Below are 72,089 nucleotides of genomic sequence, written 5' to 3'. Positions count from 1 at the left end.
CCTATTCATCGAGCTCATGTTGAAAATAGGTGTATACTGTTCCTTTAATTGTTATTATTTGGGCAGTTACATTTTAAATAACATGTATGGGATCTGATATCCGGAAACTCCTTATCCTGAAAGATCCAAATTTTGGGAAGATCATCTCCCATAGACTTTTTTATAAGCAAATGATTCTAATGTTTAAAAATGATTTCCTTTTTCTCTGTAATAATAAAACAGAACCTTGTACTTGATCTCAACTAAGATATAATACATCCGTATTGGAAGCAAAACAACCCTATTGGGTTTATTTAATGCTTGCATGATTTTTTAGTAGGTATGGGAATCCAAATTCAAGATCAAGATCTCTTATACAGAAAACCTAAGGTCCTGAGCATTTTGCATAACAGGTCCTATACCTGTATTAGTATTTAGGAGTAACATAAAGCTAAAAAATCAGTTCTGAGTTCTGCCTCAATGAGAATCATGGAACCATCGTGACTGGATCCCACATTCACCCCCTGTGAGTTTCCACCAACTAAATAAGCTTAATGGAACCATTGTGACTGGATGTCTGTACTACCCTAAGGGGCTGATTTACTTACCCACGAACGGGTCGAATGGAGTCCGATTGCGTTTTTTTCGTAATGATCGGTACTTTGCGATTTTTTCGTATGTTTTGCGATTTTTTCGGATTCTTTACGAATTTTTCGGATCCAATACGATTTTTGCGTAAAAACGCGAGTTTTCCTATCCATTACGAAAGTTGCGTAAAAAGTTGCGCATTTTGCGTAGCGTTAAAACTTACGCGAAAAGTTGCGCATTTTTCGTAGCGTTAAGTTTTAACGCTACGCAAAATGCGCAACTTTTTACGCAACTTTCGTAATGGATACGAAAAACTCGCGTTTTTACGCAAAAATCGTATTGGATCCGAAAAATTCGTACAGAATCCGAAAAAATCGCAAAACATACGAAAAAGTCGCAAAATGTTCGTTTTCAAGTCGGAACTTTTCCAATTCGGGTCGGATTCGTGGGTTAGTAAATCAGCCCCTAAGGGTTTAAATGCCGGGAAATTCCCTACCACTCAGACAAACTGAAGAAGCTTCTAGGAAGAGTGGTGAAACATTTTCAAGAAAAGTCCAGTTGCTTTAGACTTAACTCTACTAGATTCTGTTTATAAGTTCAAAATTCTCCTAATAGAATTCACTGGTCTTTGACATTGTCTTTTAATTTGATTATAACATCCACAAAGAAAATTAAGATGTTTAAGCTAATAAAAATTGACCAAAATATTCTGATTGAACAGTATTTACATAGCCAAGAGTAAGGTCTGCAGAAACAGTGTATTCTTTTAAGTTTTTCCAACCATGATTGTTGAGGAAGTATAGCAAGATGGGCTCTAGAACAGAAGAACAAATGTTTCTCTTCCATATTAACAACAATTCTACAATATTGGCAGTCAAGTCATTTTGTTTGGCTTCTTTGTAGGCAGCATGGTTTTACCAGTATTTTCTCTGGCCGCTCTGCAAAATGACATCATTTTTGTTCCCAGTACATGACCACAGATGATCTGAAAGAATTGGCGGGCAAATGCTTGTAGAAGAAGAATAAGAAATATATGCATCTCCACCTGGCCACTAGTCCTCCTTGTCTAGAAAAATAATACAATAGATCATATTGTATCATTCATATGTTGTATTTTTGCAAATCAAAAAAATAAGATTCTTTGGAGGCTAATCCAATTTCCTGTTAAAATGATATGGTATTTGAAAAACTCAGTACCAAGATATTAAAAGTTTATGTGGTTCCTTAGGTCCTGCAGGCTTATTCTACGACTTTTGCTAAGTACCATGTATTAATCACATGGTTATCTTATCGAAACTTGAGTACTCTAACTAAAATAATTTGAGATATAAAAGACCCAAGAAAACGAAGGTCACTGTCATATTTTTACATTCAATGGTTTTTTTTTTTTTAATTGTGGGGAAAGGTAAAGCTGATATAAGATTTGTGGCTATGAATGGCATTAATGAAATACTTAGCTGTTGTGTACAAGAGACAACGTGTTTCATTAGCTATAGAAAGGACATAAACTGTATCTGGCATGCACAATACAAACATATTAAAAAAAAAAAGACAAATAAATCATTATAAATTGTAAAAAAGCATTGTCTTCAGATGATCATAAGTAAATTGCACTAAATTTTAAATTAGAACAAAAATATAGACACACTCTCAATTTAAACACCATGAAGAATGTTATGCATCACCAAAATCCAGGTAACCCAAAGTTTTGGCAGTTCATACCAAGAGATTGCAGCCGGCACTCTGGAGACGGCTGTAAAAAAAAAAGGAAAAATAAACATTTTACTTTATTAAGCATTCCTTTCTATGGCACTTAAGGCAGGGGACTGTTAGGGCCATTCCAAATTCTTGCTTTTTTAAAAGTAGCTAATAGAGGTTTTTGAGGTATATTTAGGATCATTGTCTTGTTGTAGCAGCCATCCTTTTTTTCAGCTTCAGGTTATTTACTGACCGTTTTACATTGCCATCAAGAATATGGTGATATTTAGTGGAATAGTTTTTTTTCCCTCTACATGTACAGTGTTTATTGTGCCACTGGCTGGCACACAACCCCAAAGCATTTATGTATGTATAACTTTATTTATAAAGTGCTACAAGGATACAACAGGGCTGTACAATCTTACAATATACACAATTACACACAGGGAGGACAAGTCATAATAAATACAATAAAAATGTAGAAATACCTGCTTTGTAGGCATTATTTAGCTTAATTTGTAGATCTTCGCTCAGTTGCTTGATAGACCATTGGTTGTTGAGTAATAGCCTAAAGTTTCAGGTGTCAGAGATTTTATAAAGCTCTGCAATGGTTAATAGGTGACAACATTTAACAGTTTTTAAGGCCTAAGGAGGTAACCTGGCAAAAGCAGTGTTTATCATTAGATAAGCGGAAAGGTGTCCAAACTCTGCACATTTACTATTTTCTTTATTCCTATGTTTTCAAATCTGTAAAATAAAATGTAACTGTGTGTGTATTAATAAAGTATTAATAAAGAACCTATTAGAGTATAAAATATGTATGAAGGAACTCTACAAGCCATAGTAAGAAGAAACACATTTTACTATACAGCTCATAGTGTTTTGTATGGCTCTAGCCCTCTGTTCAGTGAACTACAAACTAAGAAATGGTAGTAACCAAAACTTAGAAATGGCTCAATTAATTTAACCTAAATGTCTCAAATGTCAGGAAATCAAGTAAATAAAACGTACCAAATACAAAAGAGAGATCCGGGTGTATAAACCCCGGATCTGTCTCACAGTTGATCCAGGTCAAATTCCCAACACCATCATATCAGCTCTCACAATGTGAAATCCTAAATGCAAAGAACTCACCGTTGTTCAGAAGTGGTTCAGGTGCTCAGAGCCCCGAACCTGTAGCTGGGGAAGGCGAAATCACGCATATGCAAAAGGGCTCCAAATGCACCGGACACAGCGGCTTGCTTAAAACTCGATTTTTATTACTCCATTTAAAAACAATACGCCTGACGCGTTTCGTGTAAATATACACTTAATCATAGGCATAACAAACACAAGTAAGAAAACATTTAAATAGTGACATAACGATGATGAGCAGGACATCAGTACCGCCCATTTAACTCTTAAACAGTTGGAGAAAATTTGATACAATCAAGTTCAATGTAGCAAGCCACACAAAGTTACACAGTAAAATTGAGTCAATAATAAATATATAAGCACATGAGATAAAAGTCATAATACCCCACAGCGATGACCTTAATAAAATCAAAGTGATTAAAATAAGAAACAATGAATAAGATCATTAAATTTCAGGTTAATTATGTCAAACATAGCAACTGATATCAAAAACAGAATTCAAACCAGTAGGATGCCGAGTGCCCAAAATAAAGATCCATTTCACCTCAAGACGCAACAGTCTATCATGCATATTTGAACCTCTTTCATCAGGGAAAACCCTGTCAATAACTTGAATCTGTAAAAAGGAAGGATCAGCCTCGCAACATTGTGTAAAGTGCCTTGCAATAGGACTGTTACTACTCTTTGAAACAATGTGTCTAATGTGCTCTCGCATCCTACTTTTTAAAGAACGGATTGTACAGCCAACATACTGAATTTTACAACTTAAGCAAGTTAACAGGTATACAACATACTGTGTATTGCAATTTGCATAAACACGTATATCAAAAGATCTGCCCGTAACCGAACTCTGGAAAGTGGTGGACCGTTTCACATACGTACAAGTGATACATCTACGCGCGCCACAGATGTATGTACCATTTGTAGCCAACCAAGTGGGTTTAGTAGGTTGTGATCTCCACAAAGTGGGAGAGAGAACATTGCCCAAAGTGGGAGCTTTCCGTACCACAAACCTACAGCCCCCTTGTAAGATCTGTGCTAGTTGTGGATCATTATATAAAACAGGTATTAAATTGTCTATCACCTTTCTAATTCTATAAAACTGATTGCTGTAGGTAGTTACAAAAATAGGTGCAACATCGCTCTTATCCTTTTTATCACTATCAGTGACCTTATCAGCAAGTAAAGACACCCTCTCCATTCGGAGGGCCTTAATGAAAGCTGTTGAGAGAGATCTCATGGTATACCCACGATCTAAAAATCTATTGCGTAAGAGACAGGCTTGCTGAAGAAAAGCTCCATCTGTACTACAGTTCCTTCGAAGTCTATAGAACTGCCCCAACGGGATTCCCTTAAAGGTGTGGCCTGGATGGCACGAATCAGCTCTCAATAGAGCATTACCAGCACAGGCCTTCCTGAACACAGTGGTCTCAACGTATGAGCCAAACGCCTCCAATTTTAAATCTAAAAAAGAAATACTAAATTTATTAAACTCACTAGTGAATCTCAAATTTAAATCATTAGTGTTCAAATCCTTTACAAAACCAGCATACTCGCTTTCTGTACCTCGCCAAATAAACAAAAGGTCGTCCACATAACGTTTGTAGAAAACAATTTTGTCAATAAAATCAGAGGTACTACCATAAATGTGGGACTCCTCCCACCAGCCCATGTACAGGTTGGCGTAGGTGGGTGCGAACTTCGCACCCATTGACGTCCCACACTTCTGGAGATAGAAAACCCCATCAAATTTAAAGAAATTGTGCGTTAGTAAATATGATATGGAATCCAAAATGAAATTCTTTGTCACCACATCATACATACTGTATTTATCTAAGTGATATGAAACCGCAGATAACCCCTTGTGATGGGGAATGCATGAATAAAGAGAGGTCACATCAATTGTGCCCCAAGAATAAGAATCCCACCACCTCAAACCACCCAAAAATTGAAGGACATGCTTAGTGTCCCGAACATATGAAATCAATCGTTGTACAAGAGGCTGCAAAAGTAAATCAATGTATTCTGAAAGCCTTTCATTAAGTGACCCTATTCCAGACACAATGGGTCTCCCCACAGGGGGGCGCTCCTTTTTATGAACCTTTGGTAAGTGATGAAACAATGGTATCTTAGTAGAAGTGGGTAACAAATGATCTCTTACTTTTATGGTCAAAAGACCACTATTAAAGGCATCACTGACTAAACTGGTAAGGATTTTAGCATATGTTACTGTGGGGTTACCCTTCAGAACTTGATAAGTGGAGGGATCAGTAAGCTGTCGCAATGCCTCATTTTGATACATCTCACTATCAAGCACGACGACCATTCCACCCTTGTCAGCATTCTTGACAACGATAGAACGGTCATTTCGTAATTGCTTTAAGGCAATCTGCTCTTTATAAGTAAGATTAGAGCGTGAGAAGTGAGAATTAGTTTTAGCTTTTAAATCCAAAAGATCCCTCTCTACCAGTTCCTGAAATGTATCGATAGCATTGCCCCTACAGTGTACTGGATAAAAATCAGAACCAAAACGTAATTTTCTGCTCAATAGGCTGGAATCAATACCAACCCGACTCTGAGAAAACTCAGACTCACTTTGCAAAGTATGTAACGTATGTAAACAACGCTCATCATCAAATGAGAGCTTACAGCTAGAGTCAGTGAAGAACTAATGAAGGGAGTTCTTTCAGCAGTTGATTTGGTTTGGCTTTACCATGACTGGATCCTTTTTAGGTGGACACACCTCAAATGATGTTAGGCTGAGCAGAGCCTCTACTTTCTTGTAAAATAATTATCAGAATGATAGAAAATATCAAGACTAAACAGAATCTAGAGTTAATAACACTTTGAATCTATGTTAGACCAGCATTAAAATTGTCCATTCATCTCATTAGCTAAATACAAATAAAAAATGATATGTCTGAGCAGCTATTTAAAAGGCAAATATCTGTATGTATGTAATAAGCTCCACAGTCAAATTTTTATCTTCAGTTTCTGTGCAAAACAAAAAAAGTAAATGAAACATATGGCTTCAACTCAACAGACTGCACAAAAAGTACTTTATGCCTTTCTTAAACCCCATCTACTGTTTTCTTTATATGATGGCAAACAGATGCATGTTGAATCAAAGTTCAATATGTAACATGAAAACATTTTCTGTGCTGGCATAAAAATGCAACTAGGCAAAACTCTATAAATCTGCTTAATTTTACATTACTTATTCAATTTTATCTGCAACTTCCCATTCTTAGAAAACAATCTGGGCAGAACTAGAAGAGATGTAACCTAAGCCTAATTTTTATTTATAATCGCATGGAAAACAATTTATTGGCTCTTCAAGCACAGTTGATTTAGTCATAACTTTTATTAGCTGTTTTTGTCTGCCAACTGGTGTGCTGCAGTTTAGCATGAACTATTTTAATGCTGCATTAGGCCAAGGTAATGTAACCAGAGATAAGATAAAACTGTTTTTTTTTCTGCAGTCTAGGGTTTTACAAATTGGGTGGTATTTGCAGTTATGATAATAGAAAAGTTCTTTTTCTTGCAAGTGATTGTTAAACATTTCAGAAACAAAACAATATTCAGAGTGCAGACACAACAAAGAACTGTAAAATCTCTTTCCAAGAATTGTTGTTTTGTGGATATAGTTCTGCTCACAAAGGGAACATGGTAATCCACACTAAAACAGTTTATAAACAATATATACTCAGTTCACTTATTTCTCAAATATCTGTGCTGCAAGTTTTTATATTCTTTAATTAAAACAAATGTTTCAGTATTGTCAATGTACTCATAACAACAGAAATTACATAATAATCGGTCCTTGTTTTCAAATTACTTACTAATTTTAATCACCAACGCTAATTTAAAAAAGTATTTGTAGCTTAGGACTGATTATGTTATGAAAGCTCATGTATGTCCACAAGAGCAGCTACAGTGCCTACAGTTTCTCCATAGTCAGTTGCATGTAAAACCACTTTCACCAAAGGTATTTGTGTCAAAATGTTCTATTTGCTCCTCCTAATGTTTGCTTTCGCTGCCACTCAGTCCTTCCTTCCATTTTAAATTGAGCGCTGCAGGGAAACCAAAAGCTACTGCCAACTCTAGACCAGGTAATGGCTCTAGTGTTCCCTCAATACCCTGCTTCAATTGCTGCACTCCACTTGCACCATAAGAATAGGGCACATCATCACTGAAACATCAAAAATTACAACAGTGATCACACTCAAATTTACATGTAGTTCATTGCCAGTTGGGGATTTGTGGAAGCAACAAAGCAGGGACCATTCAGCACTCTTCAGGTCTTGTGCAAACATGGATCAACATTTCTTTCTGGAGCCCTTGTCAGGGATAAAAATCATACCCCATGCCACCAAACAAACAACAGTTCATAAACAGTACAAAAAACAATTATTAATTAGTTCATATATATTTATTGGTATTGTAAATATCCATTCATAAGAAATTAAATTAAAAACAAAAAGATAACTTGTAGAAAATATACACCAACTTCACCATAAAACTTCAAGCGATTGCCTGTTACCAGAATGTTTATTGTTTAACCTGCCATGCAACAGGCCCCAGAATGAGTCACCTTAACTGCTTGGAAGTATCATGGATTTTCACAGCACTAAGTCCTCAAAGCAGCTTCTGACACTTGTGGCCAGTTATTCAGTTAACATGTCCCCAACTTATGCATTGCTTTAATCAAGTGTCCCAAGAGCCAAAACACTGGCAATACATTTCCCTCCTGGATCGCTGAGCGGTAAGTTCAACTAGAGATTAGTCCTTCTGCTGACAACAAGATCAAGGGAACTTAATGATAACTATGAGGTGGCCACTAGCCCCTCGAATAATACTGCATGACTTCTCAACCTTGCAGGCATCTCTTCTAATGCAGTCATACTTTTGACATTGCATAGCATAGTTTAATAGCGACAGTCAGAAGACAGTCTTCATTTACATTGCAGGTGACCCATAAGTATAAAGCCAATTCTAATGTGGTAGGGCAAACAGGTTTTATACATATCAACCAAGCATTAATGAAAGATAATGTTACTAGACATTGTAACTATTGCAACATACTACAGACAAAACAGAAACTGAAAACAAGCAGGTTAAGCCAAGGGAAAAAAGTAATTACCATCACATTTAATATTACTATTAGATCTATAATGATATTAAGTAGTATTAAGCATTTGAGTTTGCCTAAGACAGGACTATAAGAAAGGCACATTGTCTCACCAAAAAGGGGGCATTGGAAAAGTGCAATTTAAACCATTTAGGGGTCAGTTCTTAAGTTTGTAAATCCACCTGAATTCTCTTTGTAGTAATATTCATTAAAAAAAAATAGCCATCTCCCAAAAAGTATAATGTAGTTGGCATATCATACTTTAGCTTTTATAATGGAGCTTGTAGAACTAGGAATGTAAATTTTTATTATGTTTCATAACATTTGGTGCAATAATATAATATACTGTACTTTTTATCTATTTTTGCTTAAATCTTGTCTTTTTTTTCAACTTAATCTGTAGGCAGTTGTTATTTCCTGTATTTTCTTTTGTCCCAATTGCCACAAACATAAGATATTCATTTGGTTCTCATTAAAGCTATTGTGCTTAATGCACATCAGGGCCATCTGATAATGGACTAAGTTCTATTAATTTCCTAGGAATTTACTACAATAAATGTAATCAAAATAAATTGTTTGATAATACTGCAACCATACAAGTCTAACAACTTAAATTGTTTCTAGAGACGTCTTTGGACAGGTCACATCTGGGCGGTTTATTTTTAGAAGAAAATTGGTTATACTGTAGCGGACAGGAAAGACTCTGGGGGAGAAATGAAGCATTTTGATAATTTGATAATTTTGACCTTCTGCCTTAGTAGACAAATTGGCAGACAGGCCTGGCTTCAGCTTCAAGTTGTAGAGCTCCAATAATTTTTTGCATTGCATGTTTTTCATTTAAACTCTCCTTAAGGTCAAGCACAAAACCTAAAAGCAAGAATAAATTATCAACGCTCCATTTCAATTAAGCATTATACATATTTATAACTTGCAGAGGAATTTTTTTAAATGTGTGGAAGAAAAAAAGCCTGTTTGAAAACAGCAGATAGTAGAATGAAATAAAAAAAATACAGTAAAAACATTCTTTAAACCATGTGCTGCCATTCAGAGTGCAAGGCCTTTTACTAAACTATCCTGAACTCAACTTCATATTGATTGGATTCCCCCAGAGTGAGATGGTTTCCACAATAACTCATTATTTACTTTTCAAACTCAGGCTTCCTTGGTAATGTTGATAATTATACAGGCATTTTTTATTGAGCTTTCATTGGACCCAATCTAAAAAGGCATCCCTCCAGAAAAATTGGTAGTGATAGATCATTGCAAGTTTTGTACTCTGAATAGGATACATAATCATAAGGATATCTGCATTTTTATTTTATACTATATAACATGTTCTCCAGAACCTAGAGAATACATTGTGTATCCTAGGTGAAATAATAGATATTATCCTGTGATATATGGCACACACAACCTTAATAGACGTAACAACACCACAGAATATACTTATCCACTTATAGCCCTTTAATAGCCCTGTTATTCATTAGATTCATTGACCTCCCTGAGCATGCTGCAATGCACCCAGTGTTTTATTTGCCACCTGATATTATATTAGTTTATAGCTAAAACAGCGACTTCCATAACCGTTACTGTATGTTTAATCACAATACGCTGTGCAAGGCTCAAGTTTAGAATATTGTCTAAGTATATTTTTAGAGTATACATTTTTTTATACTGCATCAACAGTATATTACATAGTCCACACTGTTTGGCATCATAAAATACATCATCCAGTGCACAGTGCTGGCTCATGAGCAAGGTGACCGAGGCAGTCACTTAAGCATCTGAGTTTTAGAGAGGCTCAATCTGCTGAGGCCAAGAACCTAAAAGTGTCTTTGGTGTGGGGCTTCTATGAAGACCTTTACAAATATATTAATTCCACCGTGGAATGTATGGTTATCATTGATCACTTTTGTACAATGCACTTCCACTGAGGGACAGAGAGACTGGGAGAGTGGAGTGTTTGAGAAAATAATGCAGTACCCTGCTTGTGCAATTGAGGCTATGGTAATCGTAAAGGCATGTCTGGGGTTAATGCAGGATTTACATTCTCTGCAGTGATCTTATTAGCATGTCTTGGTTATTATGGCTACAGAGAGTGGCAAAGGTAGGGAGGTACTTTGCACATCTTTGTCATTTGTCTCAGACTCCATATTTTGTTGAGATGAGTTGAGAAGTATATACTTCTGCTATACAGTGCATAACGTAGCATCTTCCACAATATTTTCAATATTGCATATAATATAGTGTCCCAAGAGTGATGACATTGCATTACTGTGCAAACAAATACACTTGCACTTCTTTACTAATCGAGGCACAAATTTGTATCAGTAAAGTAACCTGCAGCATTTGTGCTGCTGCATCCTCTGAAACGCAAACTCATTAGCCTTACCAAGCAGACTTCATTTTCTTGGATATCACTACCTCATCCACTGAGGATGCCGGGGAGCATACAGGCCCCTGTGTCTCTACAAACAGTAGTCAGAGTGAGTTTTGATGATGATGGCCAAAATCTAATTACTAAGAGAGTCAGATGAGAGGGAAATAATGAGTAACTTGACAATTTCACAAAGATACCCACATTGTAATTGAACATATTTAGAAAGTCAGCATCTTTTCATAAGATGTAGCGTATATGCTGTTTCTATTATGGTACCGCTTTAACTTTATTATTCGACCCTGACTATTGTATGTGAATGACTTTCCACAGTCAAGGTACTTCATCCCCAGTCCACAATACATACTTTTCACCATATTTTGTTATCATGTCTGGTGCTCTACTTTGAAGACCTCAGTACACATTTCTTCATAACTAGTCCTTCATGAGTAATTGACTTTACATAGTTACATAGTTACATAGTTACATAGGGTTGAAAAAAGACCATTGTCCATCAAGTTCAACCCATCCGAGTAAACCCAGCACACAACCTATACTAACCAATCTATACACTCACATACATAAACTATATATATACAACCAGTAATACTAACTGTAGATATTAGTATCACAATAGCCTTGGATATTCTGCTTGTTCAAAAACTCATCCAGGCCCCTCTTAAAGGCATTAACAGAGTCTGCCATTACCACATCTCTAGGAAGGGCATTCCACAGCCTCACTGCCCTCACCGTGAAAAACCACCTACGCTGCTTCAAATGGAAGCTCTGTTCCTCTAATCTATAGGGGTGACCTCTGGTGCGCTGATTGTTTTTATGGGAAAAAAGAACATCCCCCAACTGCCTATAATTCCCTCTAATGTACTTGTACAGAGTAATCATGTCCCCTCGCAAGCGCCTCTTTTCCAGAGAAAACAACCCCAACCTCGACAGTCTAACCTCATAGCTTAAATCTTCCATCCCCTTTACCAGTTTAGTTGCACTTTCTTCCAAAGATAACTACTGTATAAGATAGTTATAAAGCACCAACATATTCTGTGTAAATATACAAAAGAGCAGTGTCAAGAAATGGCTCACGCAGGCAAATTTGAGAGAATGAGGGATCATCTAGCAGTCATACTCACTTTCACTCTTTTTCAGTGATGTCATTCTCATCTCTCATCACCTCATCACCTCATCCCCATGTGTTTTCTAGTGTTGGACCACCTCTGGGGAGTTAATCACCTTAGCCTGGAAGATTATATCATACCTTTGTAATGCTGTATTCCTAATTTAATTAAAGGATTTTAGCCTAATTTTCTATGTCAATCACAAGAATTATGCATCTGACTACTTACTGTATATGTTGTAATGTCCACATTTGTTATTGTACTCATGCTGGGGCATGAACATGCTTTCTACATATTTTACTTCCCTCTTTGGACATGTATGTACAAATGCAGGATATTTTAAAATGATAATATTAGTAATATAAATAGCAATATTAACTCATTTGATTACATTACAGGTATAAACAAAAATACAGCTCTAAAAAATGTTTTGATGATGAAAAAATAACACAAAATGCATAAACAAGACATTCTCTCTTACATCTAAATATACATATATTTTTTTGGGATAGCACAGCATATCTCCCCACCCCCATATGGTTATGGATAGATGAAGGATAGATGAAACCATTGCATTATAAACTGTTTAGTACTGGATCCAAAAGTATTTAGGACACCAAATAAATCACCATTTTATCTACTTTAACATATAATTCTGACCTTTAAGCTGGCATACCAGGAGTATCTTATCTTAAAATTACTAGAAATGTCATATTACTGAACTTGTTTCACCAGCCTAAAAGTTCAGTATCTAGATAGAAGCTTGTACATGCTCAGTGTGCTCTGAGCAGCTGCTAAGAAGTTATGTTTAGGGGTCATAGCAAATTATCAAGCAGAAAATGAGGTTTGCCTGTCATAGAAGCTGATGCTACAGGGCTGATTACCGTATATACTCGAGTATAAGCCAATCCGAATATAAGCCGAGGTACCTAATTTTACCTAAGAAAACTGGAAAAACTTATTGACTCGAGTATAAGCCTAGGGTGGGAAATGCAGCAGCTACTGCTAAGTTTTAATAATCAAAATAAATACCAATAAAATTACATTAATTGAGGCATCAGTGGGGTATATGTTTTTCAATATTTATATCAAAGAAAAACAGTAAACTAGCTCTGTAAGCGGAGAAGAGGGTCAACAAAAACAATATGAGTACTACCCCACGCTCATTGCACATTGGTAAACTGGCAGCAGACCCGGTCCTGGAGGAGATGTAAGGGGAAATAAGTATTGCTAGTGGGAGCCTAGGCCAGGGCACTGGACGTTCTGGTTGCAGGTGGCCTAATTTGCACACAAAGGACAGGGGGTGCTAGTCTAGAGGAACCCATGGCACCCGACTCGAGTATAAGCCGAGGGTGACTTTTTTCAGCACATTTTGGGTGCTGAAAAACTAGGCTTATACTCGAGTATATACAGTATTTAATGCTGATTGTACTGATGTCAGATCTGATAATACTAATAACCTGTATTATTTCCTAATCCACCTATTGTGACATTTATATACAATAATTTGTATATATAAAATAAAAATGTCACAATATAATCAGTATTATTTATGAATCCACCATATATTATGGCATTTATATTCTATAAACACAGTACATTGTGAGTGGTTGATCTGCTTTGTGCCAAAAGGTGCTCTTTTTAGTGCCTATGGAATGGCTTGTTATTAAGGGCTGCCCAGTAAATGACCCATTTATACTCAAAGAAAGCATATATACACATAACCATTCTACTTATATTACATCTGTATGTATAATTTCTTATTCCCCTAGAAACCTTTGATAGCTGCTTTTTTACTTTTTTTTCTTTTACCACTGATAAATGTGCACTGGTGTATTGTAAATGCTGATTCTTAAATACCAGCTTTGCACTCGAAGGTTAATACCATGGAATTAAATTAGCCCAGGTATACAAACAGTGTATAATTATGAACTTGACTGTCTGTTCTACAGAGTTGAAAATTACCAATTAGCTCTGTAGCAAATATGGTACCTGCTTTTGTTTCAAGGACCTTTTTGTGAGAACAGAGACACATTCAGACACTTGTTATTTAGGAAATTATGCCAATAGAATTATGGTTGTGTGTAAAAACCTTCTACTAGTTGAGCTACCACTGTTTACCAAGAAGTGAAGAACTAATTGCAGCATATAATTGGTCCCGTTTAAAACAAGCACAGCGTATTTACAGTCACTTTCTCTGACATCATTAAACAGAGAAATTAAACACAGAAATAAGCTCTCTAAATCACAGGGAATGTTTTCTTGTTGACATTGTGTACAATCACGTCTTCATCATTTTTAAACCCCATGGCAGGATGGCTTTTTTGCAATCATGAATGCTCAAACTGTCAGCCTTATTTTGTGGTATTCACATTGAAATGCCCATGTGGCATTATCAGTATGAGAGACAACCAAGCCATTGACTGGGAGAATCCGTGAGCAAATGAATATGATCCTGAGCCAGAATGTCAAATCCCTTGTGGCTTGACACTTCATGGAGGTCAAACATGTGGTTAGCCAGCTGAACTTTTTAAGCTATCCAGAGCACTGCTGTAATATAGAGAAATGGTGAGAGGAAAGCCCTTCTCTATAAATGACTCAAATGGATTCTGACAATTTATACCTGCAATTGTGCAGCGAATGAAGTTCTGGATTTCTTGTGCAAATTCATTCTCAGAAAATATTTTCAATGTTTAATGTTAGCTAGAGATGCATTTATTTCTTTATACTGCTGTAGTGTTGCTGGTCATGGTCATTATATTATAAAGTAATACTTTAATAATTATATGCAGAAAATAATAATATAGTCAGAAGTTAGGGGCTCATTTACTAACTCTGGCAGATTTCCTCTCATGACAAGCAATCAAATTTTTGCTTTCATTGTTTTCATGCAGTTGGCTAAACAAAACTAATAGCTGATTGAGTGATGAAGTTTACTACCCAGGTGCAAATCTGCCCAGTGTTAGTAAATAAGCCCAGTAAGTTTTAATTTTTTTTGTAGAAAGCTTTCTGTTATTAAAGGGAAACTCCATCTAAACACAACTAATGCTTTTTGAAAAAGTTAACATAATTTTCAAGCCAATAATATACATCAATTAACAAATATTTAGCCTTTTCATGATTTTTAATGTAATAATATAGTTTTAAACAGTTACCTAAGCTTGGACCCCTGTTCTCTTACTGGTCTGGTTGACTACTTTAAAACTCAAAAAAAATATGCAACAGTAGTTGACAAGCCCTCTCTCTGCACATATGATGTCAGTAAGGAAAGGAACATCGCAGTGCAATGCATTGTGGGTTATGTAGTTCCTTCATGCTGTCTATAAGCTGTGGAGCAGTTATAACAATTTATAACATCAATGTTTCAGTCCTTCCTCACCTGCCAGGATTTCAAATGATGCAAAAATAGAGATATCTGCCTGTACGTGCCTGGCAGATAGAGGTTTCTCTCTGTAGAGATGGAACATGCAATGACAGCCCCCTTGACAAGGAGCCAGGGGGGCTGTCATGTCAGTACTGTGATAGTTACAAGTACATTAGAGGGGATTATAGGCCGATAGGGGTTGTTCTTTTTTCCCATGAAAAGCGATCAGCGCACCAGAGGCCACCCCTTTAGATTAGAGGAAAGGAGCTTCCATTTAAAGCAGCGTAGGTGGTTTTTCACGGTGAGGGCAGTGAGGTTGGGGAATGCCCTTCCTAGTGATGTGGTAATGGCAGATTCTATTAATGCCTTTAAGAGGCGCCTGGATGAGTTCTTGAACAAGCATAGTATCCAAGGCTATTGTGATACTAATATCTACAGTTAGTATTGATGTTGGTGTATATGGTTTATCTATGTGAGTGTATAGATCAGTAAAGGTTGTGTGTGCTGGGTTTACTTGAAAGGGTTGAACTTGATGTACTTCCTACTTACTCCAGCACCATCCACTCACTTTCTGCTGCTCAGCATCCCTCCTGCTCCAGAACAGTTAAGTATAATTTATTTGCACAATTACACACATTTACATACATTTTTTTGTTTTTTCTTTTTGCACACTTTTAGATGTGTACACACATGTATATACTCATTATACTTATTCATTTTATCCTTTAGCCTTGTTTTTATCCCCTAAAAACAGTTCATTTTGGCAGCATGACTATCAAATCAGGTATTTTTACCACAAATTATGCTGTTAATAATTTTTGTGTGTTTTTTTTGCATTTTTATTCATGCATTATTGTTCCTTATCTGTTTTTAGCATAGCTTTCCAGTTTGGTACTTTGATGTACCGATTTGTTATTGTAAATGTTAAATAGTGTACATGGGAGCCATAAGCTGGTAAGATAGACATAAGAAATATTTTGAAGTAAGTACCAGGTAGTACACAAATAAGTACATTAAATAAATAAATACATGAAATGTGAGATATATTGTATATACATGTTAATTCAATTAGCAGCTGATGTGGATTATGGCTTTTTCTGACTTGACCTTTACCATGTGTGATGGTTCATGTTGTTTTTAATCTTTTTAAAATGTATCATTATATGTATAGGGTTAACACTCAATGTGGGTGTGACCAAGGGTGTATTTAAATGTTTGGTATTGTGGGGCAACTTCTGATGAAGTGTCGGGAAGCCATGAAACGTGTAAAGCTGGATGTCTAGGTCCCTGTGATGCTTTTAAATGAATTAATAAAAGTGACTTTTTTCGATTTGGAATCCCGTCCATATTCTTGTTTGGATTAATACTTTGATGTAGAAAGACTTCTTTACCTATTTTAAATTGATCAGAATGTTAACATTCCAAAAATATTTGTTTTTTTGGGGGTCCCTGTACAATTAGGGGGTCTTACAGCACATAATACGCTGTCAGGAGGCTCTGCTTGCAAAAGCTGAGTTAGCAGCCAAGAAAATTCATATGCGCTATTTTTATATACATACTTCGGTATATATACCTGTATGCCTATAGGGCAACAAACTGTTCAGTTGACCTCTGGTATTCACATTTGGGGGGATTTGCTTCTGTATTTTAATAATTATTTAATTGCAAATTGCAACATTTGTAGGTGATTTTCAGAAAAGTCATATAAACCGTTAAATTATGGCAGTATATTATAAAATTATACCTAGCAAACCCTCACTATGTATGATAAAGACTTTCCAGGTCATTCCACATGGTTCAGTTGGATTGTAGTAAGTCAAGTTACTCTGCCATCTCAGCAAACCAGTTCTGCAGAGATTGCCTTATGCACTGGAACAGCTAATGGCTCAGTGTTGCCATAAAGTAGAAAGCATATGACATAATTGCAAATTACGAATATTTATGCACACACTCTGCTTCCGAATTATGCCACAACTTCCGTGGTGTCAAAAATATTTGCTAAATGGATTTCACAAACTGGCAATTTGTATTTGCAAAGTGAAAACTGGGTCTATATTCGCGCACAGTGACACGCACAGTGACCATGCTCACACAAAACTTGTGAGCCATTTGCGAATTATGTGCTATGCATTGAATAATCAGACCTGTAGCATCAGTTTATGCGACAGGCAAACCTCCTTTTCTGCTTGATAGGCAAACCTCATTGTCTGCTAGATAATTTTTGATGACCCCCTAAGCTTAGTTTCCCAACAGCTGCTCAGAGCAGAGCTGTAAATCCCTGCTATGTTTCCAACTCAGATGCTACCTTCTCGAGCTCATTCCTGCGCTTAAGGGCAAATGTCCATACTTAGTGCACTCTTATCTTCCAATTTGTTCCTGTATGTAGTCTGTAAGCTCTACAGGGCAGGAACCTCCTTCCTACTGTGTCTCATACCACATGGCACTTATTCCCTGTGTATTTATACTTATATATTGTATTTATTATAACACTTGTCCTCCTTGTGTGTAATTCTGTATATTGTAACATTGTACAGCGCTGCGTACCCTTGTGGCGCTTTATAAATAAAGTTATACATTCCCAAAGATGAATTCTGGACACGCAGAAAATTAGTAGAAATTTTTCGGCTTTAATGGGGCCAATGTGCATGACGTTACTTCCAGGAGCATGTACCAAATGGTATGGGAAGTTGACAGCTCTGCATGTGCACTGTCCTGGAATCCAAGATAGGAAGCTTCTGTGACAACTGTAAAGACCTATATCATTACTACTATATAGATGCTACAACTTTAAACTAAGGCAGTCAATTTATTATATAAAATATGGCATTTTTAGCCATAATTATCGTTTAGTTATCCTTTAAGAATGTCATTATACCCAGTAATTAAAAAAAAAAAGTTTTGCATTTACTTGAACCAGGGTCCCAAATTCAAACATCCAAACTATTCTTTCTCCACTAATTTTACAACCGTCATAGATTATAGGGATAACAAAGAAGCAAGCACTGGGGAACTTGCCTTACCTGCAAGCTGAACATTTACATTTAAAGGCCAAGCCATACTGTAATAACATCATGTCTACACATCATTGTGTACAAGAACTGCAACATTGCAACTATATCTTCAGCAACATTTTATTAAATAAGTGACAACAGACACTGAATTTTTGATGTTGGGATCATTACAAATGCATAATTCAGTTGTATTTAATAACCAGGATATAAACTGGAAATAAGAGACAGAATGCAACTATTCAATACACAGCTTTGGCCTCAGTGTCCAGCTGCACACTGCAGATGACAACTTTAATATGTCACAAAAATAGACAAATGTACACAATGACCCATAAAATCACAATAATGCATGGCTGAGGTATGCAGAGGTTTTGCTGTCTTGAGTTTGGAACCCAGAACATGTTCACAGAATCAGTAGGGACTATTTATGGGTAGCCACCTGATTTCACACACAGTAACACTTTAAAGCCAACCCAACTGAAGCCTTGTTCAGAACAACAATTCTTATAAAGTCAAAAAGGAAAATCACAGTATTCAGTAATATGTAATTTAGCAATTTGGCTGTTTGTATTATAGCTCTGCTTTGCTTTGTTGCTTTGTATCCCATGTTTCATTAGGCAGGATTGACAATGCTTGTTTGTTTATTCTATATCACATTGTTTGTTTCCATTTAGGTTCACAGGGGCCGATTCACTAAAGGTAGATAACACTTATCGGAAAATCTGCTTAAGATGCCTGGACAAGTCGGGTGGAAGCCTGATGTGCAGCCCCAGTAAAGTGCCACAAATTGTAGAAGCCTGCGCTGTACTGCACAATATTGCCAGTTGTCATGGACCTGTTTTTAAATGATGAAATAAATTTATACTTTTATTTTTAAGTTTTTCTGTGCTCCGCTTCTTTATCAATTTCAGTTGTCATGGATTGCCTGGGTTTGTGGCCGATGACCTAGATGACCCAATTCATCACATATATCGTGTAAAAAGTGCAGATGATAGAGGCAATTGAGTACGGGGAGAAATCGTAAACAAGTACTTTGCCTATAAGTACCTACAATCTTTACTAGAATAGAAAACAAACAACAAACAACTTCTGAAACAATACTCTTTTTTTACAGTGAAAATAGTTGCACACTTTTAAAAAAAAATGCTCATTTATTTTATTGAGCTCAGCAGTAGTGAGTGGCAATATGCAACATTTCTGCATTCACAGTATCTATGATTCACTAAGCACTTAAGGCTCATGTCACACACAACAAATAGTAAAAAGAGAAATGTTTAATTACATAGCACTAGAATCACATAGGACTAATGTTTGCATCAGTCTTGCATTATCATCAACAATAGACCTCTTTTCCATGTGAGGAGATTGTTGTGGTTCTCTGCGGAGCTGTCTTGCTGACTTTACATCCCACTGACCTTGGACGTTGTTGGAAAAAATGTATATATTTTTTGCAATCTTCTCAACGATGATCATCATCACATGAAACATACAACTTCATGGACAATAGTGTAATTCTGTTATTTTTGGACATTACAAAGTTCGTGTGAAGAAAAACTTTTCATAAGGACCACCTCCAGTTCTTGACTTAAACAAAATATATGAATGCTTTTATTGTGTTGGCTACAACTTAGTCACTTTTTGCTACTCATTGTTGCCCAAATGAATCCATTTCTTCCCAGTGCAATCAATAGAATACTAAGGCATGCTGTGACACTAACCCTACTAAACTACTGCAACTATGTCGTTCCAGTATTTATTTTTCACAGTGGTAGCAGTTTTAGCGGCATATTTTCCAATGATTTGGTCATACAGTGGCACTAATTTCTCTATAAGAGCCTCATTTTGAAATTCTGAAAATTTCTGATTTCTGAGTCTGCTCTCATGCAATTGTTTCTTGCTTTGTTTGGGTGAGGAGTGGGTGTGAAGATCCTCACTTTCCACTTCACTTGCTTCCTCTGGATGATCACAGAATTGTGGGCTGCTAATGTAGCCAGGCCTCTCTTCCTCACTGTCACTGTTTGACAAATGTGAAGTTGCACATGTTTTTTTTTTGGTGTTGAGTTTGTGTTCTGTCATATTTACTAACATCTGAACTGTCACTGCTGTCATTACATTTACTAACACTTGCATGTTTGGTGGTTTGGGCTAAATCTCTGATATAGAAGTTGCTTTGTTCCTTTCTGTTTTCAATTGTGAGTTTTGTGTATTTTTTGTACTGTGTTGTTTGTTTTTTGGCATCTGTGTGGAGTCATGCCTCCTTCATATTATTCACTTGTTTATTACCGCCACTACTGTCTAAAATATCGCTGTTGTCCCTCCTCTCCATTGTATGCCTTGCCAAGGGCTTTTTTCGAAGCACTCCAGGCGGTGCTTGCGCAGATGCATTTTTCGCATCCTCCATCTTGCGACTCACAGAGGATAATATTGGCTTGGATGTGGAAGGTAAACAGTTATTACTGTTACTATTAATCAAACCATAGTTAGGCTAAAGACAAAACTAGTGCTTTGATTACATGCATTATTTCAGGTGCTGTCCATATACCTGTAGCAGGGGGAGTCAGCAAAATCAGTGAAACCAAGGTGCAGTTTAGGTTATAATGATAAAATTCTATTAAAAAAGAACTGTTCTGTCTAATATTAAGGTGTAAAAACACAAGCTCTATATATTAATACAGAAGTATACTTTATGTCAACAGTGCATCTAAACATAATTTAAGCAACAGTAGTCAGTGGTCACTGAATAAAGCAAAACCTTTGAATGAAAAAAGACCTCATTAACAGTAGTCAGTGATCTCTTCTTAGCCTTGCTTATTTAGTCTGGTATAGTGTAAGAGATCTTGAACAGACAAACTGGCGTCCCCTTGCATTCCTCCAGAGTAAATAATTTATCAGGACTGATTCTGATTAAGTGCAAATGGGAAGAGTGTCAGAAGAGAGGACCAGGTGATACAATGCTGCATGCTTCCTTATACCTCAAAAGAGTGAGGGTCATGTGTCAGTCCTGGACATTCTCCAAGACTCCTTTGAGGATGTACTGAAAGGCACTTAAGAAATTTTTCTAAATAAAAATTTCCCAACATTTCCTTCTTATAAACTGTTGATACAATGACTTCCAAAAATATTTTTTTTAAATAATAATTTGTTAGTTAAATCTGTGCACATAATGACTATATACACTCACCCCTTTTATGTTCATAATGTATATATTATATGGAGAAAAGCTTAACTTCAGACAGTTTTATAGACCTGTTTAGAAAGACATGAGTAAGTATGGGTCGTATTTGGAGAGGAGTTTTGATTTACATGTCCATATATTCACTGAATAATGTGGGATGCTTAATTTCTGTTAAAGTCAAATATGCTCAAAAATATGTTAAAAATATAACAAAGGCTCTCAGAAGTGTTAACAAGTTGTAATTACTACTGATAATGTTATGCCTGTATTTAATACACTGAGTGCCAATTTCATTTTACATTTCAAAGCTTGTACTTAGATAATTCCCCATTACTGTGACATTAATACCAACAATTCACATGTGTTATAAAGTTGGCCAAGGAGTACAGTGCAGTGTGCATATAGTATTATCCCAGAAAAACTGCAAACACAGTGCATTAGTGTTGTATATATACAAACTATTCCAGATAAAGGCAAAGGGCATATTACCTCAGACATTGAAGCATTGTTGTTTTATCAACCTATCAGATGATATTGGACTACAAGTATGAATAAGTTATCCATAAACTGGTTATACAGAAAGCTCCAAATGTGAAGGCCACCTCCCGTAAACTTCATTGTAATCAAATAATTGAAATGTTGAAAAACGATTTTCTCTGTGATAATAAAACAGTACCTTGTACTTGATTCTAACTCAGATACTCAGATATAATTAATCATTGGGGGGTGGGGTGATGTGATTGGACAGACTTTTGAGAGCTCCTGTTTCCACAAACTATTATCTGCTACCGGTTCTGTGACTGGTTCTACACCTCTGGCACACAGTTACATGGGGAGAAATGGAAACAAGGCTCATGTCAAGCCCTCTAACCATCTCGATCAGTACCTATGCTACTCTCAACAAGAGCAGCAGGTGGTCCTCAGATCCAGCCCCCTCTACCTCCCCTCTGCCATGACCAGGACCCGCCAGGGGGCACACCGGAAACCCACATTACTGCAACTTCTTATGGTTTTCAGAGGGAACACTGGCACACTAAATGCCAGCACAGCCATGCTAGGTGTATAGATGGCATTAAGATGGATATTTTGCTATTGCGCCAGGACAACCTCAGAGACAGAGTGAAGGAAGCTCAGACACGCTTTGGGACGGTGGAAGATACCAGGCGAATACAAAATGAACTGCAATCCCTAATTAGGCAATTGAAATAGACCCAGGCCCATGTGGAGGGCTTGGAAAACCACCAGATATGCAACAACGTGCATGTAGTAGGCCTCCCAAGAAAGAAGAGGGTGTGGCTCCTAAGAAGTTTGTCAAACAATCCTGGTAAAGCACTGATTGTAGAGTGGGCCCACCAGGTCCCAAGCTGGCCCCTTCTTCTAGGAGCATCCCCGAGGCCTGTCTTGGCAAAACTGCTAAACTTCAAGGACCTGGAAGATGCTCTGCTGGTGGCCAGACACAATGGCCCCATAGTGATCAACAATGCAACAATCTCCTTTGACCTAGATTTTTACCTTGACCTTCATTTAACCATATTTACTGTGGTTAAATATGACTCTGGGATGAGCAACTAGTCTATGCCATGATGTACCCAGCACAGCCTAGAGTCCAAGAAGGGTCCAGCACTCATTTCTTCACTATGCCTAAATAGGCCAACAACTGGCTTTACCAAAGAAGCACCGGGAGATGGATACTTAACATGCTACCCCATCCTGATGATCAACGATGGCCCAATTAAGGACAGGGCAAACACACCACCTAAAGATATGCAATGCGGCAGACCTGGGGACATAAACACAGCCTGCTACTAACGTCACTGACCATTATTCTTAGCACATAACACTTAAGACTATTCAACAACATGTTCAGGTATCACACCAGTTTGCCCAGTTTGGAATGAGCAGGGAAGGGGCTGTTATTACTGTTTTTTACTTTTAGTTTTGTAATGCACCCCCCCCCCCCTTCCTTTTTCTTCCTCCAATCCCATCCTGTCTGCCTGGGAGTCTAGTATATACTCTATTGCATGTTATCTACTGTTACCATGAAAGAAAATAACATGTCAATACTGTCCTGAAACTTGAAGGGGAATGAATTCCAAGTAGAAGCATTCAGCCATATTTAACTACTTAAAGAAATATGCACCCACACTCCTATGCCTTCAAGAAACCAAGGTTTGCTTTGTAATCCTCAGCTGCCAAATTTACAATATGGTGCTCATTCTCTTTATGTTTCTCCCCCTTTCACACTATCTCACAAGGAATTCTGAATCTTGTTATGAAAAAGCTGTTTTGAGCTATCACTTGCACTTGCAGCTATGGATATAATACAGGAATTTAACAGAGTTGAGAGTGAACTGGTGGAAGTCAGTCAACTTCCCTCTAGACAGGAGCTGCACCCAAACCACCTTCCCTAGACAAGATCTCCAAAATGTGTAATCCTTTAAATACAGTACCTAGGCCTCAGGATACATGAGTACCCTGGTACACATACCAAACAAATATTTCTCAAAAGATGACAAAACCCTAACTATGTTTATCTGGAACAATAAAATCCTTAGGATGGCCAAAGAGAGGCTTCATGCACCTCTAGATAGTGGGGGCCTGGCATAGCCCAATCAGTGGGCCTACTACCTGTCAGAACAATCAGCATATGTACATTGGTGGTTGGAGCCAAATTCTGAAAATCTCAATATTCCTAGGCTCACTAGAATCTATACAGAATGCTCCCTGTAGGGCACTGAAAGCCATGTATAGTGGCATATCATTGTCAGAAAGTTGCTGGTTTGTAAGAAGCCAATGTGCTAAGTAAACACGCTGCTTACAAAATCTGCATGTTTTAACAAAATGTAATAAAGAAAATCGAAAAATATGTAACAGGCAAAGCGAAGTCCATGTAACAGGCAAAGGATCAGGGCTGGCAGCAAATAAACAGAGTCCATATAACAAGGCAAAGGTCAAGGTCAGGCAGAAAGCAAGTCCAACAAGGAAACAAGTACAGGGCAGGACAAGACAGGACTTACGGGACAGGATTCTCAGGATCTTAAGAAACAAGATGGGAACTCGACAAACAGGAACTCAGGAACATGATGCTTAGACAAGGCATAATGGCCAGTGATCCAGAAACAGGCTGTTGCAAGAAGCAGGCTTAAATAGCCCCTTGACTGAGCTATTGCTTGCAGCTGGATCATAGGTGTGGAATACAGACAGAGGAACAGTCTTTGATCTTATCAACCAGTCCCCACCACAGTGCCTCCTGTTACTCAACCTGGAGAAGCAGGTTCCAGCAAACACCTAAGTCCTAAGTTCAAATCTGGGGAGTTTCTGACAATTAGTAATAACTACAACTTACAGGGCCTGGACAACAGTCCTCCACAAGACAGGAGTAGACCCTCTACTTCTCCACCCCAACCTCTCAGTCTGAAGGAGTTCCAACTTAATCCACTTTGTGGATCTCCCCAATTTCCAAGTGTGTCCACTGGGGGCATTACACACTCTCAGATGTTCTAATTGAGGATAACTTTGCACCCTACACTGCCCTAAAGGACAAAATGCTGCCTTATAACCTGAGGTTACACACCTATTTACAGCTACAGGAAGCCTCCTCAGAGCAATTTCGGACTCTGTCACTAATATTTGAGGACTATCCACAAGGCTCTTCAGCTCTGAAAATCTCACAAAACTGGTATATTATATTTACTGGCTATTAGTAAGGACTCCAATAGCGGTACACTCTGGGAGATCTGGGAGAGGACCAATAGGAAGAAGCTATGGACAGCCTCTAACAATCTCTAATATTCTCCTGAAATACAATAGAAATTCCTATATCAGGTCAACTTAACACCAGCAAAATTGCATGCATTTGGCTGAAGAAAAAACGCTAACTGTCACAGATGGCTGAGGCTGCGAACTTTCTCCATTTGACTTGGCAATGTCCCCAAATTCAACACTTCTGGAGAACAGTCACAACACATCTATATCTCTCCACATACCTGGATCTCTCTCCCCTGTTTTCTTCCCACTGTGTTGCATTTTTGCAAATCTCGGTGCCTCTTTACCAGAGCCCTCCTTTACTATGCAAAGAAATGTATCATTTTGAGATGGATAAGCCCCAAGTTTCCCACACAGAGAATGTGGCAAAAACTAGTGAATGCGTCACTCCCAGCGATTAAACTCACTTACTTAGCCAAGGACTGTCCCAAGTTTGATAAAATTTGGCAGCCTTGGATTGACATACAAGGACTGATCCTTTTTGATGAATACAATGCAGTACATAGATGAAAAGTGCAATATGTACACTCCATTTAAAAAAAAAAAAAAAAAAAAACATATTTAATTCTTATTGGAGGTAAAACAATCATACTGAGTTTATTTCATGCTTAAATGATTTTCATGCCCTCCCACCGGCGAAAATGAAAATCTAGTCTCCCCATCTGCCAGAGCCCTTAAGGTATGGAGACACCTTATTTGGAAACCCCAGGACCCCAGAATTTTGGATAGCAGGTCCCATACCTGTATAAGGTAAAACCTGAAATATTACCAAGCTGAAAACAAGTATAGGCCAGACAAGAGTGTTTTACATTTTTAAGAACTGCTAGAAAAATTGATGTTGATTCTAGGATGCCAGGGTTTTAAGTAGTTGCCCTCTTTATGAACTTGGGAATTCATGTTTTGACTACAAGAACATAAAAAAGCATGGTCAAATCTATAGCCAAGAAAGACAAAAAATGTATCCACAGAACCTTTGAGGAGGTTATGGGAGCAGGTTGGAGAGATTAATAAAAGAATCAAATAAGGTAATGTTACATTTGCCAGGACTGTTGCCCCGACCATTATTATTGTTTTGAGGATGCTGCACACTTGTCTTCTCTGATAAATGGTTCACTGCAGAACTACAAGATGCAACAGTTAAACTCTGCAGGTGATTAGATGTTATGCTTATGATATAAAATTTGATAATATATAATGTGTTAAAGGGCTGGATTGGAGCCTGAAACATTGCTTTTGGCACTTAAGTTAAGTCATCACCTTTCAAAATAACCAGAGTTCTGCTGTCTTCATTATATCATATTACCTTACCCAGGCAGAGGGTACAGCATGCACCTGGGGCTACAAAGAGCTGGATTTCCATTGTGTGGCACACCTCAACGGATTCTAAATGTTATGCTTATGTGCCACACTATGTTTGGTCTGGCAACCATTGTCTGCAATTTCCTCAGCAGCTGCAGTTACTTTAATTTGACATCCAGACATCAGAAGACAAAGATGTACATGTTTCCCACCAGTAATGTACAGAATGGCATATACCTGTATGTCTAACTAATGACTGCTCTTCATTATTTGCCCATAATAGTAAATATTCATTATTGTACTGATACACTTTACTTAGCAATTGTTACATACATTGATCCTTTTAATAAATAGTGGCTGGGTACATATATTTTATTTTTTTTAAATTTTGCTGCTTATTATATTTGCAGATAAGCCTAGAAATGGGATCTGTTCTCCAAAATGCTCAGGACCTTGGTTTTTTTGGATTTGGCTCTTCATACCTTAAGTCTACTAAAAAATAATTTAAACCTTAATTAAAATCAAAAGGATTGTTAGGTAATTATAAAGTGTTAATCATATCTTAGTTGGGATCAAGTTCAAGGTTCTGTTTTATTAAAAAGGAGAAAAAGGAAATAATTTTTACAACTATCTATCTATGGGAAATGACCTTTATGTAATTCAGAGCTTTCTAGATAATGGGTTTCCAGATAACATGCACAACTGTTTTTGATGCAACTACAACTTTTTTTGAAGCAACCACTACATTTTTTTTATGCAACCACAATTTTTTTTTATGCGACCGTGAATTTTCCACTGATTTTGTGGCTGTTTCACGAAAAAAAATTGCCATTGCTGAAATGCGGAATTTCACTGCGAATTCATGTCTGGCGAAAAAAATGGGTCACCCCTACTCTGCACTCTCTTTAGCTAATTAATATATTAAGGACTGGAGCCCAAAACTGCACTGCATACTCAAGGTGAGGCCTTACCAGAGACCTATAAAGGGGCAAAATTATGTTTTCATCCCTTTTTTTGCAAGACAGTATTTTATTTGCTTTAGTAGCCACAGAATGACACTGCCTGGAATTAGACAACTTGTATCTACAAAAACCCCTAGATCCTTCTTAATTAAGGATACCCCCAACACACTACCATTTAGTGGATAACTTGCATTTAATTATTTCAACCAAAATGCATAACTTTGCACTTTTTAAAACTGAACTTCATTTTCCATTTTACTGCCCAGTTTTTCTATTTTGTTAAATCGCTCTGCAGAGTGGCAGCATCCTGCATGGAACTTATAGTTTTGCACAATTTAGTATCATCAACAAAATTAGAAACAGTACTTTCAATGCCCACCTCCAGGTCACAAGTTAAAAAGCAAGGGGCCAAGGACAAACCCCTGCGGTACACCATTAACAACAGTGATCCAATTAGAAAATTTTCAATTTACCGCCACTTTGTAATCTATCCCTCAGCCAGTTCTCTATCCAATTACAAATATCACTTATTTTATCATTAACTTTCTGTGAGGTACTGTATCAAACGCTTTAGCAAAGTCCAAGTAGATGACATCCACTGCCATTCCAGCCACGAGGTTCCTGCTCACCTCCTCATAAAAGGTGACTAAATTAGTCTGGCAAGATCTGTTACACATAAAACCATGCTGGCACAAACTTATAGTATTGTGCCTTGCAATGTATTCAAGTACCCTATCCTTATTATGCCATCCAAATGTTTTCCTACCACTGATGTTAGACTAACAGGCCTATGGTTTTCAGGCTGAGAACGGGATCCCCTTTTTAATAACGGCACCACATTTTGTTATTTGCCAGTCCCTTGGCACAATAACAGACATCAATAAATCCTGAAAAATGATGTGAAGAGGTTTAGCAATCACAGAGCTAAGCTTGTTTAATACCCTGGGATGAATACCTCTGAAGACCCCTGTTTACATGTTCAAGTCTCTCTTGAATTTCCTTCTGAGTGACCCATGCATCAGTAGCTAAATTACTAGAATTGGGTATATTTATAATGGAAGCCTTGATTAGCTGGCTCCTCATTTGTGTAGACAGATGAAAAATAAGAGTTCAGAATTTCTGCTTTTTCCCTGTTCATATCAACAAACTGACCCCACCCCCCCTGGATAATAAGGGTCCTGCCCCTTCTTGCTTCATTTTCTTACTATTTACATATTTAAAATTATTATTTTGGATTCCTTTTACTCCTACTGTAGCTGCAATACCCCTTTCCATCTCTATTTTAGCTTGCCTATTAGCTTTTTTTTGCATGCTTTATTTGCTTCCTTGTACCTAATGAAAGTTTCTGCTGTCCCAGCTAACTTGAATGCTTTAAAGGCATGTTTTTTTCTCACCAACCTCGACACTAACACTTTTATTCAGCCATAAAGGTTTTGCATTGCAATGTCTTTCCTTGCTTACAAGGGGAATATACTGACCTGTATACTTGTTAAGCAACATTTTAAAGACATTCCATTTTCCTTCTGTGTTTAACCCTGTCAAAAGCCTTTCCCAGTTGATACATTGCAGAGATGCCCTTAAATCTGCACGTCTTAAATTAAGGGGCAGATTTACTAAAACTCCATTTCCCATGTCTAATATTTACTAAAAAAAGTTGCATGGAAATGGCTGTAAGTAAAGTTGTAAAAAACTCAACTTTTCTAAATTTTTGCAGCAAAAGTCCAGATTTTATTGAATTGTCGCTGAGACAAAACCCAGCAAAATCTGTGAGACTGAAGAAAAAACTTCAAGGAAAGGGAAGGGACTTTTGTCATTGACTTCTACAAATTGAATCTGGTCGAATTCAGATTTTTAGCTTTTAGACCAGAGTAAATCTCAGAAACGTTGCTGTGTTTTTTCTCTGCTACTTTTTCGTAAAAATTTCGAATCTAGTTTACAATTACAAATCAGTGATTAGTGAATGAGCCCCTTAGTGTTTTACTTACTCCTTTATAGAGCTCTGCAACATTATCTGATCCCTAAATGCTCACAAATGTTAGAGATCAGTTCAGTGTTATTAGATATCACCAGGTCCAAAAGAGAATCATTTTTAGTAAGTTCTTGAAATGCCTGAAATAAAAAGTTGTCATTTAGCATATTTAACAACATTTATACAGACACACTGTCAAACCCAGAAATCTCTCATGTCACTTAGTGAGTTATTTATAATTACTCATTCAAAAATATGAAGGATCAGCATTTATTTAGCCTTATAATCAACTATATTTCTTGTTGTTCACCTTTGATTTAACATTTATCATAGAGTGATATTCTGAGACAATTTGCAGTTGGTCTTCACTTTTTATTATTTGTATTTTTTATTTAGCGTTTTGTTAGGCAGTTTGGAATTTCAGCATCTATAACACAGTGGGGTGAATAAGAGGCAGGAATTTGAATAGAAGACATATTGAATAGAAAGATAAGGAATAAAAAGTAACAATTACAATAAAACTGTAGCCTCGCAGAGCAATAGATTTTGGCTGATGGGGTCAGTGACCCCCATTTGAGAGCTGGAAAGAGTCAGAAAAGAGTCTGGAAAGAAGAAGGCAAATCAAGCTTCTAAGAATTGGCCATTCGATAACATACTAGAAGTTATTGTAAAGGTGAACCACTGCTTTACTGCCTAAAGTTAGGACACCTACATCTTTCTCTAACGTTTTCCATACTGCTTTCACTCTCACTTCTCCCTTCTGCAGATTGTGAGTTTAGAGTTTAATACATAAAAACTCATGTTCTATTTGTTCCTATGGGACCTTTAGAAACGTATTTAACAAATTGGGCGTTCTAACTTTAACCCATTAATCTATAAACTTCTAAAATCCCATAGAAATGAATAGTGAGCTTTTATGTATTATACTCGAAATTCACATTTTGAAAAATATGCCCCTTATTGCACACATATGGCCATTATACACTGACTTTTTCTGAAGCTGATATTACACCTACAAAGAAATTTTAACTTCTCCCTCCTGACGAAGAGGTTTGCAACATGTTTATCTACAGGATTGTTTTACACTTGTTTTATTGCTGAGTAAAAAGTAATTTTACATCACAAGATATTGTTCCCTTCCTGCTCTAACAAGAATTACATTACTCTAAGCAAAGTTTGATTTTTAATGATCTCCTCAAGTTGCTAAATCATTTCATCTGTGTAATATGTTCCTGATTGCAGGGTCCCATTGCTGCATTTTGCATGTATTATATGTTTGATCGCTGTCATAAATTACCCCTTCAGATAGTCAAACTAAGGCGTTTATTTTAAATGCATCAATTTAAATGCACAAAAAGCATTTGGTATGCGACTCTAGAAGATTTACCTGCCTTCCTTGTGCTTCACTTATTTCCATGACTAGCGGTGATGTATTCCATGTACTTTGCCGAAAAAACTCCCAAACCACAGAGGTGTTTTGATTACTGAAATATATAACGTAGCATTTTGCTGTTGTAAATCACCACATATTAAATATTTAGCAAAATGTTTCCTCGATCTATGTGTATTCGATGACAGGACATTTGAATGCATTAAACATATGTGTTTTCTTTTTCATTCTGTCATCTTATCAAGGCACAACTACTTCGTAACTCATTTTATAAAATCAATGATAAATAGACCTGGATGAAACCTACATCTTGATTTACTGAGAGCAGTCTGTTCTGATTATATGCTTAAGTGAGGAAACCGGCAGTGTTTTTGCACCTGGATATCCCAGCCAGCATATCCACTCTAAACAGCTATCTGATGGTCAAGTTTGTGATTAGTGTAACTGATCACAAATCACAAATGTCACTTTATTTATTTATTTTTTTACATAGCTTTCACGTATATAAACACAAAATTACCCAAAAATAGCCAGTTTTCTTCCAAAGATTTATAAGCAAAAAACGGCAGCAGTTTCAGATAAATGTTTTTTGGAATGCCATTGTTAGTCAATTAAGTCTTTCAAAATTACCATATAGCTGTTATTTTCCAAGAAAATCTTTAAAAAAAAATCCAATATCAGTATAGGCTTTCATAAGGGGGCCATGTGGAGATAATGTATACACATGGAGATCATTAAACAAGGCATTATGTGCAAAGACTCTGCATCAATGATGGGCAAAAGATTTCAGGAGCCTCGCCTATGCAATAAAATACTTTACTACTTTATACTTACATTACTTTACACTTCTGGTCCATAACTTTTCTTATAATTGTAAAGCATGTGAAGTATATGATCATGTTATTAATCTAAATGGTGGTCTTTGGACAGTTTCAAAATATTTGCAGAATTTTGACAAAATATTTATTATTTTGGGATCCCTTAGTATCACCTGCAACAAACCCCCAACATTTGCAGTAAAAGAGCCAGAACATGTGCAGTAAATTGCTATGTATGACTTCCCTAAAGCCCAGCTTAACAATTCGTGGAATTGGCAGAGAAGTTAGTTACATGGGCCTCAGAAGCACCAGTTAGCAGGGATGCTAGGTTCAGTTATAGTTTATATGTTTGAAACGTTTTGTTCAATTGTGAGCCAAAAAGCCATTTATTATACAATTATAAATACCTCCACTAGATGCAATTTCCTCATTGGAAAGCAAACCAAGGTTTACACAATAGAACAAGCCTAAGCAAACCAAAGCATACAGTGGTTTGGGCTACCCCATTGGAGACTGCAAATTTTTACAATATATGTAGCACAATGATGCCGACCATGTATAAATGTTCAATTCATGCTCTGAGTGATATGACAAATATTTGTAAATGATCTGGTTAACCAATGTATCAGTTTTATTTCTTTACATTCAACCTCTTTTAAATGTTTTTATACCCCTTACATGCAATACAATCTTCATTCTGTCATTCATCTATTCTCTCTGTCCTCTGTCCTTAAATATAAACAACAAGGCTAAACAACAAGTGGTTTCAAATTCATCTTGTCTAGTGCAGCAGAATCTTTTAAGCGAAGCTTCCCGGGAGCTCCCTGCACATCTGGTGGAGAACACAATTTCCTGGTGACAGGTGCCCTTTAAGATAATTCTTAGCAGATTTAAGGTATGGTGAAAAGACAAGATTTAATTCCTGAAAAATCCCAGGTTCCATGCATTGGAGATACCTGTATTATGTTTTACGACACAAAGTCAGAAACTGAACTCATGCAAGTAGGGTTACCTCATCTAAGTGAATCAAACTTATACAGTACTTCATTAATTATGTTATTAAAGGTCCACCAAAGCATCAATGTAAAATGTTGCATACTAGTCTGCATACACAATTATACTTGAAAATATCTGCCTGAAATGTGTCAAAACTCTGGTCCCTTTAACAGTATAGTATGTTATATTTGGTAGATCATTTCTGTAATTTAAAGGGCTAAACATTCTAATGCAAACACTGATTCTGTGGAACTAGTAATAAAGCAGCAAATGGTGATTATAGAGCACATTTACAAAGCACCATGTTTTTGCACTTTTCACTGTAACTTGTCCCCATGGAATGTGTATCTAGCATCCATAGGTATACATATTTGCTCAGTTAAAATGTTGCTGCCTGCATTGTGCAACAGAGGAGTGATGGGAGGTGGGCTGCACATGGCTGTGGTCTGGTAGGTCCCAAGATTGCACACCATTTGGGACATCTAGAAGCCCCAGCATTGCATACAGGTCTCCATTGCTTTTGTCAGGACTACTCTCTCTGCATGAATCTATGAATCTGCATTGATCAGACCATCGTATCTGAGAGACGTAGCATTGCTACAAATGGAACAAGATTCATAAAAAAACACATGTCCATTTCATTTTTCTTATTGAAATTAATGGTGTGCACTGTAGGTAAGATATATCAATAAGGTCAGCTATATCAGTAATGTCTCCCAATGAAGCAGTTGTACAGTGGATGTATACCTTTGATTAACTAAAATAACATGGGAAATGCTACTTCTCTGTATATCCTGCTATCAGCCACTTTATATGATTTTCAAATGATGCCAGAGATACCTTCACTATGCACACGTATGTATTGTGCAGAAAGTTCAATATGTGAGGATTAATAATGGCCATGATTTAGGGGCGGCATGCTACCCCGCCGCACCAAAATTTTGCTCACATACAGAGCAATGGGGACCTCTCCCCACTGCTGCGTATGTGTGAATTTAAATGTGCGCATGCACACGCACGCCTGGGGGGGAGGCGGCCAATGGAGGCAGTCTCTGGGGCACCCAGATAAGAAAGCTGGTGCTGGTCATCCTACCTGATTTTGGAAAGCTGAGAGTTTTAGTTCTGTAGAATCTGCTGTTGTGTCATCTTTACTTCTGTTTTTCGTTTCTATTGCCTTTTCATTGATTATCTCAAAATAAACAACGAGTTTAGTGGCTTTTAGTTCTGTGTCAGTAAATAGGTATATCTGGAATCCTCTGAACCTAGAGTTTTCCAGATGAGGGATCTCCATGCCTTAAGTCTGCTAAATAATAATTTGAACAATAAACCCAATAGGACTGTTTTGCCTCCAATAAGCATTAAGTATATCTTAGTTAAGATCAAGTACAAGATACTGTTATATTATTACAGAGAAAAAGCAAAATCATTTTTAAAATTTTTAATTACTTAATTAAAATGGAGTCTATGAGACATGGCCTTCCTGTAATTTGGAGCTTTCTAGATAACACGTTTCTGCATAACGGATCCCGTACCTGTACCTGCAACTAGTGATGAGCAAATCTGGGCCGTTTCGCTTCACTGAAAAATTTGCAAGATTTGGGAAACGGAAAAAAATCTGCGAAATGGCGAAAACTTTTTTGCCGCACGTGACAATTTTTTATGTGTGTCATTCTTTTATGTGGGCAACAATTTTTTGTCATGCGCCAAATTTTGTCAAAATAATCTGCCAATAGCGAAATGTGGAATTTCGTAGCGAATCCATGCCTGCCGCATATTTTTGCCCATCACTACCTGCAACACATTTTCTTTCATAGTATATAATTTCCTTACCTTTGTAAGGTAATCATCTAAACTACCTGCAACACATTTTCTTTTATAGTGTATAATTTTCTTACATTTGTAAGGTAATAATCTGAACCAGACTGTAATTTAAAGTACTATTTACACCATTCTGTTTGCGTATTAAGTATACTCTTGTATAAAACTATAGAATAATATCGTTGGTAACAGAATATTTTTCACCATTTTAAAGTTTCTGGACGAATTCCAAAGTAGGGTGGTCCAAAAGGACATCTGTTCCCACACAAACTAAAACAGGTGAACAAATGAATCATTTCAGATTCCTGCAAGTTATCATGTGTAAACAAATGAGATTTTCAGAAATCTGAATCTTTTTGATCTCACTTCATGGCTGTGATTGCATGAATGTAAATTATATTACATCAAAATAAATAAAACACGTTGCAATTGAACATCACTAACCAGCTCAATAAATTCCATAAAAAGTTTATATTGGTGGTCTGGGTTTTTTGTTTTTAATTCTGCTGCAAAGTTTCAGTTTTAACGTGTGGGGAATATTTTCCAGTAAGTGTGTAATAAAGAGCTTTTACACCTGAAATATTGTTGCACCTGTGGCTCAACACAGACATCCTAAGAATCCTGGATGATTTGACTAAGCTGCGAAACTGAGTGCCCTACAAATAGAAACAACACTACAACTTCATAATAGAATTCTTGTATCATTTTATTTTTATAGGAAAAGAAAAATAATCCAAGAATCTTAGAATTAAAAATCCATTATGAGAAAGTCTTACTTGGTGATAATAATTCAATAATAATAATTCAAGATATAGATCAAAGGAGTTGATGATGCACTTAATTCTTTTGTATCGGGAAAATGATATCAAGTTTAAAAACAAATAAAAAGAACTGTCCAATCAATATATCACTTGTGAGCAATTCATTTTTACTGTATAGATTTTTATCATTCTATAGTACTTGCTCTTACAGCTCACTGCAGAGACTGAGAAGGCACTGTTTTAAATTAGACATATAGGATAAACTAAAACAAATTCTAATCTTGTAGGCAATTATAAATGATATATGGTGTTTGGTCAAAAAATGAATACTATCTGTGAAAATGGAAAATGGGTCTCAGGTCCCAGTCTGTGTTTTAAATGAGGGGAGTGCACGTCCAAACAGTCCTTGCCAGAAGCACAGTAGAAGGGGAGCAACCAATCACAGCCATGCAGTCACGCAAGCAAAGACAGGCTTCAGTTCCCTATCAGGTCATCCTCGCTGCTGATTGTTTCCTATCCTAGAGTGTAGTGTATTGAGTGCCACCACCACCCCTTCGCAGCTTGGGGAAGGAGGCAGAAGAAAGTGGGACAGATGGGTGACACTAATGGGGTTTTTGGAGAAAATTTTAATAATTGGAGTGGAGATACTGTAAGTAAAGGGGCCTTTTCCGCAGCAGGTATCCTTACTGAAGCCATTCTTGAATTAACAGTGTGTCATTCTAACTCTTTCTCCTAAAACCCATTTTGCTAGCAAACTGCTTCTTCCCCTGCCTGCCTCCCAAAGTGAAATGCAACTATCACCATTCCCCCTTTTCAAGCATAAATATTTGAGATTTTTGCATGTCTTGGTGTGTAATCACCACCTTAATCTCAAAGGAGCATTTTCTGCAGACTCTACCCTTTCTAAAGCCACCTTTGAGCCATCACCATGCTGTTCTCACTCTCTTGCCTAACACCCAGCTTGCTGGTAAACAGCTTGCTGTCCTTGCCCGATTCCCAGATGACACACCGCTACAGCTCCCTTCTTTTTCATTGTATAATTATGGACCACCAAAGTCACTTCTATTTACACTTAACTTTTCTCTGTTTCAAAGCTTTCAGTGTACAACCAAAACTACTACATAATTCAGCATCAGTGCACACACCCAACACGTTTCGCCACGTAATCATGACTTCCTCAGGGTATATATTTTTTTATTTGTTTTTATATTAATCTTATTTCCCCAGTATGAACTCATTTTTAATTGAATGAATTAAAGATTACATTTTAATGAATTAAGTCCATCAACTCCTTTGATCTATATTTTAATTTACTTCCATGATGTACTAAATAGTTGTTTTACAAGCCAGCATTTATCCTATAGACAATAGTAATTCATTAGTTACTACATTCTCTGTAATTTTCCCATTCACTCTCTGGTTAGTATAGATATGGGATCGGTTAACTGAAAACCAGTTATCCAGAAAGTTCCGAAAGGAAGGCCGTCCCCCATACACTCAATTTTTTTAGTAAATAATTCAAATGTTTGAAAATTATTTCCTTTTTTTCTGTAATAAATAAAACATAATATATACTTATTGGATGAAAATCAATCCTATTAAGTTCAATTTGGAGGAAAAACAATCCTGTTGAGTTTAGTTAATGGTTAAATGATTATTTTAGTAGCCAAAGTCTATGTCCATATGTCCCAAGCATTCTAGATAACAAGTACCTTACCTGTACCATCACATATCCTGTATAAAATAAATAATTCTAAAACATATAAGGCAATATAAATTTATATTCCAGCACTACATTGTTTTAACATGGTATGGGTAACAGAGCATGGGGTTGTTTGGGCACTTTAAACACCATTACTTAAAAATGCAGAGTTTAAAGAACCAGAAGCTACCCTGTCTGTGATTACTCTAACATAGTGTGCCATTCGATTAGTGCCATAAACTCACTAAAGGAGAGGAGAAACCTTATACTGACATTTCTTCATGTACAAGATTGTGAGAACTAACTTAGGACAGCCTAATTATATGATGTTTATCATAACTTAGAATGTCTGATTCCATGAAACAACTTGGACCATATATTATTCCCCTGGCCATGTGTGTACATGAAGTCTTCTTTTGAATCCACCTCAATTAGAAACGTAGCAGTGTGCCCATATCATTGAGTTAGGGCTCCCCAGTAAAATAATATTGAGGTTATGTAATAAAATACACTAACCCCCATATGTAATAAAAGGCACAACATTTGCAGGTTCACCTATAGTTACCAATAATATGTTGCTTTTAAACAGATTGCCTAAAAATGCCACCTGCTGATTACATAGTTACATAGTTACATAGTTACATAGGGTATGGCTATGGGCAACATCAGTGATGATGTTTGTCTCCAATGTTAATAAATACACCCCTAAGTTTTTCCAGGTGCAGTGACTCATAGCAACCAATAATCAGGTAGCATTTACTGATAATTTGCTTAAAAGCAAACATTGTGCTTGTTGTTACTGCATCTGGGCAAGTGTTGTAAATTTCATTACATACTGATTAAACATAGAGGATCAGTTTCTCTAGGAGCATTAGATACATTGGGCTTGGTAGCCAAGCACTACTTAGGTCCAGCAAAAGGGTAACAGATATAGAAAGTGGGTGTTCAGATTTGGACCTTTGCCCACTTCAGCCACATTTTTAAGTGAAAATGTGAATATTTTTCTTTACCTCCCTTGCATGCTTTATTTTTGCTCTCTATTTGGCTCTATTATTTGGCCTTGTGGAAATTGATTTTTCTTGTATGTAAAAGAGCCTGTAGATTAAGACTTTCTCCAGGACTCCAAAATGCACCAGCTCAAAGAATGCCGATATTGCCCTGGTCCTTCTGGTTTTGTTTGTGACAATAAGTTTCTCATCACCAAACATTAGCAATGCATTAGTATTATACTGTATATCATGTCATGCAGCTTTTTCCTCTACAGACTTTTAAAACAATTGTTTAATAAAATAAAGCTACATTATAGAACAATTCTTTGATTTGTTAAACACTGCAGGTTTCTTTTCCATTTTATGAATAAAAACAACTAGTTATTCTCTTGGCTCTTTCTATTAAGCGTCATGCTATGCAGCATTTCCTTAACCTTGTTGATGTTACTCAAGGAAGCAAAGAATGGACTCTAATTCAATCCTCACAGCTCATGTAAAAATCCGTAACTTCCATATTGATATGATTTACACTGTGCCGTCCAGACTTGTGCTGCCCAAAGGGCCCTGATCTATTACCACAGAGGGAGGATGGAAAGCTAGCTGGGATGCAAACTGATCTTTAAACTGACTGCTATAGTAATTTATTTAAATATCCTTCTGAGTGACATTAGAACTCATACATCCTCCCAAAAGAACACACATAAACTCATGCGCTTGCAATGAAACTCTAAGAAAGATCTTTAAACAGATTGTTCTATCTGACAATTTTACATCTGATTTTTCTAGTAGACACCCTGGAGTACAGCTCTTTTTTGATACTTTTCTTAGAATTTCATTCCATATGGCTTTGTTGAAATGGTCTTTCTTAATATGACGCAGATTCAATGATGATATCAATGTATTTATTTTCTTAACCCAGTGAGCACCCGCGCATTCCTTTGCATTTATGGACATGGCCAACAATTGCTGCATGTCATAACTGAATGCATGATTTAACTGTGTCATTGCCACATCAGACAATTAAGAAATATGTTTGCTAATCTAAAATGCTTTGCTTTTACTTTATTTAACATTTTTAGGACATGTATAAAGGGCAGTGCACACTCAATGACAGCATTGCAAATCCAGTCTAGAAATAGGCCACTCATTAGCACTTGTGTACTTACAGTATGATAAATGCAAAAGCCATCAAGTAATGAACACCTGATGTGTTAATGTTGCTGCAAGTGTCTTGTAAATGAAGCTCTTGTTTCCCCTGCACCTATACTAGCACCTGGACCTGTGTCTGTCAATTGTAAATAAGCCCTGTTGTCTCCACTAAATTAAAACTGTATTTTCCTGTACTCTTAAAAGCAGGCCCTGGCCTGTAAAATGTATATTGCACACATAATCACACTTGTGGAAAAAATTACAAGCACTTACATTCTTTGAAATAAAGGGCAAAAATTGCCCTTCAGTGCAGTGAGGAAGTAGTTGTAACTAAGGCTGGAAAAACAGCACAGCAGATATCTGTTTCTAAAGACTGGAAAGGGGAAAATACATTTTTACTTTACACAAAATCAAATATTGGAACACTTGGTCCTTTGGTTTTTTATACTCCCCTGCCTTTATTCTATCCAGAAGCCATAGACCAGTTCACCTTTCACTTTTTTCATTCTTGTAAAAGTTTCATATCTGACTTTTTATAGCAAATAATTTGTGCTCACCACTAGATTTTCAACCATTATGTGGGGGTGCAATGATGCTGTGACCACAAAATTCATATAGACAGAAACACTCACCCATTATCAATATATGGGATATTAAGACATTTTGTTCAATATGCTACTAAAAATGTCCTCCCCTTTAATTCTGCAGCAGGGACAAAGGGGTTAGAGAACACATTTTTTTTTTCATTTTTATTTTTAGAAGCATATTTATCAAATGGTGAACTTTAACTTTTAATGATTGATAAATACGCTTTTAAAACCCCATAGAAATGATAAAGCATACATTCTGTGTATGCAGATTCACCCATAGCCCACCCCCCCCCCCCACCCCCGATTTGGATGGAAGCTAGCCTTAAGGTGGCCATACACGGGCTGATTGTAGCTGCCGATATTGGCCCCTTGGACCGATTCAGCAGCTTATCGGCCCGTGTAGGGGCAGGAACGAGGGGCATGCCCGACCGATATCTGGCCTGAAATTGGGCAGATATCAATTGGGCAGGTTAAAAGATTTAGTCAGATCGGGGACCGCATTCGTTGATGCGGTCCCTGAACCAACTGCCCCAGGGACAAACGATCGAATTAGCCTACATGTTCCCCGATATTGCCCACCCATAGGTGGGAATATTGGTATGGGCACCTTTAGTTATGTCAACTATGGCCTTGAAGACAGAACCACCTATTTGGCAAAGAGCAGCTCCTTGTTTTCTGTGCTGTGAGCAGATTTTTCTATGTATGTACACTGTTAACACCTATGCTCATACGTTTCTTATGACGTATGCTATCATGTCACAAAGTCTATAGAAACCCTGTGCTGTCTTTGTTCTGTAGTTCTGACTCTTGGCTTTGTTCAGAACCCACGTAGATGTCAAATAAACTTTATCTAATTACCTCTAATTACCTCACTTTCGGTATCTGAAAGTTGCAAAACAGTATTGAAAAGAAAGTGGTTGATTGTTTTTTCTGTCATGGGCTCTAAGTTCACATTTTGATAAATCTACCCTCAAGTCTTACCTGCAACTTACTTGCTTTCAAGGTTAAAACCCCCCAGCTGGTTACTCTTTTTATTGGCCACCATTGGGAAGGGTGGGTGCTACAACATGAAGCTGGCCACTACTCCTGTATTAACTATAGCAAAAAGGGAAAGTTGTGCTCACCAGTACATTTTAAACCACCAAGTGGGAGTGCAATGACTTCACCCTTTCTCTGGTTTTTCCCTTTCACAATTCCCACAGCAGCAACCTGACCTATAGAATTCCTAAAGGCTCATATAATGTTAAAAATCAATATTATTTGAAGCAATTACAGAGGCCTACTGAATTGATCAGACTCAATCTGATATAAACAGGGAAAATTCCTGCAGGATTTCCAGATAAATCTGCCCCTTTAGTGAATCATTAATATGCATGTTTGTACAATTTAGCAGGCCAGTTAAGAGTTATGAAAGAAGAGGATGATTGGGAATAAACAGCTAGGTTGCAAAAGGCAACATGCTTATTCCAGGTAAGTGGCTACCAATTAAGGCAAATTGTAGACTGAGTGGTATTTAGGAATCTATACAAAACTATTCAGACTAATATTGAAAATGACACCATTATTGTACAACACCTCAAACCTGATGTAACTTTCTTGCTGCAAAGAATTGATGAATGTTTGAATCCACATTTTACCATATCATAGAATATTAGCAGAAATCCCTTCCAAGGCATTTTTGATGTAAAAAAGGCCTGCACTAGAGTAACAGAAATTAGATTTTTATTTTTACCATGTGGCAATAGAATATTTAAGCTTCTTCATGCTCAAATGAAGCCTAAAGAGACAGCTTAAAATACGATAATTAATTAAACCAGTATTGATGGGGTTTTAGAAGCAATGAATTGATTGGTCTCCCAACAGTGTGAAGGGTAAACATAAATGATGTTATCATGTAAAGACTGCATATATTGACCAGGGAAGCATCAAGGCACGTGACAATCAGACCCCCCCTACAAAATAGCTGCCACTTACCATTTCCTTGTTGGCCCGAAGAAATTACACTGAACATGTGAGCAGGGCCCAGCTTTATTAACACAGTAATCAATAAAAAAAAAAGATCTAAATGATCAATACTTCCTAGGAACACTTGCCTACTCCACTGGAGTGAACAGGCTACCTTCCAAGCCAGCCATCCAGCTGCACTGTGCTAAAGTGGGCAACTGAAGGCAACTCAGAACTCCTACCTCCTGAACCAAACACAATTACCCCAGGGGAACTAGCTCCCCCCACTCTGGAAAGCATTCTCCCAACCCATTTCTCAGCTGTGACATACCCCAAAAAACCCCAAGAACTCCCAAACACAAATTTCAAATAAAATCAATTCCAAATCAAATTTCCCTCCACCTTTACCAAAGCATCTTAGGATGGGTGATTCCTTGAAACCAACAGGTACTCTCTTCCCCCCTCCTTTCTCACTGTGACCCCGGCCTGAACTACTCAGCCGCCATGCCTCCTCACCCTGTCAAGGCTCCCATTATTTAACCCTTTAGGTTCGGGAAGTGCCATTAGTGACATTTATTTCTTTCTAAGAATGGATTTAGTGCTCTTTAGCTTGTTGGTAATAACAATATATGCCGTTTCTTGGTGATAGCTACACGGTTAATTTAATCAAGGGACAGGGCATATTTATGTTAGCAATTGCAGCCGTAAAATTAAAATGGTTCTGAGGAGAGAGGATACATATGTACCTCTGCCTACCCTTACAGAGCTGCTGATCACAGGCAAAGAAGTATTCAGGGGGGAAGCACTTGAGTCCTTGAGCTCTGGTTTGGAGTGTTGACATAAAGGCAGGGTGTACAATAGCGATATGCACCTGTTTTTTGCAATATACACCCTGCCCCATTATCAGAAAACAAACCTTTAAAAAAATGTACAGCTTTTAAACAAATGGAGGCCTTTAAACTAGGGATGCACAGAACCCACTTTTTTGGGTTCACCCGAACCCCCAAACCCACTCCCCAGAACCTTCGAACCGAATCCGAATCCTAATTAACGTGTGGTAATTAGGATCGGAAGGGGTTAAAAATGAAAAAAATTTTCACCTGACAATTTAACCCTTTCCGAATGCTAATTAGCATTTATGCTAACTAGGATTTGGATTCGGTTCGGCCGGGACTGCAGATTCGAATCGAACCAAATCCGGGATTCGGTGCATCCCTACTTTAAACAAACAGATACAGTTTCCCTTCTTTGAACCTATCCTCTTTCTAATTCATTTTGCTATAATAAAAGTGCCCTCAGTAACACCTTGCATTTGCTAACATAAAAAATGTGGCAAATTCAGGGTCTGACTGGGGTGTCTGGGGCCCACCGACGTTGCCATCCCAAAGAACTCGCGAACTCTGTTTGGTACTCTTTTGGCCAACACCCCTCTCCCCCACACACAAATGCATTTGTACTTTTCCTGAATTTCTCACTTTGTGCAACACCCCCCCCCCCCCCCCCCCACACACACACATGCTAGGCTCAAATATTGGGTCATGTATTATTTTATTATTGGCGCAAGTAATAGGCAGGGAGCAGACAGAGGTCAGTGGAGCCCTCAGGTTCCCACCAGTTTGACCCTGTGCAAATCCCAGCATTCTTAAGTTTTTTACCACAAAATATTTTGTAAAATGTTTGACAGCAAACCAGATCTCTAAAATAAATTGAATTTTGAAATTTGAAGCATTGTTTTCCTATGTCTAATAACTAGTAGTAGTGGAATGCTTAGTACCTGTAGCAGTATTTGGTGCTTCAGTGTATATACAGTATAACCTCCTCCCCATCATGTATTAGTAGCTTCTTGCACCTGTGTATGCAGCTGCTAGATCCCTTTAGGAATTTATGAGCTTTCAAAAGTTTAACAATAATAACAATAGTGAGCTGCTGAACAGTGCTGATATGTAACCATAACTTAATTTTATGTCTTCATAAATTTTGTAAATTGTATAGAATAGTACCAAATACTAATATTACGAGGATTTTATTATAAAAAAAAATCTGTCCTATAAAAACAAGGACAAAGGGCTACTATATATATTTTTTTTTTACTTTTACTTCATCTAATCAATATATTAGGAATTCAATAGTTTATTTTTTTAAAATTCAGCCTTATTTAATAGTGTTTTCAGCTCATAAGTAATACCTATGTGCCTCTGTCTCACATTTCTTTATCCCCTTTTATACCATTGTTTTGCGTTAGAATCCCTCAACAAGAAGCTAAAAGACTATGACTTAGTTACAAAGAAATGTACTCTGATGTCATTGGAGACATGTCCAGTTAAAAACTGTGATCTCATGTTGGAATAAATTTGCCTCTAACAGTGTGGGAGGGGGAATTTACCAATTATTTATTGATACATTATGTAAATATTACTTATAAGTATTATTTATCACAAACTAGTTATATACATATTGTAGGAAATGCAGTAACTAATATTAGCAGGAAAAAATTTTTTTATATGTTTTTCCTCTCGTTCCTTTTTCACAGTACCCCACAAACACAAAATGGCTATACAGAGTTGTTCTATGTTTGTATGCTTTGCCCCTTGTTATTGTTCTAAAAATGTTTTCCTCACTGAGCGTTTGGCTATAGTCACATAGGCATGAAAGAATAATATACATGCATCAAAACTCGAGTATTTACATTGCGTCTGTTAATACACTTGTATCACGTTTGGGACATGTTTATAAACAAGCTGTGCATTTGCTTGTTTGATTTGCATCTGTTCTGGCTCAGAATTTACGTACAAATTCTGTTTGGAAGTATCTTGGAAGCATGCTATGTGTTCACGATCCATATACATTGAAAGGATCAAATGGCCAGCAAATGTCCCAGCAGAATTTGAAAAAACACAAAGTGACATAGTGGTAGGCCCACTCATTTGTGAGTAGCATCAGAATTATAACACACTCAACTTGGATAATTTCAAATATAGTCTGCAAGTTTAAAAATAAAGGGGGACTGTGTCACTGGATATGACTTGAAGAAACAACAGAAACCAGCATCATGGCATAAGTATTATGAAAAAAAAGGCTATTGATTGTTGGATTACAGTATAAAAATGTGTAAGAATCAGTAGGCAAAATGTATAGCATGTGTCTTTCCTGCCATTGAGGGTGGCACCACATGGGAATGTAAATTGTTGTCAATTTGAGCAAGTATATTTAGGGATAAAATTGCTACTGAAGTAATCACTTATGATTGTATTAGGTACATATGTGTGTACCTTTTATAAGTATAGGATTTATACAGGTATGGGACCTATTATACAGAATGCTCTGGACCTATGGTTTTCCAGATTAGAGGTCAATAGGATTGTTTTGCCTCCAATAAAATTCAATTATGACTAAGTTAGGATCAGGTCAAAGGAACTATTTTATTATAAAAGGGAAAAAGGTGACCAATTTAAAAAAATATTATTTGATTAAGTCACTTGGGGCTGGTGCCCCTGTTAGGAGAAACCCGTACCAGCCCGGGGTACCTGCAGCAAGCGCTTCCTTCTTCCGTCTTCCGTCTGTGTCAAAATCTCTCTACACATGCTCAGTAGAGTGAAAAGCCCACTTTTTTGTTGAAATTCGGCTTTTCACTCTACTGCGCATAGGCAAGCGCACGAACAAGGAAGAGGAGATGCTCGCAGGTACCCCGGGCTGGTGCGGTTTTCTCCTAACAGGGGCACCAGCCTGGGGTAAAAGGTCCTTTAAAACAGAGTCTGGCATTTAAATGAAAAGATCACCATATTGGGTATGATTGTTTGCCTGATTTTATAGTTTTTATAAATAAAATAAAAAATATTATTTGCGTGTTTGTCCTGTGATCAGTCCTTGGGCTACCTTGATGGGCATTCAGCAAAATCTATGAAGCTGACTAAGATCTAGATAGCCAAAAGAAGCCGCAAATGGTGCTGGTGGGCCCCCACACAAAGGATCTTGGGAGGGGCTCGGCATGCACTGAAAAAGTTATGCTCACTCCTCCATCATCTCCGCTTGCATGTATGTGCCCACTTCCTTCCTGAGCAGGGTGCATATGCTCCCAGAATAAAAGTACCTATAGAGGAAGCTGACCCTGTCCCCACAGGGTCTGTTTCCTCTACAGTTATGCCACTGGTTTTACGTAATAAAAATTAGGTGATGATATTCCTTTACGAATATGAGTTATGAATATTACGAATATTAAGCGGATGCAAAATTGAGCATACATTTATGCACATTTTTTTGCCACATTTTTTTCTCAAATTGAGTAAAAAAACACAAACATGATTTTTTATAAATAACCCCTATAGTATGTATATATATTTCCCATTGTACAATCATGTTTATACATATCTTTGGTATTAATCTTTGAATACTGCATGTATTTCCAACAATTTAATATATTTGAATTGTGGGTTGCCTTGGCATTTCTTAACATTATCGGTCATATTTAATAAAATATGGATGCATTTTGATTTTTTTTGTCACTTGCACTTGGCTCATTTTATACAGCCCATTTGCAAATTGAGTCTTTTTAACTTGAGAAATACTAGGAAAGTTAATAACTTTACCTTTTCTGCTCCTGAAGCTGATTGAATCTCTGAGGCAGTAATGTTAAAGCCGCCTTTTTTTGTTTGACATTTGAAGATAAGATAGTTGTTCCACATCTGATATGGATGAATCTGACATGGATAAAGTTCAGTGCATTAGTACTCACAAAGAATTTCCCTGTACAGTTGAATGAAGACTTAAATTTGTGTTTGTGGGATGGCAATCCTTCTAGGAGACCAACCTGATACTCCTTTTAAACATGAAATTGTTGGATAAGTTGCAGTCTGAAAACCATATCCAGTCTTAGTATACAAAGCTTTTAAACCATGGCACTCTGCTTTTAGTGCTTAGACAATTACATTAAAGGTAGTTTCAAACAGATACTGTTGCTGAACTGATATTTCTGCTTTTTGAATTCCTGGAGCTCCAAATATTTGATATAGTTTTCACAAAATACTGTAATATTACATTATATACATACATGTAATATGTACATTATATGCATTACAGTTGTACACACTATATAAATAAAATATACACAAATATATATGTCAAGTATTCCCTTATATTTGTATTTCTATAAGGGTTAATTTACATCAGCAAGCGCAGCTGCAGTCCCTGCAATTTCTCAGTTGGTAGGAAGACGACTTTCATTAAAGTACACACTTGATCCAGAGAGGGTGGTAGCTCCAGCGTCCACCCTGCGTCGATAGGTGCAGCAGTGCTCAGTTTGGAACAAAAGGGAAAATTAAGTGAGCAGCGTAAGTGCAACTATACAGAAGTGCAAGGAGTGCATCTTCATGCATGTACCTTTAATGAAAGTGGTTTTACAGGCAACTGACAGCAGGAAAAGTTTGGGGACCCCAACCGCACTTATGGAATGTAAATGAGCCCTATCTTTCTGTAGTTAATTGTAAAAAGTTTCAACAGCAATGTTTGTATTTTTTTTTATACATAAAGGAGTTTGTCAGTTATTCAGTTATTTGTCAGTCCCACAACCTAAGAAATTATTCTTTTAGACCATAGATACACTTCATGGAGTCCTTTTACTGCTTTCCCTTTATCCACTATTGTCATAATTGATATAAGATGACAGATGTAGAAGACCTCAGTCTATGCGTAACATAATCAACTGCAGGATGCTGATTACGTCACTGAAGACTACACTCATTTTTTACTTTATTGAAGGAAAAAATGAATGACCCAGAAATTAAGAGCATGAATCTTGCCATCAGTGATGATGTGTCATGCATTATGTCATCTGTTATCATATTGGTGATGTAATCTAAAAAAAATCACATTGAACCTAGTGATTCATGTCATGTGTGACGTCTTAAAGACTTCATTTTAAAACTATTTAAGAATGCTGCATAACGTAGGGGTGGTATGTAAATTTAACATCTCAATTTCAATTCAGAACCAACATAAATCACACAACAAACTGCATTTTGTGTTTATTCAATGAATTATGCAGTCCTTGTGCTGCCTAAAACCATAGATAATGTAAATGTGATCACTGATGTCCACAAAGTTATTAATCTTTGAATATAAAGATGAAGCAGAGTTATTTTTTTCTTAGTTTAACTTTAATGGTCTGTGTGTGACGAGTACTGTCATTAAATCAGATGGAAATTCTATGATATTCTGTGCTGCAGTGGAATGCGTTGGGTTACCCAGGGGAGTAATGAACCCTGCTACATCTGTATCTTTAGGAGTGTAAGAAAGAATACAATACATTGTTAATAATAGTATTCTCTCAGCATTGAATACTGACCAGTGAGATTAAATATTTTAACCTTTCCATGACCCATGCAAAACAAACTAGATCCATGTGTGATAGAGTAAAAAAAAAAAAAGTTGTACTTGTCTCACTAGTTGCTGTATAACTAACTGTATTATAGAGCACAGCTGTATATCCGAAGGGAAATGGATCTGCTGGATGATATTATAACCTTTTTCCAATGGACTGTATCTATTTTATTCACCTTGTAGTTAGTAAGAGGTCCAAAGTATAAATAGCATGGCACTTTTTGCATACAAATGATAAAAAAGATCTTTCAGGCAGCAGTCTTGGAAAATCAGGTCTCTCAGTGTCAGACACCATCTAATCAATCTGTGTATTCATACAGGCACAGCAACAAAAAGACTCGTCATTATGACTCGAGTCATAACTTCTGTTCTCAGTGGTTGGATTTATGGTTTGGATCAGCATTATAAATGAAGACTAACTACAGGTCTTTTATCCAAGGCCAATTCCATGGATAATACCCCATAACACATGGCAGTATAGATATAGGACAATTGCATTTATAAAGTCCCCTAAAAGCTACAAGCAGAGGAGGATTAAGCCTATGAAATGCTTTGGTCTTGGCAATCTCTAAAAGTAGGGGAGGATCAAGCCTGACACCAAGCCTGAGACCAATGCCCTGGTCAGAAGACTTTTCCCAAGAAATGAAGGGAGAAGTCAACCTATAAAAATATGACTAGAAGTAAATAGTTAACACCACCATATGGGGTTACCTAGTAGCTTGTTATTGTTATGATCATAATTTATAACTAAACAAAAACCTGTTTTTAGAAATACATGCACTTGTACAGATATTACACTAGGGAAACAGGGGTCCAGGGAATGTGCATTGAGCAATCCACACTCTTTTGTATGGTAATGCCCCCCAAACATATAACTGAAAGAATACAGTTCCACTTGTTTCTGGTTTCATGTATAATACCTCTATCTTGTGTGTTGTAGGAAATTCATTGGTTAAATGGTGTTGATTTAGGGAAGCTTAGCATTCCTACACTTTCATTAAAATTAACCTGTATTAGCCTGAGCTCAGTACAGGCATCCAGAAACCCATTATCAAGAAAGCACTCAACTATGGGAAGGCCATCTCCCACAGACTCAATTATAGCAAATAATTCTAATTTACATTTTATAATGATTTCCTTTATCTCTGAAACAATGAAACAGTACCTTTTACTTGATGGTAAGTAAGCTGAATGAATCCATATTGGGGGGGGGGGGGGTAAAACAATTCTGCGGAGTTTAATTAATTTTTAAAGGATTTTTAGCAACTAGCAAATTTTTATCAAATTACATAAAGATCCCTTTTCCAGAAACCTCTCAAGCATTTTGGATAATCGATGCTATTCTGAACAAAACCACCTACTCCTTAAGGATCTAGGATGATATTATGGATTTTAGTATTTGGATGAATATTATGGCATATATTTTTCTAGGCTTCAGAATAACGGGCAGATCTATCAACACTTTGATGGTTTTAGAGTTTTTTGAAACCTTGACTAAACTCATTTCTACCAAAACCATGAATGTCTAGTCATTTATTAAAAGATGCCAATTTTTTTTTTGTATTGTCACACAAAGGCAACCCCCCCCAAAAAAAACTCCTCTAAAACCATGAAGCAAAGAAAGATCTTCCAGTTGTAAAAAAGACACCTGCCATTGACTTCTACATAATCTTGACAGCTTTCGGAAGGCAAATTTTCTCTTTGGCATTTGTCCCAGTTTTGTTGCATTTTAAATCATGAAAAAAATCTCTCATTCTCTTTCTGCGGCAAAATCATATTTTGGTGCAAAAAAATACGAATTGTAAAAAAAAAATATGAATCATGAAAAAAAAAAACCATTAATAAATAAAAAGTCATATTCAAGTGGATGGTTGGGGGCCAATTTGCTAAACATTTTTAAGATTTATTAAAAAATTTTCTGAACATTTCGGAATGTATGCGAAAAGTTAAAATTCCATGAGTTTTTCATGGTTTTCGGTAAATTTCCACGAAAAAATTGTTTGCGCAAAGAATACAAACATTTTGGAGTTCGTTAATACTTTGGTTACACTTTCATCGGGACTATCTTTTTGCCAGGTTTGATCTGTCGAGTGCCATTAAGTCCTATGGAAGGTTTCGAAAGCCAGATGTGGAATGCATCAAAGCCAGAAAGGTTTTCATGGTGTTAACAAACTTTTCGGCAAGAAAATTTTGTGACTTTTGGAATGCAATCGTGATATTTTGGTACGAGAGATAAAAGCATCGTTGAGACATTTTAGAACTACAGAAATTATTGTAGTTACTTCAAAATGATACCATATTGTGTTTCAAGCCCAGAAAAAAAACACATTTTAGTAAATGTGCCCTTTGGTGTCTATACTGTTGATAAAGTTGGTGAAGAGAGGGATAATTTGTTTTGACCTTTTTTTGTAACCAATAAATGGAGAATATCCATCTGGGACAGGACCTTTGGTTTCAGTGGTTTAATGATGTTGTTTACTTGTAGGTCCAACTTTAAGGTGTTTGGGGGATTTGTGGGAAGGCATTCTAATTTAAATAGGAATATATTTTTTCTTGTTATTTCTGATGTTTAAATGTATTGGTTTTTGAATATAGTGTTTTAATGTCATAGCTATTTTTTTAGATAAACTACACCTTTATGATTTGTAATCTTGTGAATGGACATTTTTGTCCATCTTGTGAATGGCCCCCCCCATTATTTCAGCTCTACCTAACACAAGCAGTGCTGTATTCCTGGGTGGTGCTACAGGTCATTATGCTCTGAAACACAGCACAGAGAGACCTATGGCAATTCAAAGAAAGTTAAAGGCCATGTGTAAACTGCATCCATTTTTGGCATTTTGCACAATGTCTTTCACTTGGTAAATTACACCTAAATCTCTCTGTTCCAATTACCTTTGGCTAAACCCTAAACTAACAAACCGTATATTGCACATTCAAAAATAATAACTACTTGATTTTTCCATTAATGGGTGTTTTAAGGACACTTCATGCATATTCCTTCCAATCGCATTTCATGCATATTCCTACTATTACAGTATACTATTCTCCATTCATTCTTCAGTACAAACCTGCCTTTTGTTTTATAAGGTAAACATTAGGTAGATGGAAAGTGTCTTAATGAAAAATGAACTGTCAAAATAAAAAGAGCATTATGAGTATGCAAGTGAGAAATTTGGTAAAGTAAAACAGATAATGAATTTCACAGAGACTGTCTCTTGGCACTGGATGGATTAAAAGATTTACAAAAATTGATTTCCGGCAAATTTTACCCTTCTGTGAATGTAGTCTAAATGTACCTTGTAGTCTAAATGGACCGTCACATTTGATTAGTTACCAAAGATAACAGGAAATTTGAGCATTACATTCGGATCCATATTTCTTTTTTATCTAAACCACGTTGGGAAAAATTACATTTTTTGCATAAAACAGAGAACACTCTTTTGTCAAAAAGCAATATTTTTGGAAGACGCGTTTGGCATGACACATTTGTGCTAATACTGTAGCGATATAAACCACATGTGACTAATGTGTTGTTGAAAGCAGCAAAGCATTGTATTACTGATGCACTTTAGCACTAGGATTAATTGCCAAATTCATTTTTAGCTACGCCAGTCATAAAACATTTATTTAGTAATGCAATAAGCAGTCTTAAGTTTGCGACTTGTCTAGTAATACATTGCAACCAATAGGAAGGCAGTATTTACTGATCATCTGTTTGAAAACACCTATCTCTCTGGTTGCTATGGGTTAGTAGATGTGGGCATACAATAGACTTTTTATTGTATAACCCCATTAGCTATTATCATTAAAGGGGTTGTTCACCTTTGAGTTAACTTTTTGTATGATGTACACAGTAATATTCTGGGACATTTTTTAAAAATTTTGTTCAGCAGCTCTCCAGTTTGGCAACCAGGAAGAGGATTGAATGATAGACTGGTATATGAACTGGAGACAACCTAAATAGAAAAATAGGTTTTAAAAAGCAACAATAACAGTAAAACTGTAGCCTCACAGCAATAGTTATTTGGCTGCCTAGATCAGTGACCCCAAATGCAAAGAGCTAGAAGATAAAGGCAAATAATTCAAAACTATAAATAGAAATAATGTAGACCAATTGAGAAGCAACTCCTATGTGAATAAGCAGAGCAAAAGAAAATCATATTCTTGTTCTCATTCCTCATTTCACCAAGGCAATATACTTGGCTCTCCCTTTTACTAAAGGGTAATCAGAACTAGCCTGACCTTTGCAAAGTGTCTTCTGTTTGTTAACTGGCAGAGACTTTACCAGAGCACTCAATTCAGACACAATTGCTTATGCCAGACTTAGAGGGAACCATTTATCCTCACATAATACTTCTTTGTCTTCAATAAATTTGCACTGCCAATCTGGTAAGGTGTCGAAATACATTGGCAATGGACACTGTGCTGTTTTCAAAGGAGAAATTCAAAGAAAGCTAGATTGGGGTATAAAAGGAAAGATATATGAAGATACGACCATATCTCTGCTAAAGAATCAGTGAAACACATAGATAAGGCTTTCATTTATATAGCTGTTGATCAGAAGATTGTTTTGCTACTTAACAGCATTCTACAATATTTGAAATTGACACCCGTGGTAAAGTTTAAGAGGATAAAGGGAATAGTAACCCTAAATAAAGTGGGAAGATTTCTTTAAATCAAATACTGTACATGTCTTAAACCATAGATTTGTAAGATGAGTATAAGGCTAAGAAGATAACATATTTCCATTAAAAGAAATACCTTGTCTTAAAACAAATGCATAATAGAATTGAATTTATCAGTGTGTGTAGCTACAAGGAAATTGTGAGAACCCCCAACTTCCAAATGGCTTTTATAACTATAATTAAAGTGCAATTGATCCTTCCCAAAATTGAAAAATAAAAAAGCACGAAATGATTATTGCACATTCTCTGAACCTAATTTGTAGTGTATTGTAATATTTTCTACAACTGTGTATAAGGGAGGCAGATTTATCAACATTGGGATTTTTGTGGTTTTAAGGTTTTTGCAAACACAAACTCATTTCCGCTAAAACCACAAGTGTCTAGTCATTTATTAAAAGTTTCCAATTGAAAAAGCACAAACAATGACATTTTTGTAAGAATTTTTGTGGACCTACAAATGAAAAAATTCCAAAAACCTCTTAGACTGTTAAGATTTGCCTAGGACAGCTCCCATTGACTTCTACAATAACATTTACGTTTTTGTGGTTTTGATGCATAGTAAATGGCAAAAAAAATGTGTTTTTTCTACATGAAAAAAATGATCAAATTTGATCATAAAGAATCAAAGTCAAAATCATCAAATCATTTTTTGATTCTGAATATTTGGTTTTGGTGTTTTTTTGGAAAATGATTGATCACATCATTGGCCCAATTACTAATATTTCATATTTTTTTCATTTTTTACGAATTGGGGTTTTTTGCACTAAAAATTGTGGATTATACTTATCATACAAAAAACTCAAAAATGTTAAGGGAAAAAAAAAGTGAAACAAAATCAAAACTGTCTTAGGCAAGCTTTGTTTGTAAGGGCATGGAAATTCTTGTGGAGAAAAAAATTTGAGGCTTTTGTTTTCTCTTTTGATTTTGTTTTTTTTGCATTTTAATTCATTTGTGCTTTTATAATTCCAGTCTATTAATAAATTACTATACATTTATGGTTTTAGTGGAAATGAGTTTTTTGTGGTTTAGAAAACTCAAAACCCGCTAAAATCAGAATGTTGATAAATGGTCTCCCAGTATGTAATGTTTGATCATCGGTTGTTTTTGCTTGTTTTTTTCTTAATATACAGTATGCTAGTTCTGTGGCTCCTTTCATATGCCTATGATTAAGGACTGTTAGTTATACAACTGATTGAGTTTACCTTGACTCACAACTACTTCTTATTTGGCCAAGAAATATATCTACAGAAGATGGGAACCAGTATGAGTATACACTTTGCACCCCTGTATGACAGCCTTTTCATGGCTAAACTAGAAGAGGACTTCCTCTCCACCTGTAACACCAAGCCTTTTACTTACCTCCGTTACATAGATGACATATCCATAATCTGGACAGGTACTGAACAATAACTCATTCAGTTTCACAAACAATTTCATGACTTTAATCCAACTATCAATTTGAAACTAAACTACTGCATAACTCACATTCACTTTCTAAATACAACCATTCATATCAGGGAAAATACTATACAAACCACCATATATCGAAAGCCAATGGACAAACCATCATATCTAATGTATGACAGCTTTAACCCTGACCACACTAAACACTCCATCATCTACAGCCAGGCTTTTTAGGTGGTGATCCCTCTCAGCAGTGTCAGAACATATATGATATAATTGTATATGTTCTGACACTGCTGAGAGAGATCACCACCTAAAAACAATCAAAGCAGACTTCATTAACACGAATTGTGAATCAATACATTCATATAGCTACCAGGATTCCCAGAAGTCTACAATACAAACAGAAATAAATCGGGTTCCTCTAGTGGTCACATACAATCCCCAACTAAAGACCCTTAGAAATATAGCCAAGGATCTACAGTGTACACTTCATAAAGATGAGAGGTTTCAAAGTATATTCCCAGACCCACTACTTTTAGCATCCAGGCAGCCTTCAAACCTAAAAAGATTAAAAACCAGAAGTGCCTTAATACAACCCAACAAAAATAGAACATATCCCTGTGGCAAAAAACCTTCCCACACATCTTGAATTTAGACATAATATGGATTCCAGACCTATTAGTGGAATATAGCATCCATGGCCAGTATAACTGTTCTTCTTCCAACGTGGAGTACTTAATACAATGCATTAGATGCCCAACAGGAAGATTGGATATAGGAGAAACTGGTAAAAGCCTGAGAAAGAGAAATACACACCATCACTTTACTATAATAAATACAAAAATGGACACACCAATAGGATACCATTTCAACAACACCCACCTCTCCATAAACAATGTAAGAATCTTGGTCCTTAAAGGAAACTTTAAAACAGAAAGTGAAAGAAAGGTATGGGAATACAAATTAATGAAAACGTTCAACTCTCTGGGGAAGGGACTGAACCTGGGCCTTATTTATGTTGCATTATGTAGATTAAGAACTACCTGCAACAAGCCACAAATACAAACATCTACAGCAGGGGTCCCCAACTTTTCTTACTCTTGAGCCACAGTCAAATATAAAAAGACTTTGAGAGAAACACAAGCACCATAAAAGTTCATGGAGGAGCCAAATAAGGGCTGTGATTGGCTATTAGGGAGCCTCTATGCACCCTATCAGCTTACAGGGGCTTTATTTGGTAGGAAATTTTGTTTTTATTCAACCAAAACTTGGCCCAAGTCAGGAATTCAAAAATAACTCCCTGGTTTGGGGGCACTGAGAGCAACATGTTGCCCCCGAGCCACTGGTTGGGGATCACTGATCTACAGAGACACTGGACCAATAGATCACATGGAATTCCTTTTACTTTACACTTCAGTAACTTACCCTAATTTGTATCAAGCTTCTTTGATCCACATTATCCTGTACCTTATCTGTTTGTCCCTTGCAGGCCCCCTTTTATATGACTTTGTTAACACCTCACACACAGATGGATATTCCTTTTTTCTGGTTATTTGATCTATGAGCTGAATGTTGTGTATATATATATATATATATCATAGAGCACTACAGCTTCATTGTAATCATCTTGAAAAAGGAACTAAAATGTTCGGTAAGCTTGCTATGGTTATCTCAGTTAGCCAATAACGTTATCAGAGAGTCCAAAGAGTTGTACCTCCTTTCCCTTTGTATATGGTGCTGTCCACACTTGGAAGCACTACATACAATACAGGAAAGGTGGGGCATCCGAGCCACATGGGCATTCCTTGGCACTGCTCTAACTTTGTCATAGACTCTCTACTTCTGCTGGAAGGGCTTGGTGCAAAATACTTTGTGCATTGGGCTAAAAGGACCTTTTTGTGGACCTTGTGCTTGTGGACTTATATCTAACCCTTTACAAATATAATTAAGAGCATATTCCCTAAGAAGTAGCTAACAGATAGCAGATCACTCTAATATTATCTGATAATTTGCTACAATGCTTTAGGGGTAATGTAATACTTCTTTGCTGTGAAACTGAGGTTTTTTGATTTTTTTATGGTTTTTTGTGCAAACAAATTAGAATAAATCGAGGTTTCAGTGTGATAATTCAAAAAAATCGCAGTTTCGTGACTTTTCTGCAACACTTTTTTTTTTCAGTTCACACTTTTTAGTAAATGTCAGACATTCATGGAAATTAGTTTATTCGAATTTTTAAAAAAAGAAAAAAATGGCAAAGTTAAAGATTTTGTAAATCTGCCCCCAAGGGTCTTTATTATTATCCCTCCTCTTATTTTAATGCTGAACTATTATCTGGGGAGTGCTCGCTACAATCAATTTCCTGGTTGGCTGGGAAACACATATAGAGATTACGGCAAATACACTACTAAATAACACATGCTACTTACTACACTTCCTTTGACACATTATCAGTTGATCACTGAGATTCACTTTATCAGTACTGGGTGTATTAGCAGCCCACTACATAATGTTATTCACACACATATGCATATCTGTCATACATATCTAAAAATAAAAAAACAAATGTAAGCAAAAATACTCAAGGCAGGGTAAAAGATTTTCTAATTATTTCTCACGTGTCGTTTTGCATCCAACAGATTTTAGGGCATATATGGAATTGGCATACCATTTATTAGAAGTTAAGAAGAGATTCTATTATGGGTTTTTCTTTTTACAAATGAATCATTTTACAGCACTCCTCTAGGAGAATCTTACATTGAAATCCATTTATCAAAAAATAGATTTATTTTATATTTAATTTTGAAATGTGACTTCAGGATAGCTATGTTCTTAGTTTTCCAGGTGACCTCAGCTATGTGACTTGTATAAACTGCAGTCACTCTTTACTGCTGTGCTACAGGTTGAAGTGAAATTATCCCCCTCCCTCACCCCCCAGCAGCTGATCAGCAGAACAATGGGAAAGTAGCAAGAGAGCATCTCCCTAATGGTAGATATGATAACAGCAATCAATAGTAACAATCCAAGTCCGGTCCGGCTCACCCATATCATGGGGTACATGGAGTAGGAGAAACAATAAGTTACCTGAAAGCGTTGGCTCCTTCTGAAAGATCAGGATCAGGCACAATGACCTGACATGTCTGCCTACAAACCAATATTACATTTGATTTTAGAAAAAAAACAAGGTGGGAACGTGAATATTCTGCAATTTAAAAAAGGCTTTAATCATGTAAAAGGATGAAATATACTGGTTGATACATAACATTTGAAATAAGCAGTAGGGAATCCGCTCAACAAAGCTTTTAATACAGAGGGTACAGGAAATACAGTCCAATTGATACCTACTTAAAGGAACATTTCTATAAATATTTATATAAATAGGAATAGTTGCTGCTACCTTACCAAAAGCATAACAGCAAAATAGGGTATTTCTTAAAAGTCAATAAAATAGGAATATGTCTCTCACTGAAGCAAGAATATGGTATAAAGTTTAAGTCTTGCATAAAAACCAATTTCTAGTGAACTGCATGAACTCTGTATTCACAGGGTATGTTTGCTACATCAATGTATTGAGCAACTAATTGGGAAATATTTTAATGTGGACATATGGTTGGTCTCTTATGTGCCAGAGTAAATACTAAAACCATTATAAAATGGATACTCACACTAAACTTTCCATTGTTGTTAAATATTAATACACATCAATCATTCAAACCTTTCTATAGCATATGGGCTATTGTAGTGTAGCAATCACTTTTATTCTGTTGAAGTTTTTCCTCATGAAAGAAAGAGCAGTGCTGTAAAATCACAGAAATAATAATGCTGGCATGTCCAGTCGCAACAGAATTGCTTTTTTTCTTCCAAACATGTCCTTGAAATATTTATTTCTCAATGCCCATTTCCATAAGGCTATCCACATGGACTTGCTATCTAATTTAGGGTCAGTATGTGCTAAAACTCTGTTATTGTGTTTATTTGGTGCCAGAGCTGCTGCCAATTATCTTGTAGCCCTGATAACCAAACAATTTCAAAAATGCCTTGCCAGTAGAACAAATACAGGAATTCAGATATTGCATCAGTTATGTATTTTAAATGCTTCCTAAAGCCAGTGCTACACTTTTAGGACCAGTGTTTTCCTATATTGTTCCCATAGAGACCTATTCATTAGAAACTTGAGGATTTCTTAGCTGTGCTAAAACCTGGGGCAGTCTGGGCCTACATTAGTCAAGCAGCAGTGGCTTAGTGGCTTATTAAAATGTGGAAAACTGAGCTGCCAGAGTTTTGTATTGGTCAACTGTGGCCCTGAGATCAAAGCCATATATTGGAAAACACAGTTGCTGTGAGGGAAAATGGATCTATATATCAACTGGTTCTAACAGTTAGTAAGTTCCAGTAAGCATGCTTGTTTCTCTATGAAGCAAAAGTAAAGGTCATAGATCATTTATCTTGAGATATCCTACTATACTTGGGATGTTTGCCCAGTTAAAGTCTTATTGCAGGAACAGCTTAGAATGTGCTGGCCCATCTGGGAGAATTTTTGACTTGACTGTTCTTTGACAATCAACCATGCACCATGAAGCAAAGTGCTTCTTCCTGGTGCATGGCTGATTGACAGAATCAGAAGAGGGAGGGCATCACAAACATTGCTACTGATTTCAATCAGTTGGATAACATAGTTATTATCTTTTTATTATCTTGCTTTATTTACAGTGCATAGAGTTGACATATTCTGCAGAACTTTACCTAAGTTATACATCAGTTCCTGCCACAGGGGAGCTTGCAGCTAATGCCTCCATTTTTTTTTTTGGAAAAAAAGGAAAATACCTTAGAAATAGAAACCCTGGTTTTAAGCCTATGATTAAAGGAGAAGGAAAGGCTAAGTCACTGGGGGGTTAGGCATCCCCAGTGATTTTAATCACTTACTTTTTACCCTGGGCTGGTGCTCCTGTGAGAAGAAAACAGCGCCAACCTAGGGTAGTTGCGAGGGAGTGTTTCCTCTTCATTCATCTGTCTTTGCGCTCTTGCTCAGTAGAGTGAAAAGCTATACTTCAACAAAAAAGTCGGTTTCTTCACTCACTGCGCATGCGCCGCCCCAGGATTCAGAAGACAGAAGAGGAAACACTCGCTGCAGCTTCCCCGGGCTTGTGCCGTTTTCTCCTAACAGGATCACCTGTCCGGGGTAAAAGGTAAGCGATTCTAAATAGAAATGATAAATTGCTTGTATCTTCTTATGATCACTTTCTAACACTGAAGTTATGGCTGCACAAACATTAGAATTAGAGTGACACTATGAGGGTTTGCCTTTCACAAAGATGATTTTGGGGCTCAGCTGCTGTCCAATCTTAAGCTGCTTTTTGTGTAAAGTACTTTTCACTAAAGGAATGTTGGGCCCTTTTCTAAAGACTGCCTGTCATTTGCATCTATTAGTATTGTAATATAACCCTTTCAGTAGGCATGGAGTTTAATAACTGTTACCCTAACAATTAAAAACAAATGATAAAGAGAAGAAATAAGGCATGTATTACTTAATCCAGTTATATATTAAAGTGTATTTATATTATGCAGAGATGAGAAGATGGCCTCTTAACAGCTGAAAGGGTCTTAGTTACTATTTTATTTATTTACTTTAGTATTTTTAGCTACAGGATTTCTGTTGGTAAGTTTGCACTCACAAAATACACAATTTTCCTTGGATACCTTGTTTGTATATCACTTCCAAAATAGCACATGATGTGGTTTTAGCAATAAACCTTGTCTGATTAACATTGTTGTCATAGGATATTTGTCCCCTTAGCATTAATAGCTTAGCTCTTCCTACACTAGTCACAAAGTAGATTTACTATACATGATTTAAATAATTTAGAATATATATATATATATACATACATACAAATATATATCTAGAGAGAGAAACAAATAGGGCAACTCACGGCAAACAGTATTAAGTCCATTGACCTAAATGTATTTATTTAAGCGGTGAAATACCATACACAGGGAAGACAGGCTGTCTGTGGAATTTACTCAAGGTACCACAAAAAAGTAAATGCATTTGCTTTGCTACATTTGTTGGAATACAAATGCCAAAATAAACTTGACTCTTGACTGCTGACTGTATTACATTTTGCTGTAAACAGAATGGCCCTATGATTCTCTATAAGAAAATTATTAACGGCAACGCATGGATTAAGCATTTAAATATTTCCTTGACTTTCATCTACTGATGACAATACCCTTTAACTTTTATAACAAAAAATGGAACTGGAAAACTTTGAGACAAATACTAATATCAAATGACATATTGTCAGATTTATGTATACATATGCAGATGTTGGTAGATAAAAAGGAATAAAAAGGTTGTTGTGCAGATTTGAAACATTTTGTGGCAAAGTAAGACAATAATTTGTGTTGCATTTATCACTTAATATTTCACCACTTGAATTGCACAAAAGTGATGGGTTTGTAAGTGGGCACCCACTTCCAGGCCCTGTGCTGCCACTTTTCTAGCAGCTACAACTTGTACCCAAGTTTAGCTCCAAAAGTATGCCTCATAGCCTAATACAAGTCACATATACATTTCCCTATACTCTGATCCTGCTGACTACCGCATGTGCTGTAATCAAGCTCACTGTCCAACCATGCTCATTGCCAGGGGTTGAGGTCTCTCTAATCTTCAGATTAGGAACAAGGAAATGAATCAATTTGCAGTGAATCTAAAGGTGGCCATACACGCACCGATATTATCGTACGAAACCTCGTTTCGTACGATAATCGGTGCGTGTATGGCATGTCAGCGAGCCGACCGATATCGCAGGAAGCTGCTGAAATCGGTCGGCTCGCCGATCGGCCAAGTTAGAAAATTTTGATCGGGCGCCATAGAAGGCGCCTGACCAAAATTCTCCCTTCAGAGCTGAATCGGCAGAAGGAGGTAGAAATCCTATTGTTTCTACCTCCTTACCTGCCGATTCAGCCCTGAATGGTGTGTGGCGGATCTGACGATGTTTCGTGCGACCGACGGTCGTACGAAACATCGTGAGATCGCCACGTGTATGGCCAGCTTAAGATGAAGGGAATGATGTGCCACTAGGAAATCACAGAGCTGGACGTTTGTTAGAGGTCTAAGGCAAGCACAAGCGGAGCATGTGTATAGCGGCCACAATAACATCTGTATATTCTTTTCTCTTTTAGCTAAATAAAGCCTGTTTTTGTTTTTCGGTAACAACAGCATGATGTTTCAAATTGCCTGGTTGCCATCATTTTCAGTGTTCAGCGTTCAAGTGACTAGTGATGGGCAAATTTTTGTTGACAGGTATGGATTTGCAGCGAATTTCCGCATTTCATCATTGGCAAATTGTTTCACGAAACTTCTGCAAAAATTTGTGGAGGAAAAATTTGTTGCACGTCAAAAAAGATGCACACAACGCATCAAATATGTTTTGCAGATTTTCACCATTTCGTACATTTTATTGTCATTCTGCAAATTTTTTGGCACAGCTAAACTGGACAGATTCGCTAATCACTGCAAGTGACATGCATGCCCTGTTTTCTTAGGGAACCCTGGGACTCCCACCTGGTCTGGTGGAGCAGCGGCACTTAATTCGGAATAGAAGACAGGAAGGAATGAGCAGAACCAAGTGCAACTATTTGGAAGTATATGGAAGTAGGTTTGCATGCAACTGATTGTAGGGAAAATGCGGGGACCACAACTGCACTTGCAGATAAGATAAGCCCTAGTGTATTGTTTGTTATTACCTACACAGGAATGAATAGACACAAGGTACAAGAAAGATATACTGTCATTGTCAATGGATAATCAAATGCACGCTGTGAAATTAGTAAATGAGTACTGATGGACCAATGTGATGTAATGTAATCAAAGTACAGGTAACATATTCTTCACTAGTAGAAAGTCATAGTAACCAATCAGGTTGCGTCCAAGCTGGTGGGCAGTATGTGCTGCCTACTTATTTATAGACCTAATGCAAACCTTGTAACATTTATTTCATTAATAGATTGATGGTGGTAAAATGGAATGTTCAAAACAGTGTTAAGCTATCAAAAACAAGTGGAATAAGCATCAGCTAGGATGCAAGTATCCATTACTTGAACACAAAGCACTGTATGCCAAGTCCACTGAATAATAGCTCTAGTGCTTAGGATAAAGTACTCCTGTGCCAATTTCTGTATGAAATCAGTTCACTTGGTGAGAGAAGAATTTCACTGACTATTCATAGAACTACAGTTTCATTTACTCATCCTTAGAAGTGGAATTCTCTAGGTACTGTAGTAATCATGCCTTAGACTATATGTAAAAATATAATAAATAAAAATATGAAAGAGTAAATAAAATATAGATGTAATAGCATGTCATGGCAAGACAATGCCAACTTCATGTCTAATGCCCCAGAGCACACAGTAGAATAAATAGAGTGCCAATAATAATTTTTAAAGGACATGTAAAGCCTACATTTTGCCTACAATGTATATCAGTCATGTCTCCCCACTCAAATGGCATCATTTGTACTGCATATATCCTCTCCGTTTGCTAGCACCATCACATTTTTCTAAAGCAATGAGCAGCTTTCACCCGGTGGCCATTTTTCCTCTGATACATAATCAGTTACATTTAAATCTGCAAACAGCATACACACACACAGACCCTTATTCAGCATACATTTCATCAAGAATACAGGCTCACACAGGCAAAACTGTCTTTGATAAAAGTTCTGCTTTGTTTGAGCACTTTAATTGTAAAGCTGAGCTCAGGAGAAGAAAAAAATTGAAGCAGAGCTGAGTAAGGGCGAAACCGGTCTGTAGTTGGGAATCTGATCAGCTATTGTCCTGGCTTCAGCTTCAAACCCAGTATAGGATAAACCCATGTAAATGGGATTTTTTTAAGAGTTTGGAATTCACTCCCAGAATTCCTTTTGTTTGCTTTTGTCTGTATGAGGCAGTCTCCTCAACCTAATTTATTTGTTTATGGGAACCAGCAATGCCATCTCTTCACTGGCTGCTAGACTGAGGGGCGTTTTAGTAATCTGAGCTTAGAACAACTGAGCATGCCCACAAGCCAAATACCAAAGAAAATTCCTGAGGGAAGGGGCCGAGTGGGTTACAGGAGGAGAAGGAAATCTAAGTGAGAAATCTAAGGAGATGTTGCAGCCTTACTATTAAACTCTGGACAACCAGAGTGGCAGGTATAGAAAGATTTCCAAGAGGCTGTTCACTGATTACATTTTTGTGTGTGGGGTTTACATGTCTTTTAACCAATGTCTTGAGAACACACAAAATGCAGTGCCAACCTTATGTTTAATATAATAGAACACAAAATTATAACTGTAGTATCAACTTCATATTTAATACCCCTAGAACACATAGCACAACAAATGGCATGCCATTATTATGTTTAATGCCCCCAGAATACATAATAGTAAAAATGCAATACAGCTGCCATTTTAGAAAGACAAGGAATTGCAAACATTGGGAGTGCCAATTGGCACACACACATACGGGATTGTATTTATAGAAATGCACCCTGAAGCCTGTGCCTAGAGTGGCAGCCCAGACTTAGGGAAGCAGCCCTTGGGTGCCTAACAGGTGCCTATATAATCATGAATAATAATAATAACATTTAAAAAATAAAAAAGCCTCCCCCCTGCCACCGCTAGACCTACCAGGGGAAATCTGGCAGTGCAGATGGGATGGTGGGGGTCGAGGGGTTCTGGCACATTTTCCCTTTTGACATCACCGGAAGTGACATCATGCATACCTGTGAGTGTTACCAGTTAGTTTTTCAAAAAAGAGAGACACCAACCAGGACAAAAAGCGACCACATTGTTTCCTTATCTTTAAATGCCCACAGAACGCATAGCAGTATTAATGCAGTGCTGAGTTAGAGTTGAATGTTCCAGATCCCCTTTCTGGCATGTAATGAGTTTGGTTCCCTCCTACAGGTGCATTTTGTTATTTCCAAACAGGCCAGAAAGATTATTATGTTTAATAAGAAAGATGTCTAAGCATAGTACTTGCAGTAAATGACAAGCTGGTATAGGCGTGTATATTAAAAGGAGTAACTCAGTGTGTGTATGGATGTTTACAGATTATTAACATTTGTTATATTTATTTGGAAGTTTCTGTTTACATTAAGGGGCCTATTTATAAACCTCTTTAAAAAAATTTCCATTGGAAAAAAGTGTAAAAAGTGTTGTAAAAATAAACAGATTATTTATAAAGATGCACTTTGTGTGATTTTAGCCTGATGGAGCATTTTAGTGATTCCTGAAATCTTTCTTCCAATAGGATGTATGTGTTTTCTTTACACCGCTCCAAATGCTGTGATTTTTATTGTACATCACCTGCCTGAAAGAGTATTAACTTGACTGGAAAATTTCAAATTTGATATATTTTTGGCATATACAAAAAAATGCAACTAGTACAAGTTTTGACATATTAACTTGGTGGGAATTCAGGTCTATGAGAAACTTCAAAAATACAGCAATCAGAAGTGTTGGGTCCAGGCTTACAAAGGACCATTATAAATGGTACATTAGCATCTCGTTACCTATGTCATATACTTACTAATGTATTGATGTAAACTTTGGCGCCATTAGATAAACTAAAAGATATTCACTGTAGTTAATGTGCCCCATGGTGTAACCATTTCTAGTCAATGGGAAACTTCAGGAGGTGAAAAGATCCTGGTCTATAAATCTGTGCAAAAATGGCATGAAAAGTAGTGATGCATTTTTTCAAGCGACTAGTGCTTTTTACATCAGAATTTTACACTGCAGTGGTAGGTGTGTATTTTTACACAAATATTCATACACAGCTTTATAAATAGGCCCCTTAGTTAGTACTGCACCACCCAGATAACTGCCACCTTGGAGATAGAGTGCATGGCTGCTCACATCATGATGAATATTTGGCAGACAGTTTCTAACATGTGTGACCAATAAAAGTATATGACTTTGTTACCTGCCAGAAATCTGTTTCTTAAAGTTCACTTTTTTATGTACAAGTAAGGACATAGAATTTCAATGATTAGTGCTGAACTAAAGGTACTGCCTCATTTCATGGCACAGAATAATGCTAACTATTTCTCCAGATCCCTTCTAAAAAGCCTCTCATGACACGGGATAGCTTCACTACACCTTGATGGATATTCCTTCCCTGGAAATGAAGTGTATCTAAAACTCTGCGCTGGATAAATCTTTCTTTGCAGTTATTCACAGACATTTATATTAAATGAAAAACCACAAATTCTGGATGATATTTTTAATACAATTAGTGAAAGCGGTTTGTCAACCAATACCAGATAAATAGTCCTAGTAGAAGGCTTAATGTTGTATTAAAAATAGATCTGCATCTTTAAAATACAGCATAACATACATTAAAATGAAGAAAAAAAATGAAATCTGCTTACATTTTTTTATTTAGCTTTTTATTGTTAAAAATTACCAAAGGGTCTTTGGACTGTATGGATGGAACACTGGTTCATTTCTGTGTGATCCAATTAAAGATGCAGTTATAACAACTTATAACTTATAATTAACTATAAATATTGTTTATACAGTAGTCAGTTTCCAAATACTCTTAATATTGTATCCTTTTGTGGCTTTTTAGTTTACATTTTATTCTGCAACTCTAAGGCCTGGGATGTAGACTGCTATCTGATTACTGGAACTTAGTTACCCTAGCATAACCACACAGTAACTTGGAAATCAAACATAAAGATGATTTGGAGAGGACTCCAACTGAATGATTAGCAGCAAAATATAAGACAAAAAATACAGCTGAAATCTAGCGTTCAATTTATTATTAGCTGTTTTGTCTGTGTATGTGACCCCAACAACCAGATAGCATTTTCAATCAGAGGCTGAGAAGAGGCAGATTAGGTTTCTAAATCAAAATTTATACAAAATAAGACAACTGAAATGTTTTTTAGAATTGCTACATTTAGACCATAAATGAATTAAAATGAAAGGTAAGCTTTGCCTTTAGTTGCCTTGTGTAATATTCACATTGTCTCCATTCAGCTCAAATGCATTTGAATAGGCCAGGTTCTGGTTTTGAACAATTAGGCTAACAACGTTTCTGGAGCTGCACTTCATTTAATTGGGCCCATGGCCCATTTCACTAAAAAGCAGTGCTTATCATTGATTGTAAATCCCAAAGCATTAAAGGAAAAGTAACACTAAAAATTTTTAACTAAAAAATCTTTTCTACCCTGCCCCAATAATTGCCCTATCCTACAAACCATTTATTATTTTGAATGCTGTAGTACAAAATACCTGTTAAAAATAGGCTTCCAGTCATTTGAAGAAAGGCGATACAGCGATGCAGGTGACGTATCAGGGGAAGCGTCCACTATGCGGTGATCGATTGATCGAGTCTAGCCTTCCTTCTGTATAGAGACAATTGAGACAATTTAACTCATTGTGCATTAGTAACCCTGAGATAATAACTTAGTAATGACCAAACCTTGTGGCAGTATCACTTAAGTAGATAATAATGCAAAATAATTACCTCAAAAGCAAAACCAAAGCAAAGTTATCCTTCTATTCATTAAACATGTTTTTTAGCAATCTTTTTTCTGAATAAAAAGTGTCTTCACATCAGACCAAGGGTTTACTAGGGATGCACTGAATCCAGAATTTGGAATCCAAATCCCAAAAATCACGTGATTAGTACATACCTTCTGCTCCTTATGCTACCCTAACTCTTTATTCCAAATGTCAATTCACTTAGTGCCAGTGAATCAATGCACAGATTTGTTTGCACTACATCATTTGTTTAACACTGATCCTTCTTTAGGCAGATGATAAGGATTCACTGTTTGAAAAGCTCGCAGATGGACCTTTGTTGCAGCAGATCCCCTCCTCTGTTAGGCAAGAATTGCTTACATGGGTGTACAGCTCAGGACTATTTATTAAGATCATCTACTTGACACAGTAACATTTTTTCATAAATGGGTATATTAATTTTTATTTGGATATTTAGTCAATAACCAAGAGAGACCTATTACATTTTTAGTTTTTGTAGTAAACAAAAGCCAAATGATATGCTCAGTTTATCCTTCCCTCTTCCAATTGCTCCTATTTTTATTGCAGTGCTCCCAACTGCTGTCTATTCCTAGTTTTGTCCAATATATGATGTAGTTTTTAAGAAAAGCATCATGTATAGGATTTAATATGAAATCTCATTGGGATTTTGTTTCATAAAAAAACCACCAAGTCTCATCCAAAGGATCATGGTTTTTGAGGTAATTTATGGCAAAGAATTTCAAAAATAGTTAAGCATAAACTCACATGGCAATTAAATGATTGTATGTCTCTGATTTATAGAAATGTACAAAATTCTTATTGGATAGACTATTTACATTTTCATTAATTTATAGTTTTCTTTTAGTTTATTGCATAAAAATAATTTTAACATAATAATTTAGTAAAAGGGCTGTGCTGTTTGATTTACTATCCAACCACCTTTTGTATTTTAGAGGTACATGTCAATCAAGAATAGTATTACAATAATCATCATGAACATTTGGACCAGCCATGCAACCCATTTCTGTGGATTTTTGCAGAATATTTCTAGAAACTCTTTATTAAATAATTACATTTGAGTATTTACTGGGATAGACCTAAAAAATACAGTAATATTGAAATTATTAGCATTTTATAGTACTGATGCAACCCATTAGATATGCATTCTATACATAGGCAGAGGAAAACAGATCATATATGTTTCCCTCCCTGTAGTTTCATTGATAGGCATGGATTTGGCCTGTGTGGAGTTACACTGAATAAATATTGCTGCAAAAATGAATTGTACACCAAAATATTCTTGTTTGTGCCCAACAGTTCTCAGTTGAGACAATGAATACAGTTCAATAGGCTTGCCAATACTAGCAGTATACATGAATTTTGCTGGTGGGCCGTAGTGCCAAAGACAGTTTTTTGTGTATGGACCAATAGGGTATAAAAATATTTTTTGTAACTGACTACAAAGAAAACAAAGAAAAGAGGATTTGTAATGAGTTTTAGTCAGAACTTCAGAAAAAAAATGTGTTTGGTGTATGTGAGCAAACCAAGATAAAAAAGATATAAATGATGGTGCAGCAGTGGTAAAATAGTTTGCATTGCTACCTTGCAGTACTAGTTATCAGTATGCTCTCTCTATGTTTGTGCGGGTTTACTTTGGATATTGCTTTTTGCTCCCTAAAACATGCTGCCAGGTTAGCTGGCTCCTTATGTAGAACCCAAGATCTGTGCATGTGATAAGGTTAGGCTGTGTAATCTCTACTAGGGTAGGAGCTGATCTGATTGACAATCACTGTGTAATATGAATGAATTATGGTAAATACATTAATAATAAAGGGTAATTTTATGTCAGGCATCCAGAGCTGCCATTAGTTTACGGCTGTCATTATAACTCTAAGTCACCATCAAATTAGTTTCGCTGTGGACATGAGGAATAGAAGTTTAAAGGTCATGTCAGCAAAGAATGCAGTGAAATGTAAAAATGGCCAAATAACAGCTTGTACTGTTCAGAAGGCAAAATTGGATATTACAATAAGTTCCAAACTCATAAAACCTCAATAAAATAATAATTCTGTGTCATTAAAAGACTCACTTGGGAAATGTATTTAATAAAACAGGAAAAGTAGGTTAAGAGGTCCTACATATTTACTAGATCTTCTGCTCAGCAGAAAAACATTCCACTAGCAACTCAGTAATAATTCAGCTTATTGATAATTATCATTTACTAAAATGTTTTAGATTAACTGTTATTGCTTTTTTTGTACAGAACCATTACAATAGCAGAAAAATGTGCAATAGGTCAAGTCAATTGGCCAGTGTTAGGTTCTAGCATAAATCCTTTCTTAAATGTCTAGGGTGTAAAATCTACAGGCAGTCTGTTTTCTGTAGTCATTTTCAGCATGTGACACACCCAAACTAAATGTCTGAGACTCTCTGGGATGTAACTACAGGTAAAGGTATGGGTGGTAAGGCAAAAACCACTATAGAAGTTGCTTTACTGTAATGGTATCCAAAACTGTCATATTTTCCAAGATAATTGTATAGCGTAAAGGAAAGCGTGGGTGAACTTTAGAAATCAAACATTTTCACTCTACTGGCTATTGCCAGAGGAATGCTATGCACTTGCTGTTCTTGAAAAAAAAAATGCTAGGAAGTTCCACAGGCTGTGCTGCTGTTATTGAGAGCATTGGGGATGACTTCAGTTCCAAAATCTTTGGCCATCTGTGAGATGTTCCTTTTATTGTGTTCTTACTCAATACTCAGATTTCATTTCAGTCACAATCTTTTTAGAACTATGTATGAACTGAAGGCTTTGTACATGAATAATATAATACATTATATACTTTTCCCATTTTATTGGGTTTGGTTTTTTTCAGAGCTACATCTGCAGCTTGTGTTTGGGCCCTAACGGCAGTTAGGTTGCATTTCCCCACAGTGAGCTGCATGTAACACAACTTTAATTAAAGGTACTTGCATTAAAATGCACTCCTTGCACTTCCATATAGTTGTGCTCAGTCCTGCTCAGTCCTATTGATGCAGGAAAATCCTGGAGCTGCTGCCACCTCCAGACCAGACATTAGATTCAGGGTTCCATTTGCATCCTGTGTCAATACTAGCGCATTTGCGGCAAAAGAATAGGACGCACATGTCACTTGCACACCAGTGTTAGCTCAAAATTGCACTCTGCTCATTCTACTTGGGGAAATAAATGAGCCCTTATGTGATGCACTTACACATTTCCTTTAGGTAAAAATATTTTATTATTATTATTAACATTTATTTATAAAGCGCCAACATATTCCGCAGTGCTGTACAATAAGTGGGTTACATACATTGGACATACAGAGTAACATTTAAAGCAATCAATAACCGATACAAGAGGTGAAGAGAGCCCTGCCCAAAAGAGCTTACAATCTACAAGAAAGAGCTTACAATCTTTTGCTCTATTACTTCTATGTATCCCTGGATAATTCATGTATTGGTTAACTGCTGCTGTGAACCAATGTATACAGTTTCCTAAAAGGACAACTAAGTCTACAAAGCAGGCTATAAATGCTGCACATTATGTTCTGATTTTGTACCAGCTCAAGGCAACCACAGCCCTTTAGTAGGGAAGATCTGTGGCTCTCAAAATGTCCCTAGTAGCTTCCCAGCTTCTTTTCTGCTGTACTGTGAGTCTCTGTCCCACAGTGTTTAGAATCTTGTTATCCTGTCTCAGGGTAGAAGAGTTTCAGTGACTTGCCATGGCTACAAAAACTTTAACACGAAAAAACCCCACAAGTCAGAATCCAGCAACGTACCCCAACTTGGCCTCCAAGGCAATTCCTTCTACTGTTTATTATTGTTGATTCATTTCTCACCCTTTAACTACAAGTATATATAAATCATTGACCCTAGTGGAAGTAGACCTGCTATAGACCTTGAACACTCCAAAAGAAAAGAAGATAAAAGGTATACATAGATGCATTCAAATGAAAAGTTCTGCTGTTAAAGGGCCTTTATAAGCCTACCTTTTATTATTGCCAGTTGCTTTGTCATTAAGCATCCTAGCTGGAATCTAGCCCTTTATTATTTGTTGAAATTCACGGGTCATCTCCATGGTTAGTGCTTGTTCCTGAGTCCCTGCATTGTTCATTGTCCCTGTTGCTTGCCTGATTTCTAAGGATTTCCTGGTGCTGACCTTGCCTCTGCCTGCCCCCTGCACTGTCCTCAGCCTGTTATTGAACTCTGCTTGCCTTCTGCCTTTATTTTCAGGATTCGCTGAGGTCTGGCATGGTGCCAAGAGACTGGCGAATTGCTAATGTGGTGCCGTTATTTAAAAAGGGATCCCGTTCTCAGCCTGAAAACTTTAGGCCTGTTAGTCTGATGTCTGTAGTAGGAAAGCTTTTGGAAGGGGTAATAAGGGATTGGGTACTTGAATACATTGCAGTTCACAATACTATAATTTTGTGCCAGCATGGTTTTATGCGTAACAGATCTTGGCAGACTAATTTAGTCGCCTTTTATGAGGAGGTGAGCAGCAACCTCGATGCTGGAATGGCAGTTGATGTCATCTACTTGGATAGCTGGCAGCCTACAGGAAGGACAGAGAGATTTCAGTGATGTCACTGTAGTCTTCACACTGCTGTAGGCTGCCAGCACCATATCTCAGAGAAGCAAGCAGGGATCTGGGAATTTAGATAAGCAGTAAGTACTTAAAAAGAATGCCTTTAGACTTACTTTTAATTTATATTAACCTTTCCATGTCCTTTAATGGAGTACCGCAGGGGTCGGTCTTTTGCTTTTTAACTTGTTTATTAATGACCTGGAGGTGGGCATAGACATTACTGTTTCTATTTTTGCTGACGACACTAAATTCTGCAAAACTATAAGTTCCATGCAGGATGCTGCCGCTTTGCAGAGCGATTTGATAAAATTGGTAAACTGGGCAGCAAACTGGAAAATGAGGTTTAAAGTTATGCATTATATAAAGAATATAAATGCGAACTATCTACTGAATGGTAGTTTGTTGGGGGTATCCTTAATGGAGAAGGAGCTAGGGGTTTTTGTAGATAACAAGTTGTCTAATTCCAGGCAGTGTCATTCTGTGGCTACTAAAGCAAATAAAGTGCTGTCTTGAATAAAAAATGGCATTGACTCAAGGGATGAAAACATAATTTTGCCCCTTTATAGGTCCCTGGTAAGGCCTCACCTTGAGTATGCAGTGCAGTTTTGGGCCCCAGTCCTTAAGAAGGATATTAATGAGCTGGAGAGAGTGCAGAGACTGCAACTAAACTGGTAAAGGGGATGGAATCTTTCAGCTATGAGGTTAGACTGTCAAGGTTGGAGTTGTTTTCTCTGGAAAAGAGGCGCT

Source organism: Xenopus tropicalis, chromosome 6 (assembly GCF_000004195.4).
Source record: "Xenopus tropicalis strain Nigerian chromosome 6, UCB_Xtro_10.0, whole genome shotgun sequence".
NCBI lineage: Eukaryota > Metazoa > Chordata > Amphibia > Anura > Pipidae > Xenopus > Xenopus tropicalis.
This window is presented reverse-complemented; position numbering follows the sequence as displayed.